Source organism: Prosopis cineraria, unplaced genomic scaffold (assembly GCF_029017545.1).
Source record: "Prosopis cineraria cultivar Desert tree isolate PC_DT_omini unplaced genomic scaffold, ASM2901754v1 PC13, whole genome shotgun sequence".
In the NCBI taxonomy this organism is placed as follows: domain Eukaryota; kingdom Viridiplantae; phylum Streptophyta; class Magnoliopsida; order Fabales; family Fabaceae; genus Prosopis; species Prosopis cineraria.
The window spans coordinates 8,079,696-8,151,784 of record NW_026555344.1 but is presented as its reverse complement, the minus strand read 5'-3'; the positions used below and the strand labels follow the sequence as shown (position 1 = coordinate 8,151,784).

Sequence of the window (72,089 nt, the reverse complement as noted above, 5' to 3'; positions counted from 1 at the left end):
TATCTGTAACAATAACAATTCTGTCCTAATGACATCAAGGTAGACATTCTTAAGTTTGAGGGAAGACTCCAGCCAGATGAGTTCGTAGATTGGCTTCAAACTATTGAACATGTACTTGAGTATAAGGAGGTTTTAGATGCACAGAAAGTTAAGATTTTAGCTTTAAACTCAAGAAACATGCCTTCATTTAGTGGAAAAACCTCAGACAAAAGTGAGAACATGAGGGGAAGCGTAAAATTGAGACCTAAAAAAAATGAAATGCCAACTTACCAGAAAATTTTTGCTAGACCATTACTACTAGGGTAACTTTCTCCAGTTGTAAAATCTTGGACAAAGGTCCTTGTCTGTAGAAGAATATACTAGAGAATTTGAACAATTTATGATGAAGTGTGACATTCAAGAGAAGGAGGAGCAAACAATAGCCCGATACCTTGCAGGCTTAAACATATATATCAGCCATCTAGTCTAGCTTTAATAGTATTGGACCTTAGATAATGTAATCTATCTAGCCATGCATGTTGAGAAGTAGACTCCTAAGAGATCATCTTTCCAACCTACTTCCTCCAGGGGTGTTTCAGATGCCCAAAAGGCAGAGTTTCAGCAGACCAACCCTTTAAGCAAGCCGTAAACTAGCACTATATGCAATCCACCAGTAAATGTCGCAAAGGAATCTGGCTTTAAAGCAATCAAATTCTTTAAATGTCAAGAATTTGGCCACATTATTGCGGATTGTCGTACCCGAAGGGTTGTCATCATTAAGGAAAGGCAAGTGTATAAAGCACCAGAAAAAGATAAGGAGGAGATTGAGTTATATGAAATTGATCTAGTATATGATGAGGAGATCATGCCTGCATATTAGGGAGGAGCATTAGTGCTTAGATGAAGTCTGCATATAACTATAGTTAAGGAAGAACCTTGGCTATAATGTAACATTTTTCACAGTCGTTGCACGGCTCAAGGAAAAGTTTGTAATATTATCATTGACAGTTGAAGCTGTGAAAAAATAGTGTCTGACTATATGGTGGAGAAATTAAAGTTTCTAATACAAGATCACTCACATCCTTACAAGCTTCACTGGCTCAATAAAGGGAATGAGTAAAAGTTTTTAAACAATGCCTTGTGACCTTTTTCTATTAGGAACAAATATTGTGATGAAGTTTTATGTGATGTTGTTCCCATAAATGCATGCCACCTTTTCTTGGGGAGGCCATAAAAATATGATTGACATACTATGCAAAACAGGCATGCAAACACCTATTCTTTCATAAAGGATGGTGTTAAGTTCACATTAGCGACTCTACCACCTAATAGGATTAGTTAATCTTTGAGAGAATCTAAGCTATTGATATCTTTGATGACTAAAGAGGAACTAAAGTTGATGAAGTCTGAAGCCTAAATAATAAGCTTCATTCTAGTGCTTGAGGTGAATGAAAAGTCTGCCAATCTACCAGAAGTTATTCCTTTATTGTTTGAATTTGCAGTTGTGATATCTGATGAGGTACTACTAGGCTGCCACCCATACAAGACATACAACACTCCATTAACTTCATTCTAGGAGCATTTATTCTTAACAAGCTTTCCTATAAGATGAGTCTCCAGAGACATGCCAAAGTCTAATGGCAAGCTGAAGAGCTGTTAAAAAAAGGGTTGGTTCAAGAATGTCAACCTTTGTGCAATACTTGTTCTTATAGTACCTAAGAAGGATGGGAGTTGAAGAATGTACAATGACTATCAAGCTATCAACAAGATCACTATTAAGTATCAATTTTTAATACCCCAGCTTGATGATATGCCAGACTAATTGCATGGTGCCACTATCTTTTCTAAAATTGACCTTTGTAATGGATACTACCAAATCAAAATTCAACCAGGAGATGAGTAGAAGACTGCTTTCAAGACTAAAGATGGCTTGTATGAGTGGAATGTGATGCCTTTTGGATTGACAGATGCCCTTAGCACGTTTATGCACTTGATGAATTAAGTATTGATACCTTTTATTGGTAAATTTATTGTTGTGTATTTTGACGACATACTTATTTACAGCAAGAGTCAGGAAGAATACTTAGAGCACTTATAAACAGAAGCTTTATTCTAATCTCAAGAAGCACACCTTCCTCACTAGTAAAGTTGTGTTCTTGGGTTACATCATTAGCGCAGAGGGCATTTGAGTTGATCTAAGCAAAGTTGTAGCCATTGATAGCTGGCCAATTCTAAAATCTATGTAGGAAGTTTGAAGTTTCCACAAATTAGCTTCTTTCTACAGGAGGTTCATCTATAATTTTAGCTCTATTGTTGCACCACTTATAGATTGTACCAAAGGAGAAAAATTATAGTGGACGAAGTAAGCTCATAAAAGCTTTAAGGAGATTAAGAAGAAGTTAATTGAAGCTCCCATTTTAGCTCTTCTTAATTTTAACTAAGTTTTTAAAGTTAGTTGTGATACTTCCAACACTAGTATCGACGTTATCTTAAGCTAGAAAGGACATCTCATCGCATTTTTTAGGGAGAATGTCAACAATGCTAAACTTAGGTATTTTACTTATGATAAAGAATTATATGCTATTATTCGAGTTTTCCAACATTGGAGTCACTATCTCCTGAATAAAGAGTTCATACTCTTTGCTGATCATGCGACCCTTAAGTATTTAAATTCTTAGCAGAAGATCAGTTGCAAGCATGTATGTTAGAGTGAAATCTTACAATCTTATCTATTCCTTATCAAGCATAAGGCTAGAACTTTAAACTCCATAGCTGATGCTTTTAGCCGTTGACATGTGCTGCTCACAACAATACAAACCAAAGTCATTGGATTTGACCTTGTCAAAGAGCTATATTAAGATGATCTTAATTTTTGAGGAGTGTAGGAAGCAACTAAAGAGCGAACTTTCTACCAATACTACAAGCATGAAGAGTTCTTATTTCATGAAAAGACCCTATGTATTCCCTAGTGTTCATTACGGGAAGCAATAATTTAGGAAGCACATGATGGTAGATTAGCCGGACATTTCAGACAGGATAAAATAGTTGACTTAGTGAAGGAGAACTTTTACTGGCCTAAACTTAAATAGGATGTCAATAGGCATGTACAGAGATGCAGAAATTGTCACTTGGCTAAGTCCAAGGGTCAGAATACCATGTTATACATGCCTTTATCAATTCTAAAAGCACCTTAGAAAGATGTGAGCATAAATTTTGTTTTGGGTTTACCACAGATTTAAAGGCAAAAAGATTTTGTTATGGTAGTTGTGGATCATTTTTTTTAAAAAAAGCCTATTTCATTCCATGCCAGAATACTAATGATGCTATTTAAGTAGTAGATTTATACTTTAAAGAGGTTGTTCATCTTCATGGAATTCTTAAGACTATCATTTCTGATTGTGATGCGAAATTTTTCAACTATTTTGGCGAACGTTATAAAAGAAGATGGGAACTGAGCTCCATTTTAGCAACGCTAGTCATCTCCAGACAGACAATCAAACTGAAGCTATAAATAAGATTCTTAGTAATCTTCTTCATAGTTTCATGGGAAGAAAGAATTTAAAATAGTAGGACCTCATTCTTACTCAAATTGAATTTTCCTACAATAAATCTGTCAACCAAGCAACTGAAAAGTGTTTGTTTTAAGTTGTTTATGGCACTCGCTCCCTTAGTCGACTTGACTTGACCCCTTCACTTGATAAGCAACAATATAGTTCTGATGCATACCAAAGGGTTAAGGAAATCAAGAAGTTGCATAAACAAGTTCGTGAATGAATACAGAAGCAGAACTTGAGATACAAAACTCAACATGACAAGCATAAAAAATATCAAACTTTTAATGTGAGAGACTTAGTTTGGATACATTTGAGAAAGGAATGTTTTCCTAAACAATCATATGCCAAGCTGTCCCCAAGAGCTGATAGTCCATTCAAGATTGTGCAAAAGATCAACAACAATACTTATAAGGTGGAATTGTCTGGTTCTTATGGAGTATCTGCCACCTTTAATATGGCTAATCTATCTCCTTCCATTGACCATAATGTCGAATTTAACTTGAGGGCAAGTTCTATTAAACTTGAGGAGGATGAAATGGAAGCATGAGTTACAGAAATGAAAGCAGAAGCGTTGTTTTTTGTTTATACATTTATTAAGCCAAAAAATGTTTAGCATTTACATTTATAACTTCCTCTTTACTCGTCTATTTCATTCAGAGTCCTAACAGTATAAATAGGACTATTAGCTTTACTATATGATCATTCAATCTTGAAATAAAATTAAAATTTCCCTTTTCATTTAGTTTCTGTACCATCAAACTTCTTAAATCATAGAGTCTATTAAGAACAGAATTGCTTTCTAAAAGCTCAAATTACTATCCCAAGCTTATAGACTTACTCTCATTAAGTTTGTACCTTTTGCTTCTAATATTTATACTCTCTCAGGTTAAACTCCTACAACATCTTTGTGACTCTATTGGTGCTAAACTCATAAATTTCTTTTGGGGCTATAATGATGGAAAGAAGAGCATTCACCTTGTGAGAAAGGATATCCTTTTTTTTACCTACTAAGAAAGGTCGTTTAAGTCGTAAGAACATAAAAAAACTTGAACTTGGCTCTACTGGCTGAGAAAATTTAAAGAGTTCTAAAAATTGACTGAAGACTATTCTCTTTTGGGCAACACAATCAGACTCAAATATTTTCAGAACACTAAGGGACTTCTCTTCAAAATTCCTTAAAATTCATCCTGGTTCTAGAAAGGCATTTTTAAGGCTTTTGAATTAATTAAAAATCATCTTTCTTGGAATGTTGGGAATGGATAATCTATCCCTTTTTCATGAAAATTATTAGAAACTAAGGAACAAAGATCTTGCTTGTGATCTAAATATATTTAAGGTCTCAGATTTAATTATTACTAATCTCACTTCATGGATAACTGCCAAATGGAATTCCTATCTCATTTATAATCTTTGTGATAGAGAAGATGCTAACTTGATCTTAATGATCCCTATTTCTTTTACAAAACAGGATGATGTCTTAAGCAAGTGATCTGGTTTCTTATACTGTGAGTGATGGTTTTAATAACTTCTCTTCTAAAGTTTTGAACAATCCTTTGTCTAAAGAGGATATTTGGACCTTTATATGGAAACTTAATCTTCCATACAAGACTCTCCTCTTCATTTGGAAATGAGTTGATCATGAGGCTTTACCTACTGAGGATATTCCATGGAACACTATCTCAACTCTACTCTCTATTAATTGAGTTTTTGGATATGACTCCCAAGACTCTCTACATCATATTTTTTGTGATTGTCCTTATTCTAGAGCCATTTGGTTTTGCTCCTTGTCCATTTACTCTTTAGATGTCTCTAACAATGGTCTTATTCCATGGATTCAGTGAGTATCTAAATTTCTATATCAGAATAAGGAAATACAAACTCTAAAATGCATTTATCTTCTAATTCACATGATTTAGTTCAATAGAAATCAGGATTTACACTCAGGGAAGATAAATCTTATTGAACAAGTCATTTAAAGCTTCTTCTGACAGTACCAATTCCTCTCAAGTGTGTGTAGTTGGGGAACCGGAGGGAAAATAATAGAAAACTCACATCCCACAAGTAGAAGTGAAGAATCTATACCTCGACTTCACGATCATAATAAATTAAATTTCCTTTTTTGGGAAATTAGTCTCAATCTTTTTCAGAAGAGAAAAAGAACTTGCTGTGGTGTTTTTTATCTATTAATAGAGAGAGATGGGTTGTCAAACTACTAATATGTTAATAAGGGTGTTCATAGGACGAGATGGGATTAGGACACCCTTGTCCCTTGTTTCGTCCTAAAGAAAAGATCAGGACTGAATTTTTGTCCCGTGTCCCGTCTTGTTCTGAAAGTCATTCCATCCCATTAGAAATTAGGATAGAACCAGGACAATATTGAGATGTCCTATCATCCTGCTAAATTGGATAATGTAAGAGAAAGATTTGGATAATAACATTTATTAAAATTTTAAATCATATATTTTATTAAGTTTAAAATCAAAATAATACAAGTACATAAATCATAACAATTTAAAATCAATTATTGAATTATATTAGTCACAATTACACATTATAATAGCAATTATAAATTATCACTAAGCTATAAGAGCAGTAATAACAAGCTAATCAAGTACAACATCAAATTATTATTCTTTTACTTTAGTTGAGATGTGTTAAACTAATTATTCTTTCAAAAATAAAACAAAAAATATGATAAAAATAAAATTTATTAAATAGATAGATATAAAAATAAATTATATTAATATAATTAATATATTATAAAAAAAGATATGGCCATATTTACTTTGTCATTAAAATTATCAATATAAAATAAGAATTGCACATATTAAAATTATAATTGATATAATTAATGTAAGTATAAATTATATTAATATAATTAGTATATTTAATGTATATTTTTTTAAAAAAATAATATATATATATATATATGTAATATTCAGGACGAGACGAGACATCCTGATAGTAATCCTATGTTCCATTTGGTCCCGAACCTCTTTCTTATCTCGTCCCACAAAATCTTGTCCCGATTGTTTTTGAGCTAGGATGAGAGCCGTCCTAATATGATTGGGATGATACCAGGCTAATCAAAATGGATATAAGCTGAACACCCTTATATGTTAATTTGACAGTACTCCTCCTTATATTTTATTGTCTTATTGCTTTAGTGGAGTTTTGCTCTGGATTTTAAACTTTGCTCTTGCTCATCTTGAAGATTTGCTGAGCTTAGGGGACTTAAAATGTCCTCCACAACAAAGAAGCCTTATTTAGTTCTACATGAAATCATCTCATTGATCAAGATATCTTTAGTTTTTACAAAACTTTCATAGCTAGAACATAAAGCTTGACAATCCTAATAAGCCTTTTTTATCTTTTTTTTTATCATTTTGTTAATTAGACTTTAACTCTCCCATTAACTTTTGTTAATATGATTGCTTTTTTTACAAAAAAAAAATTTGAAGTTCCATTTAGTTTTTTTTTATTGAAAAGAGCAAACATGTCTAAAAAGAGATTACATCAAAGAAGTAACACCTAAAAGGATTCTCTCATCAACCGCCTCCTTTTGCATAAAAGGTGGAGGATGATCAAAGATGCAAAAATTGACATATAAACTATGAGACAATTTCGCTAAAAGGTCAACATAGGTATTGGATTCTCTATCAATATGGTAGATAGCTACACTCCAATTCCTATGATATAACAGATAGGTATCATCAACAATATCCTTAACGAGTAAGACACCTCACATCTTTTAGTCACAAATAAAATAGCCTTAATACAGACATAAAAAATGTCCACAAAACGTATGCCTTCAACCCATTGATAATTACAAGGAGCTCCGCAACTACAATTGGTACATTGATAAGTTTCACACTAAACCCCTTAATCTAATTATCATGAGCATCACTAATATATCCTCCATAGCTGCTATTGCCATTCATAATAACAAAACCATCTAGTTTCAATTTATAGTCATTATTTCTATCTGAGAACATTACTCGTTTAGGCTCAAAGGACAAAGAAAGGGCTAGCTGATAAGATCTAAATTTGAGCAAGCTCTTAAAAAGTTAGAATTTGATAGGACTTGTTCCTGCTGCACATCCTTATCAAAGACAAGCTTACACTGATCTACCCAAATATCCTAGCAAGTATAACTAAATAGCATTACCCATTATACCTTTCTCGTAAATCCCTTGCTTGCTCCATGCTTTAAGTTCCATTTGATCCAATTTGTCCCAACTCAAGAAGTAAAGGTGTTCTAGGGATCCTCCTGAACAACATTCTTCCACATCTCTTGTGCATTTTGACAATCTCTAATTAGATGCATTGAGTCCTCCATAGTCTCGCATCCAAAACAGTAGTTGCTCTCCATTGATAAACCTCTTCTTTTTCTCAAATAATAGGTATGCATCCTCCCTTGCACAAATATTCACGTGAACGATTTGATTTTCTCTACCATTGGTAATCTCTAAATCATTTTCCAAATGCTATCTGCATTCCTTTGAGTACCTGCAATAAGAAAAGAATAGGCAAATTTAACATAAAAGCATCCATCAGCAGAAAGTTTTTAAAAGTGTTTATTTCTTTCTTTCTCCTCGCAAGGTGGATGTGCACGAGTCAAAAAAGCAATGATATTCGGCAGGAACCATTGGTTAAGTTTCCTTATATTCCAATGTCAGTTTTGATCCACATAATCAGAGACTTTCTCATTTTTATCTACCAAACCCTCTCTCCCATTTTGGTTTTAGAATTCCAAAGCAATGATAGCGGTGAGAATATAATTGTCTTTTTCTGTTGTCATAGTGAAAATAATTTTGGAGAAAGTAATTAGGCGTTTTATGATGAAACTATTGATGACTATTCCCTTGAAATAATGACCTTTTTGATTATGTTGGCGATGCTGACATACACTGTTAGTCTATTAATGGCTCTTTTTTCTACTTTTTTTTTTTTTGAAGTAGGGACCAAAATTTTTTTTCCTTGGAAGAGACCCAAATGCCGGTGGCTGTAACTTTATTTTTTTCTGTGTAATAAATATTAAATAAATTTATTATCTCTAAATACTCTTCCAATTTTTTATCCCCTAATTTATAATATATTTTTAAAAATAATTTAATATTTTTAAAATATAAAATATTTTAATAAAAATAAAATTTTATTAATTATAATTGTTCCACTATTAACCTTCCCACCTTATTATATTTTTCTTTCTATTCAATGTTTCACAAATAATATTATATTAAATTAAAAATATTTTTTAAATTTATAATTTTTTTAAAATAAGATTATAAAATATATTTAATGAACTTTACTCATATATATAATTTTGTTAAAAACTGTTCTATAAATGAGGGTGGAGGAACTATATGCCATTTTTATCATGCTTCATTAAAATTAATAAAAATTTTAAAACTCATAAATATATTATATATATATATATATATAATTTAATAACATATTTTTTTCATCGATATTTAATGAGAATGACGGAGGAAAAAATTTGTGATTCACACAAAAAATTGTGATAAAAATAAAAAAATTCATCAACCTAATTTATAAATTATGCCCGTCTTTTTGACGGAACCTATTACTTTTTATTTTTTTAATACATGGGCTCAGCTTATTGCACCAATTAGCTATCAATAAGTTTCTACAAGTCGTAGGAGTGACAGACCAAAATAGGCGTGACATGTAAAACCGTAAATTTTGGATCCATATAATGACTTGATGGGTTTACCAATCAGCATCTTATTACAAACTCCAATGCAATAATAAGTCCACCACCCCAACTTGTTTTTCTTGTCTGATTCATAAATCCACATGCGATAAAATGCATCCAACTTGCTTGCGGGAAGTTGTTTGAGTTTAATATTGTGTCATGGGTATCATTAAAGCTGTCAATTAAGTTTAATTCAATTCTTAAAACTTCAGGATTTAAATAGATTAATCTTAATAAATTTGATTATATTTCAACTCGACCTTATTTTTTATTTTTTTAATTAAAATTTTAAAAAATATATTTATAATCCTAAAAAAAATTATTATACATAAAATTAAATTTAATAAAATAATTTTAAATCAATTAATATCACAACAAATGTAAAAAACTTATACATCCATGTCTAATATCAAATAATAACATCATAATTAATAATAATAATAATTAGACTCAACTAACATTGACAATTAAATTTTAATGAATGAATGAGGGAGGGACAAATGAGTCTAGTATATTCATTTTTTTAATTATATATTTAATCTTTTATTTTTTATACTGTAATTTTTTAAAAAATAATAAAAAAGTTTAAAAGAGCTGGCTCTTTTAAGTTCAAATTATCATTTTTTGCTCTAAAGTAGTGGCTTAGCTCTAGTTATTTTTCACTCAAAAGGGCTAGCCTGATGAATCCGGCCTTAATTGACAGCTCTAAATATAACTTCAAAAATAGCCTACCTTAAAAAAATTATTTAAAAAATAAAAAACCCAAATAATGTTATAATGAATTTCAAATACGATAAGCATGATGAATTAATTTAAAAAAAATTTATTAATTAAATTAAAATGTAATTCATAAAGCACATATACTAGTTTTTTTAAAAAAAATTAATATGGGCATTGTGTCATTTAAACTTCTATTATGTAAAGTCAGTAATTCAAGCAAGCTGAGCCTAGTTGACCTAGCTTGAATTAGCTAAACGTTATAAAAAAATTATTTAATTAAGCCCAACCCTAATACTTTTAGGTTTTGGGCTTATTTTTATTTTAAAATTAATTATTTTTATTATTATAAAAAATATAAATATACTTTCTTGAATATTTAAAAAGTGCAGAAGACTCAAAAAATTGTAGATCTTAAATTTTAACAATGAAGATTAACATAAATTTTAAATATTATTTTAAAATATTTTATAACTTAAAAATAATAAAAATATAAAATATTAATTTTTTAATTTTTAAAAATATGTATAATAATTAATTCAAATACATTGGTCTCTTAATTTAAAATGAACTAAAATCTAAAGAATTAATTAATATTTTTATTTTTTAAAAAATAAATCATTATTTGAGTATTTGAGCCAAATTTAAACATTACAAAATATGCAAATTTATTAAATTTAATCCTAAATTTTTTAAACCTTATTTAAACTTTCCTCAAATTGTCAGCTGTATTACGTTTAAATATGTATATATTCGGAAAACAAAAGTGATATTACTGCAGGAAAAATAACAAAATTGATAATTGGATTTGGCATGATTAAATAAAACAGGGAGAGAGAGAGAGAGAGAGAGAGAAATTCAAGGGGGAAATCATAAGGTGTGGGTTCCGAGAAAGGTAGCCAATGCGGATGAGCACGTGGTTTTGCAGAGAGAGGGTGAGAAAGAGAGAAAGGGACAATTATTCAATTCATAACTCATAATTCACTTATTGACTACACACTCCCTCCTCGGGTGCTTAATTTCGTATGACAAATTCAATTATTTTCATGTTTATTAAAAAATATTAATTACATTTTTAAAATTATAAAAAAATGTAGTTATTTAAGTTTATATTTCTTCATAATTAATAATTATAATAAATTATTATTTAAGAATATACAAATTGTAATAAATAAATAAAAAATAAAATTAATCACTCCAACTTTTCTTTATATTAGGAGATAAATCGAAACTTTTAATTTGTCAAGTTTACTTTAATTAAATATTAACTTGGTTCTTAAAATTTATTTTTTATCAATTTAATCTCTTATATTTTATTAAATTATTATATTAGTTATTTAAATTTTAAAACACAAACTAATTTAATATGCAAAGTATAGTAATGATTGAATATATATGTATATATAGGGAGAAATTAGCTCTTAAAATAAATTTAATTTTTATCGAATTTTCTGGGATGCCAATAATCGAACTCCTGACAAGCAGTTTACAAGAACATATACAGCAATTTTTATCAATTTTCTCATTTACGCTATGTTTTGCTTTTTTATTTTTTAAAATTGTTGAGTCTGTTTTCTTCCAATCTAAATAATTATATTTTTTTTATTAGCCTATATGGTTTTTTTACCATCTGTTAATCTATATAGTCATCATTAATATTTTATTAATTATATCAACAGATTTTTAATAGTGTTATATCCTCTTCAAACAATAAGAATCAAATCCATAATTGATACAAACTTAAAAGGTCAGACTAATAAAAAATAAAAGGTCAATGAGCATATTAAACCTTAAACTATTGCATGAATAACATTTTCACAAAAAATTCCTTCAATTTTTAAATTCTAAGCGTCTAAAATCCTACCATTAAGTTGGAGAAAACAATGTTTTTAAAACCGGATGGATATTGAACTAGAAAGGTTAGTAGTTTATGGTTTACATAGTTCAATCAAGTTGGACTAATGGTCGAATCGGTGACGTAATAATTAAATTAAAAAATTTATGCATATATAATAATTTAATTATAAAAAATAAATATGAAATTGCTATTTAAGTTAAAAATAAAACTAAAATTTTAAGTTTATCATGACTTAGCAAACCACATGATATAACATAATATCAAATGATTAAAAAAATTGGTCATTTTTTTGAAAAATGATAAATTTTTTTAAAAAAGAAAAATGATATTTGAACAGTCCAATTTTTAAAAATCAAATCTGGTTCCCAATTTGATAGTCGGTCCAAAGCAGTTCAATATGGCTCAACTCCCCAAATAATTTTTTTGGGTCAACCGACCCATTAGCTTGACCAGTCTATGGTTCGACCGTTTGGTTTGATCCAGTTTTTTCATTATTGGGAGAAAATGACCATTATTTTTAAGGGTCAAGATAAGCATCACATTAACATATTATTGGGCCTCATAATTATAAAAGTAACGGCCATTTTCTTTAATTTAACGGTGAGATTTTAGGAGTTTAAAATTTAAGAATTGAGAGAAATTTTTATATATTTCATGAGTTCAAAGTACAGGATATTGTTTGTGCAATAGTTGAGAGTTGAGAATTCTTATTAATCCAAAAATAAATATAAGAGACTAAATCACTAATGAAGATAAACTTGAAGCAAGGAATAAAAGTTTTACTATTCTTATTAGTTAAGAGAAAAAAATCTAAATTTTTCCTTAAAATTAAGGATAGTGTTTTGCCTTTTCCTCCTCACTTCCTCATTATATTTCTTATTTTCATTTATTTCTCATTTTATAAAGAAATCATCACCTCGTTTAAAATTAATTGGAAGAAGATGGACGAAGCTCCGAGTATGCTGCGAATCCTTCAAGGAGTTTTTTTATATATATTAACATTAATTATATATGATCTTGATTTACTCTCTGTTTGATATATAAAATAAGATTATGAATAAAATATCTATTTAAAAAAATTAATATCAATATATTATTTATAAAAGTGTTTATTTGCATTTGAAACTTTGATTTTTTTTAAAAAAAGTCATAATATCAGTACAAGCATATGAAATTAAGTTTACTTTGTCGGAATAATGATATTATTAATATTAATATATCCCTGCATCTGCTATATGACAAAGAGGAGACTTTTATAGTTGTTTACTTTTTGACAACGTAACTATATCTTATTGAAAATTTTATTGATTAAACCTTAATAATTTAGATTTAATAGCAGAATGATGTATATTTCTCTAGTGATTTTGTTAGTAGTGTGAACAATGAAGACATAACTTTATCCAATAATTCTTCAAAAAAAAAGTCATAATAGCAATAATTAAAAACTAGTGCATTCCTCCAAAAAAAAAACCTAGTGCATTATTACATGTTAAGTTGTACTATGTCTTTACATATATTTTCATTTCATAAAATTTTTTAAGATCAAAATTTATCATCTTATTGTCGAAATTATTATGGCCTCCACTAATTAACAAGAAAGTTTTCAGTGTTTGGCAAAGTTAGGATAAATCAACCGAAAAGTTGGCATCTATTTGTGATTATTGATTACCTAACCATTGATTTTGAAGAATTAGACATTCGCATCGTTTTTCCACAAACCCGTCAAAAAGTAGGCATAGTCGAATCTACCCATATACTCTCCTTGTCCTCGAGAGTTTTATGATCCGAAATTTATTGATTTAATATATGTTTTTTGTCTGCCAATTCAAACTTGTAACCTGCAGGTTAAGTATGCAGCACACTAACCAACAAGTTACAAGTTTTCATAGTGATTTAATATTTTTTTTAATCTTATAATATTTATTATCGAAGGAAAAATAAAACCAATATAATTTATAGACAATTTTAATAGCATAACTAATTCTTCTAGGTTACAGCAGAATTAGAGTCTATTTGAAATTATTTTTATTTTATAATTTTGAGAATTGGTATTTTATAAAACATATTTTGAGAACAAAAAAATAAAAATTAATGTTTTTCTCATTGTCCCTTATTTATCAAAACAATAATTTTAGAATACCTAAATGATGTTTTTATTTTTCTATTCTCTATAACAACATTTTTTTTAAAATACTTTTTAAAAACGCATTACTAAACATATTTTCTTATTTTTTTTATTCTGGAGAATAGATAATTATTCTTAGAACAGATTAACAAACAGACTTTAGTGATTTAATTAATAGTGATTGGTAATAAAGATTAAAGAGAGTATGTTAATAGGATTAAAAGGCATTCATCATTATTTCATTTTCAATTGATTTTTTTAAAAAAAGTTTAAATGAGTTGAGTCCTAAGGGCTCACCAAAAACATAGTATATCTCTAGGCTCAAATAATAATTATAGATATACTTATAGATTGTTTATCAATAAAATTTTCATATTAATAATAAAATTTGATCTCATAATTTTACGAGTCATAAATTAAATCATTATTAACTCGATCAACTATTAAATCATTATTAACTCGATCAACTATTGTTGTCTTTATAGAACATTATTGTTGGGGGGGGGGGGAATGCTGTTTTGGTGCTTTGGGACATGCAAACGTGTTTAAATTTTAAAATAATCGGTTTACAGTTGAGCAGGCAATAATTTTTTTCTGCCATGTGATTAGCTGACTCTTACTCTCACTTGGTCAAACAAAAGGGCCCTGTTTTATTTCATAGCGGTAAATTTGGTCCAATGATTAGATTAAAACGTTCCATGTCAAGAGAGAAAATCAACGTCATACATGAAAATAAAATGCAGGAAAAAAAAATTGAGGAGCTTACAACATTAATGGTTTGTACTTTGCACATCTTGATGAAAAAAAATAAAAAAAAAAGCTAGTAGAATGCCATCTCCAATTGGGCATGACAAAAAATCTGGATTTATTGATAATTTTTTGTCAAGTAATTTAAATAGAAAAAAGAGTGAGGAGATATGTTAAATTATATATACTTTTTTAACCAATACCAATTAAAATTATAGTATGAAAACTCAACCACGGTTAGCAGTCAAATTAAACTGATAAACCAATCCCTTGATCAGCCCAGTCAAGAGTTTTATGGAAGGGTCGACTGAATGAGATTTTATATTCTCTCTCTTCATTGAGTTAAAATTTCATTGTTTTGATTTATATTATATTTTATTGATCCCCTTTTTGTAAAAATTTGTATGATTTATATATAAATATTCCATTTTATATATACATGTGTGCGCACGCACTTTTTTTATTACTTTTTTTAATCACAATATAAAGTATTGATAATTAATTTATAATTTTAAAAAAATATTAATTAAAATCTTAATTTCTTAAAAAATTATATTTTCAATTATACATTCATTAAATATCATATATAAGTATTTTGATAAGAACAATTGAAATTTCAATGCATCATTTTTTAAAAAAAAAATAATAAATGAAATGTGTATATACTTGTTAAAAAAAATTATAAAAGTTGCCCAATACTCTATATTTTAGATCAAGTAAGGTTTTTCAAAAATGCTTTATATTGGGTTTTGAATGGAGTAAAATATTATTCTTTTCCAAGTTATATATACATATTTTTTTGTATATTTTAATTAAATTAAATTATGTTAATCATGATTGGGTTGATCTTAGTTCAACAATAATAATTAGATGACGAAGCCTTCAACCACTATCTTAAATTTATCCAGTTTTGCGTATATCGATGAAATCAAAAGCCAATAAGCTTGGGGTACGGTACCTAGATAATGCAATGTGCTTGTGTCCATACAAGAATACTAGTGGTGGATGTGGGGACTAAATTTTGGTGTCAATGTGGAGGTGGCCCAGGAAGAGAGGCAATGACAGTTGAGTGTGTGATTTGAGGTAGAGGAAAATAAGGAGAGTTCGCGAGAGACCGAAAGGGACCAAACTAATGGAGGTCTCACTTCCCTTGGGAGTACTTCTTAGGGACACAGATAACATGTCGCCTTCTGTGTCCTTTAATGTTTGTCAATTATCCCTTTTCTTCACCACCATATAAATATTCTAGATATATATACATATATATATATATTTCCTCCCTTATCTTCTTCATCCTTTATTTTATCAGGACATGGACCCAAATTTAAGCGTGGAAGAACCTGCATCCTCGTAAAAGAATAATAATTTAACCACGTACATACAAAACAAGGTGGCCCAGAGGGAGCCCATTCAAAATTGTACTACCTACTTAGTATTCTCCTTTAATCTACCCCACTGGTACGCTGTTATTATTATTATTGTGACCGTGGCCGTGGGTGTCATTTCCATCAGCAAACATGGCGTTTTTAGGCCCGCACACCCGAACGCACGACAGTGCCTCGTTGAAATGCTTCGCTTTTGTGCCCAGGTACTCGTGCCATGTCACCGGCCGGTACAGCGGAGGCCTGCTCGGGCCCACCACCTTTGGATGTGGCGATATCTTCACTCCCGCCGGGGGTCCATACAGGTACGCCGCAGATAGTCTCTGCTGGGTCCGGTTCACCAGAACCCGGTGCAACACGCTCGGGTAAAGCCCGTTCGACAGAATGTGGAGCAGGTCGCCTATGTTGATCACGAGCCCGCCCGGGAGCGGCGGGACGGTGACCCACCCGGTCCCTTCCTTTAGAACCTGCAGACCACTGATGGCGTTTTGGTATAGGATGGTGAGGATGGTGGAGTCGGTGTGGGCAGCGAGACCCATGGCCCGATCTGGGTCCGGACAAGTCGGATAGGAGTTGAGTTGGAGAGCAGCACAGGCCCCTTGCAATCCTCCGTCTCTTGGGCCAGCCCATTGGATGTCTTGGTTTGATATGCCCAAGGAAGCCAGGACGAGCCATGTTAGCTTTTCCGCTAGCTTTTTCATTGCTTCTTCGTACTCCACGACAACATCGCTGTGGACAAAAGGACAAAAGACCACCCCAATGGCAGTGTTAGAAAAATCAAAACCGTACTGTTGCATGATAGGAACTTGGAAGGACATCCGAACAAAGCTACACAGCAAACGCAAGAAGCAAGTGGATTTTGGGGCATATGTGTAGAAGCGGGCCCCACCTGCCATCACCTTGCAAAATTTGTAATCTTTGCTAAATTCTGCATTTAAGATAAGTAAAGCCTTATATGTATATATTTGACCCCCACATAGTACCATATCCGCATATATATGAGGAGCCGTCTCCCTCGTACTTTCCCTCCCATGATATTTTCACTCTCTGGCCCAAAATTCTTGTGAGTTGTCAATTATGGTTCTTCTTAATTTGTTTTACGACAAGTTCCCAGAGATAATTAATTACCAGTATTTGGTATAATCAAGTGGCCAGAGTTGGCGGAAGTGGTCGAGAGGGGAACCGACAATAGTGAAACCTTCGGACCACATGAGCTTGGGGAAGAAGGAGGCGATGCGAGCGAGGCCGTAACCTGAGACGCCGTCGGGGGAGCGAGCCGCCTTGAGTTTCTGGTGAGTAGGGAGGGAGAAGAGGGACTTGCCGGCGGACTCAATGTCTTGAAGAAGACTGGCTGGGATGCCGTGGTTGACGACCTGGAACACACCCCAGGTCTTGCATGCATGGCCTACGAGCGAAGTAGCATTGGGGTCATGGAGATCAATCACTGGCGGGACGCCGTCGTCGGATGCGGCATCGGCGGCGAGGTTGTTATCGTCGAGATGAGTCCATGCGTAGGAGTCGGGAAGCTCTTGAAGGGAGTGGAAGTCAGGGTTCTTGTGGTGAAGGTGGACTGGGTGAGCTCTGAAAGCTTCAGAGAGAGAAGGCATAATGATGGATTGGATAATGAACAGAGAATCAGTTTAGTTAATTAGAGATACAGGAGATTTAGTAGGTTTCTGGTGGTGATAAATAGTAGTACTTGCAAAGAAAACTGAGAGAAAGAGAGAGAGATGAAAGATGATGAGGCGAGAAAATATGATTGTGCCTGGTGAGTATAAATAGAGATGATGGGGTAGATGGCGACGACCTTGCCCTTGCCCTGCCCTACCAATACAGAGGAGAGAGTGGCGGAGAGAGAGTGTGTTTTATTTTATTATTCACTTTTTGTTATTAATTTTTTATGCTGGTAAGGGGTGAGTGGAGGAGGAGTTCTGCCAGGAAGAAGACAAGAAATGAAAGAGAAAGCAAGAGATTAATTATGAAAAACCATAATAAAAATTATTTTAACTTTTTTTCCTCATGCACGTTATATTTTTTATTAGAGGTAACCATGATCAAATCACAGTTGACATTAAACGAGACGTCTTTCTCAGTAAGAATTGAAACCTCATCATGTTTGTGATATATTTATCCTTAGACTACTCAATTCCTGTTTTGATAATTAAGGTTAATTTTAAAAATACAAATATTTCCCTTTGAATGTGATCTCTCTTTCGAAAATGGAACTTTTAATAACATCATATGTAGTGGAGGAAAAAATATATTTCCTCAAATTATTATGCTACTTTACACAACGGGCCGTCTTTATTTCCTGTCAAGAGGATATAAAAAAAAAAAAAAAAATATATATATATATATATATATATATATATATCTGTGTGTGTAGTGAAACTCTATATTAGTATTACTACTTTTGATATTTGATAAGGTACGTACGGTCTGATTAAACGTGAATCGTTAACGACAGAAACTTGATGGGAGATTAAGAGGGAGGGGTAGCATGGATCATGGATGCATGGTAATTGCAGGAGCTAAAAGACGATTTTGTCCCCAACAATATTAATATGTACTTGGATTGAGAGGGAGGGTCCATCACGGATGAACATGTGCCTTTGTCTTGTCTCGGAGCCTGGAAAAACATTCGGCAAAACTAATTAGCAGTTCCAACATATATGGTCTTTAATAATCTCTCTCTCTCTCTCTCTCTCTCTCTCTCTTAAGACAAGAATATAATTTCGATTTTCTTCTCAAGGATTATCATGCGTTACAAGACAAAAGCACATTGATTGAGATGATCTCGATCAACCCATGTTGAAGAAGAATTGCTTGATTTTTATAGTTCATTCGGTACTTTCAGCACCTAAACTATAGACAAGGATGGGAAAATAACACTGGGGAATGCTTGCTTTTTTTTTTTTAATCAAAAAGTTTACATCAGTAGAAAGATTTGAACTTATCACAATCTTCTTACCAGTTGAGCCAACTATTATTGGTTGGAGAATGCTTGTTTTTGAACTTTGTGTATGTGTTCATTTACATGAAAATTGGTAAAGTTTCTTTTGGTTTCTAGTGAATTGGGTTTTTGGTTTTCAAATTAATGTCATGTATGCCTCATGTGGGGCTGTCTTATCTTTCTCTTTGATTTTTACCCTTGTGTTCTGTGTGAGTTAATTGTCAAACATTGTATATGCCTGGCCCCTCCCTTTTTGGTTTCACATGAATATCTAGCTAATATATATAGCTATCTCAATCATTTGATAATTAATTAATTAATATCTGGCTAAATTGGGTAGAATGCACTTGATTTGATGTATTTTACTTATGAATATAGTTATGATTACTTTACTTTTTTTTTTTCATTTCAGAATCGATGATGTGCCCCACTAAATGGTTTTAGTTAACACTTAAAACATTTTCTTTCCAAGCTTTTTTTTTTTTTTTTTGGTCTCCATCAAACAAGAGTTACACGCTAGCAACATGCTCCAATTTCTTTTCTCATTAGGACTGAAACGACCGGAAAGAATAAATGGAAGAGTAGCAGAAGGATACACATATTAGTTAATTTAAAATTTCAAAACTCAAATTTATAGGTTATCAGTTGTTATGCTTTCCATGCAATATGTGACTTAATTTTTATATCAACTCAAATTTATTTATACTTAAACAATAATCTAACTCCTTTTTCTAAGGCTAAACCATTTAAAATTTTCAAAATTTACATTAATGATGCAGTGTATATCTCAAACTCCGTGTAATGTACAAAAGAGAAAGCACGAGTCATCTAATTGTTTTATTATAGAGAGAACATTACAGTAAAGTGCTAAAGAAAGGGAATTAACATTTACGCACGTCCTGGAAAAATGTTTTGAAAAATAAATTACAAATATTATTGATTCATCAGTTGCAAACAAAAATCTCATTTGCAAATTGAGAATTATATTTAAAATTTAAATTAAATGTCTTATTTGCAACTTTTTTTAAGTAAATTTTACCATGCACCCAAATGTTATTAATTTTCTTTTTGAGACTTAATTGTGACTCTCCCTTTATTATACCTATCATTGAGTTTCCTCAATACAACAAAATTGAACATACTTTATGGTTATTTTTTCTTATACATGACGGTTAACAACTATTATATATACTTCCGTCATTTATTGGGTTCATATTTTTTCCTATATTTAATGGTTGTTGAAAACCATCAATATATATATATATATATATATATCACCAAAATTGCTTATGATACAAATATGCAAGAGCATATTTGATGGTTATGTGTAATAAAGCCATCAATTTTGGCTGCAAAATGATTTATAATTAAAAAGTTTTTTTTTTGGTATTTTGCCTACTTTTCATGTTGAATTTATCCCTCTATAATAATCTAACCTAATTCAATCCTACTTAATCACAATAATAGTCAAATTCACCATAACAAAGTTTAGAAAAGCATTTACATATTGCAAGAACTACAAGAAAATATGTTTAGATTTGGAGATGGACAACACAATGCCAAGTACGTATACTCCAATTGACTATAATGTGGACAATGAATAAATGAATGTTCTCTCTACTAGGAAGTTACAAGTTACCAGCAATCTTTTTTTGTTTAAAAAAAAAAAAGGTAAATGATACTTGTATATATTTACATATATATAATTATCAACTAAACATGGAAAAACACGGGGGATGACAAACTCAGCACAAAAAATGGTTTTCAAGTGACTATGGACCAGAACACGTTTATGGGTATCAATTAGAAATCAATCAAGCAAGAAAAAACTTATGAGTATCAATCAGAAATGCCAACAGTCATCAATTCCAAACCCAGACCCATTTGAACAAAAATGAGAATCTACAGAAAGCTTAAACACACCTGGGTCTACTAAACATATATGAAGCAAATTAAATCAATATTCTCGAAGATGAAATTGGGAATGCCGTTGAGAGAGTCTGAAAAGCACATTCTCAATATCTGTAAATCCCCCTAAGTTCTCGATGGCAAGGGTCAAATGAATGGGGATCTCTCGGGCACGACGAAATTGTAGAGAGAGTTGTGGGAAGAAGAAATTTCAAGGGTTCGAAGGTTCGAATGAAGACGAATTTCGGAGAGTTGGGGACCAATTTCATAGAGTAAGTGAGTTTTGTGCTCCAAGCAATGTCTCTAAAAAGGTAGCAGAGCAATTTAAAAAACTATAAGCTTGACAGTTTTTTGTCTAACCGTCAAACTTAGTGACTATGTTTCACAGTTAGACAAATAACCATCAAACTTATAGTTTTATTCATTTGAGGGTTAATGCAATCAACTGTCAAACTTATAATGACAATTTTCTGTAAAAATGAAAACTTAATTTATCTGACTGTAAGTTTAATGGTTTCAAAAATAACTGTTCAATATTTTGATAACTTTATTTAACAGTTAGGCTTTAAACGTCAAATATGCACTTCTAAATTTTTTGTTCCGCCTTATAAATTCTGCCAATTGCCTTATAGTCTAGTGGTATGAGTACTCTCCTATAAGTGAGAGGTTGCGAGTTTGATCCTGTTTGTAATCTCAGATCATTAATGCCTGCTCCTTTAATTCAAATATGTGTGTGTATTGCAAATTCTATAGTAGTGTCTTCACAATTAATATTATTATTGCAGATCCTGCCAAACCAAAAAAGAAATTATATTGCAGAAACCTCTCATCTACTATCTATTTTTTGTCAATAATGTTAGTTTTTAATCAAGCGTATAATATTTATTGAGCCTATTAATAAAGTAGACGTTTTTTAAATACGAAAATCACATTCACTATTACTCAATGATCAATATAACATTAATTGACTGTAAAATTATATTAAAAGAATTGTTTCACACCACTTTCAATTGTTTTTTGTCCAATCTTTAAATTGTAGTGTGTGTGTGTAGATGATCGAAATTAAATTCAAATCCTTTTTAATGTGGAAAAAATGGAAAACAATTGATTAATTAATTGTTTAAAAGTAAGTACAATCAATATTATGATAGGGGGAGTGGATTCTCTTTGAAGTTGAAAATTCGTGAATTTCATGAAGTTTGCTTTTTCAATGAAAGATAAAAAATTTGATGTTTTATAAAAATTAATATATTAACAAAAATACTAAGAAAAAGATAAATTTCACAAAAAAGTCATTGATCTCAACTTACTTTAAAAGATTTATTTTCTTATATTTTTTCTGTCTCAATTTATAAGACACTTTTAAAAAAATTATATTTTAAAATATAAAACATTTTAATAAAAATAAAATTTTATTAATAATATTATTTCAAGATTATCCTTCCCACTATATTCTCTCACTTTAATTGTATATGTTGCATTCAAATGTTGTAATAATAATAAAGCTGAGGATTCTATGGAACAGTAACAAACACTAAACAGTGATGGCCCTCTGGTTGTGGGTGAGTCTAAGATGTGAGGTAACAAGAACATGATCATGGGACATATGGGCTTTAATTTGTGTGTGTCCACACACAACACACAACACTACAAGTCTACAACACAACTCATGTTCATATCCTCATTGCTGTCACTCCCCCACGCACATGTCCTTCACGTGGCTCCAACATGGGCAGGTCGGCTCCATTTCCTCTTTTCCTTTTCTCTTCCTTTATTTTATTTTTCACTCCATATATATTTCTTTATTTCTATAATTAATTCAAACCTCTTTTATGTGGTAATCCCATCTATATATATATATATATAATATTTGTTCATATTTAAACCATTTAAATAGCGTAGGATTTGATGAGATCCAGGTAGAATTTAAACATCACCAAGTAAATCAACTTATTCCATAGCATATTTTTTATTATTTTAATAATAATATTATTATTATTGTAGTATGGCATGTTTGTGTTTCTAACTTAATTGATTCATTAACATTCATCCCATCGACAATAACATTTCATACCCTATGTCTATGATACATCTCGATCTTTAATTTTTGAATTTATATGTATTGTCAATTTCACTTACTTAAGAATAAAAAAAGTTTTCGATGTATTCCAAAAAAAAAAAAGGCAAAACGACGACATAAATTAAAGCACTAAAAAAATTATGAAAACCAAAATTCCTCTCCAATTAACTTCATATAACTAACAAGAACTTAAAATTATCTGCCACCGAACTTTTCAAAATTACAAGTATTCACTGTGTTTCAAATTATAATGTAAGATCTTCAATTGTGAGTTATTTTTTATACCTACAATGGTCGAATTCAAGAACAATCATTTCAAACTTTAGGGTCTTTAATTTGACCACACATCAATTTTGCAAGTTTTGAGTGTTTAGATGTCAATTTCCTTATTAAAAAGAGGCATGTGAGAAGGCACATGCATGAACGACAGCATGTATTTTTATATTTTGATTAATTTGGATAAATCATTTTTTCTAGAGTGTCTTCTAGTGTTCTTAATACTATGATACACACACGCACGCACACAGAGAGAGAATAAATAAAGATCATGCTTGTGTTTGCTATCTTCCAATTCATATTTCAAAGCGAAATTACGCAATTTGACGTATATATACATGCCAATACCGATGGAACTAGATTGGAATTTAATACTCTGTGCGTGTGTGTTTCTTTTTAGAAAATAAAGTTGTCAAGATTTTTATGAGAGATTTGGAATAGATTGTTTCCGTCAATCAATCTTCGAAAGCATTTTATTTATAAATTGTTTGTTAAATATATTGAAGGGGAGACTACTCATGAGGAATCTATATCCACGTGAAAATCAATATATTATGACAATGGATGTAACTTTTCTTGTTAAGTACTGGTTAAAAATAAATGGAGCCACGCTTGATTGAGGGATTATAATTAATTAATAATTAATCAAGTTCTAAGTAAATGTAGATATATCATTATCCCCTGTTTTGATCATCATTAAAAATTAGATTTGAGAATCCTATATCCATGTGTTCGAGTGGCAATTATAATATATATAAAGAAAAGCTCAATATTGGTCCTAAAAGTCACAGAGCCATCGACTATCCAAATTTGGACTGATGCCAAGATTTGCTTTGGCCTCCACTTTGCGCCTATACTATACTATACTATACTATACTATATTATATTATATTATATTATATATATAATATTGTGTGTGTATGTGTGATTTATAATAATTTCCATTCCTACAACTATACAAACTGCAATATAATTGAGTTAAATTATAGGAATTGAATATTAGATAATTAAAATTCAAGGACCAAGTTATACAATGGAGTTAAAAAATATAATAGACGGAAAAAATCATTAATTTTCTTAACTTTTTTTTTTTCACAAATGCTCTTGTTATTTGCGTTGCAAAGAAATAGTATATAATAAAATTAAAGGTTAAAATACGTTGATTTATATTGAAGCTAAGGGTAATATTAAAAGTTGGTTATAATTTTTGACAGTTTTCAGATCCAAATTATAACCATTCTCCTTGTTAAATACTTATTTTTAAAATAACAAAAGAGTATAATAATTTTTTTTTCAAATATCTTTAAGCTTCCTCTAATGAGCTATATATATATATATATCGGGGAGAATTTCAATAAAGACTTTTTGACTTATTTAAATTCAAAACTCTTAAATTTTTAAAATTTCACTACAATCTAAAGAATAATAATTTGATATTAAATTTTTAAAAAAAATAAAATTTTTGTTATTTAAGTTAATATCAAAATTGTCCTATTTCACTTGTTCATTTACTTACAAAATATTGTTAATTGTCATAGCTATTTCACTTGTTCATTTTTCTGGAATAAGATTAAGTGAAAGTCTAATAATAAATAAATGAAGTAGGATAATGACTAATAAACAACAGTCTATAAGTAAATGACAATATATAGTATAGGAATTAATAAATTGTCTTAAGATGATTGAAATGCCTAAAATGAAAATAAATTAAGTAGGGTAACTAACAACATTTCATAAGCAAATTAATGAATGAAGCAAGACAATGAACAAGTGAAGTAAAAAAGCTTTGATATTAATTTAAATGATAAGCAATTTTATCATTTTTTTTATAAATTTTATATCAAATCAACACCTCTGAGCTACAGTAAAATTTTAAAAAATATAGGAGCTTTGAATGTAAATAAGTCTAGTCAAGGGGTTTTTATTGAAATTCTTCCTGTATATTATACACAAATATAATAATAATATTTTGAAAGAGAAAACTTTGATTAATGAATAAACTCTAAGATATTTACATATGTGATAAAGTCAACTTATTAAATTTATTATGCTTTGCAAACCTTACAAAGTGGAATTGGATTGAGCAAAGTTGTCCATTCTTTTATTATTGGGAGAAACAAATTGATTTTCAAAGTCCACTAAAGCATCATCGTCAAAAGCAAACAGCTTTCATTTTTTTCCCACAAAAAGTGCAAACACATGTGTGTGCGTGTTTCCATCATAAACTCGAAGCTGAATCCTAATTGTTAATTAATTAAGCAAATATTAAGAGGGAAAAAAGAGTGAGCATTGTCAGACAGAGATATACTAAATCCTCCCTCTGATCTTAAATGCAGGAGCTAACTAGAGAATTTGTTTTGATTTTTAAGTGCTTATTTTTTTTCCCAAATTACTCTCGTTAGATTTTTAAATAAGATATACTTCATCAAATCTTATATATGAGTCACTTCTAATAATCTCATAAATTTTTTTTTAAATGTAGTTAAATTGTGGTGTTGTCTAAAAAAAACAAAATTTTTCAATTTTCTTTAAAAACATTTTTTCTCTCATGTACTTTAGAAAACTATGAAAGGATGAAATTGAAAGAAATAATTAATTATTCAACTTTTTTGTTTTTTGCAAAATGACTTATAGGAATAACTATAAAATTATTTTAGAATGTGACTTATATATAAAATCAAGAATTATAAATTTTGTTGATAATATTCTAATGCTGATGACTAAAAGGAGTATTTTTTATAAAACCAGCACAACCTTTTTTCATTTACAAATAACTCACTTAACCTTTTTCTTAATTTGCATGAATTAGTTAACTAACTCTCATATATATATATATATATATATATATATAAGATTAGTAATAAGTAAGATTAATTTGAGTAGGATTGATATTAAAATCCTTGCATCGAAATCAAACAAGAAAAAGAACGTTTGGTTAACTTGAAAGGCCCTTTATAGAAAGGTTGGATTGGGCACGCCTCAGTTAGGCCAATAATGGCCAAATTGTCTTGCCAGAAGCTATCAAGACATAGACAAGTGCATTATATGTTTTCCATAGATATCCCCTTGAGAAAAAATTTAAAGAAAATCCTTTTAAATTAAAAATAATTATATTAATCGCTATAGATATATCATCCCTTGCTTTCCTCGCCAATTATAAAGTTTGTTTTGGATGAAGGGAAAAGTGTAAAGAAAATAATTAAGAAGAAAAGAAAATTAAAAAGAAAAATTTCTAAAAATAAAAAATTAATTGATATGGTGGTTTTTAAATTATAAATCCCATATTATGAGAACAAGAGAGAACCCATGCTCAGTGAAAAACAGCAATTGCCGCTATTCCAGAAAACGGCAACAATTTTTTTTAATGTACATTGTTGTCATTGTAGTGTCAAGGTTTAGAGAAAACAGGTACTCTCTGTATATATAAAAAAAATAATATAGCTCATAGTTCTTGAATTTTTATCGTGCTTAAATATTAATTTTTATATTTTTTTAAAAATTATTTCAAGTTTCTTCAATTTGCAATGTTAAATTTTATCATAACTGATAGAATTAAATCTATTGATGCAATGGTAGAGCCAGAATCTTTAGTTAGAAAGGGCATATATATATATATATATATAAATTATATATCTTATATAAAAATTTAAGATCATTACTAAACAAACATAATATAAAAATGTTTTTTTCTCAATATTTTACAAATATCAGGATTAAAATGTCAAAGAAAACCTACGTACCCATCCACTCCCAAAACTCTCTCATCAATCATGCCACATAGTCACCACTTGCGTCTCCCTCCCTCTCTCTCTTTTATATGGCATGTTTCTTCATTATCTGTATTAAAAATGGAGTCTCACCTCATGTCTTTTTGTTTCTGTCAATGTTTTCCCAAATAATTAAGATTTCCTCTTCTTCAAATATTGATGATTTCTTTCAATCAAATCTTAAAACTAGTAAATCTCTCTCTCTCTCTCTCTCTCTCTCTCTCTCTCTCTCTCTCAGAGCAAATAGGTGCAAAGTTAGGAAATCAGAGAGGGTAAAATTTCAAGGGTGCATCTGCCCACCATCAAACAAACGTAGCTCTTCCAGTGTATTGATGTATATACATAATTTTGTTAATTCTATTGTTGAATTGGACATTGTATGAATAAAATGAAATGGCTACTAATCTTTTTGCTTGTTTGCCCTAACTGTTATGTCTTCATCCTTTCAAAGCTTCATTTGTTAAACATTTAAGAATTCTAATTTAATATTCTTTTCTTTTTCTTCGGCTTGTTGCTTATTTTCATACAACTCATTATAATTTTGACAATGCAGCATAAAAAGTGATATTAATATTTAAGTACACATTAGTTACTGGTAAGTTTTTATGTTCATAGTTAAAAATATATAAACTAACATTACAAACACATGAAATTTAAGGAACTTAGAGCAAAAAAAAAAACATAGAAACTAATACCAAAATATGCTAAAAGTATAAGGATCAACAATTGTATTTTTCTTAAAATCATAAATTTGATTTGTTATATAAATTTTTCTCTCAAATTAAAGGTGGCAAGCAATGTGAGATGAGTCATGGTATCAAAATCCGATCCAAATTAGTTGGTCGAACCAATAAATTGATGAGCTAGTATTTTGGCCAATGTAATCAGGAGTTTTGAATGGATGGACTAAATTGAATTTTATATTTTTTTCTCTCTTTACTGAATGACTTTGTTTTGAGTTAAGAAAACAAATTAAAAAAAAAAAACAACAACAGTTGGCCATATTTGTACTATATAAAGAATTCTATTTTATTAGTTGGAATATGTGTAGTTTGTACATGATCATATTCCATTTACTTGTGAACTAATATATTTGTATTTAACTATTACTCATCTCAGAGTTATATATGAATATTTTTGTATTTTATTTTAATTATAATTAGGTAGATCCCAATTTAACCATAGTTGAAGACTTGAAGTACTAATAATCCTAACATTGTTGTTTGATCGTTTCCACCAGTTCAACAAGGGATCCAGTTTTCAAAAGCAACCGGTGAAATAGAGGACATTGCCTGCAATATTTGTCGTTTAGCGTTCTCCCACACACACACACACACACACACGCACGCACGCACACACAGAGTCTGACACATTTAACATTTTTGTCTTCAAACTTAAAATGATGAAGCACCTCCAATGTGGGCGTCAGCGTGTTTGTGCGTATTCAAACGGTAAAGACAAAAACCTTGGTTAAAAAAAAACGGTAAAGATGAACATAGCTAAAAACATTTAGAGGCTTACAATAGAAGCACAATATTCATTATGATTTGATGATGTTGCTTTTAAATGCCTTCATTTATAGAAGTTGTAAATATTCTCTAAATCATGTCACTAATTACTAATTAGACAAATGTAGGATGCTAATTATTGTTATTTGTTTGTTTTGATTTTTAATTAATGACATTTTTAGTTTCGTATAAAGCAAATGAGATTGTTAGCCATATTAATCTTATCTGTATCACTCCAAATTTAATCAAATGCGGGACTAATTATTAATCATTTTAATGATAGAAAAGAGCATTAGGCTGATTAGTTGTTGTAAAAAAAATTTCTCATCTACCCATTATATTTATTAAGTTATTGGATTCTTGTGTAAATTTATAACATTTTTCACTTCTCATTGATAATTGAGATTAAGAGCAAAAAGGAAAGAAATATATTTTTCATGAAAATAAAATTTTTATTGATATGTAAATTATTATTTTATAATATTAATTTTTATCCCATGTATTTCAATTAATTTTTATTTTTACATATTATTCACTTTCCTTGGTATTTTTTATTAAAGGTTCAAATCTTCACTAGAAGGTATATGCATTTAGCACCACCTGTATTTTGAATATGATTACTTTTAATAAGAAAATACTTGTACGTGATAAAAAAAATTCTCATCAAAAAATAAATTTTAAATTATTATAATAATTTCAAAATAAAAAAAATTAATGCACGAGCTAGTGTTTGCTTCTCAAACTCTTCAGAATGATTTTCAAATGTCAAACTTCTTAATACAAATATCTTTGCCTCTCAATGCGTACTAATAATTGCCAATTTCTCAGACAAATGGTATCGAGAACGTTTTTTCTACTGGCTCAAACGGATGGAGAGACTAAACTTGAGTAATTCATTTTTTTTTTCAATTAAAAAGTGAAAGATTTTTTTAAATTTGAAATAAGTTACTGCCTCCATTAAAAAATAAAATATTTTAATTAAATTTTATCTTTTAATAAAATAGTTACCTATTTTCAAATTAACCTTATTTTTATATTTATTTTTATTAATATTTTATAATAAATATAAAATCAACTACCAATAGGGACACTTTTAAAAAAATTAATAATTATATCTCGACAGATAAAAATTATTTTATATTTTTAAATATTTAATTTTTTTAAAAAATGTTTTATATTTTTAAATGAAGGAAATATATTATATATAATTTTATATAAATAATTATTAAATAAATTTCATTATACATATCTATATTTATTTTTATATAATAATTCTGACTTTTGGTTGCAAGAGGCCAGAGAAGACGACAATATATAGACTGTGCTCGTACACATTATAGTCCACCCTACGTGTCTTTACAATATTGGACCGTCCTAAACCTAGTCACTCTAACTTAGCAAACTCCGCAGCCACCTAACTTTCTAGTATCAAACGTAAACAACGTTCAAACAAATTGGAAGCTATATGATGCCGGCCATTATTGTTTTCCCAAAAAACTAAATCATTTAGGTGTGCACTACTTATATATTAAGATTCTCCTTGATCCTTTTAATGCCAGATGTAACAGCTTCTTCAATCAATTCATAACGCTTCCATCACTGGTGACTTGTTAGAGGAACAATTGAACAAATTTAAATCTAATTTTAATATTATTTTATGATTGAACTATTGTTTCTTTTCAAAAAACTAGCTCTATTCTATCATAAAAAAAAAACTAGCTTATTAAAATATACAATACACTCACTTATATAATCAGTAATTTTTGACGTGAGACGTCATATATAGCTACCAATAGTTGGGAATTAACACATCACTTTTGTGTTTTTTCACCTTATATGAAATATGAAAAATCAACTGTATTATTTATACTTTATTAAATTTTTTATTATATATAACTTAATATTTTTATAAATAATTGACCAGGGTTCTTTATATAGAACTTTCAAGCAGTATGGGTTGTTATGATTTTTATTTTCGATATTAATTAATGCTTATTAAATTCATTCTACAAGTATACTTTAAATTGAAGTTTTAAATTAAATGTTTCGGTTAATATAAACTAAATATATATATATATATATGTGTGTGTGTGTGTGTGTGTGTGTATGATTTTTAGATTGTCTAAAAAAATTAATGATTTGATCTATATAGTTGGCTTGGTTAAGATTCAATCCTTTAACTTAATTTTATTTAACTTAATCCCCATATTTTAACTTGACTAAAACATAATCTCTAAATTTTGGTGTGATACAATTTAATTTTTTTTAGTTTTAACTATTTATGATATTGATTCCTAATGCTCGAGATATATATAACTGTAATTCAATCCTTATAATTTTATTTACAAAATATAGGGATTTAAACAATTAAAACAATATAAATTAGGTTGCATCAAGTTAAAATTTAAAGATATAGTTTTAATTGGATAAAATTATAGAAAATAAGTTTTACCAAACACAAGTTCAAAGACTGAAATTTAAGTTAATATATAATAATCACAACTATATAGGCCAAATAATTCATTTTCGCTCTCAGAAATAATAACAAATATGAATCTACAAATAATAAGCCTATAAAATCTTTACAAAGACATAAGTAAACAAACTTCTCTTACAAGATATATAATCTAGAGAAAAATTTTCAAAAAAAAAAATCATGCATGGAAAATATAAATAAATTTTTATTATTTATTAAATTTCAATCTAAAAAATCTTGAGTCTAATACATTTCGAACGTACGTAAGTCTATTTTTAAAAAAAAAAATTATTGTCTTCTTAGGAACCGAACGGTCCTACTTTTGTTGCATACTCTGGTTTCATGTTGGTCACTGGTAAGATAGGCTCATTAATTTTATAAATTAAAATGTAAATGTTTAGGTCATTTTCCCGATTATTGAAAAAGATTCAGGGATTTAGGCAAGTGCCTGCGTTTGATTTTGAATTTCTTCAGGCCATCAGCAACGACGTACTATTTCAGTTATGGTTTATGATCGTGACGTCTCTCCCTTTGTTTTCTGCAATAAAGTTAAATCACATATATTGATTCTGGATTTTGCTGGAATAAACATGTTAGTCAAACATTAGCTAATACTCCGGTTTACTTTATTGATCATATTTTAAAAAAATAAAGTAATTTATTTTATAAGTTATTGAATGAATAGTAATATTTTATTTTAAATAAAATATTTAAATTAACTTTAAAAATTAATATTATATAATTTTTTTTAGACTTATGTTTGTAATTTTAATAAATTTTATTTTTTATATTTTTATTATATTAATATTGATAAAATTGATAAAAATAATTTATAAATAATATCAGAGGAGTATTATCCATTGATCAACGACAGGCCATATTCATATTTACTTGGCTTAATCATTACTTGTATCTTCTACTATGCATGCACATGTTCATCCTTTGTCTTTACTCTTCTTCCTTTAAACCACTCGCTAAATTAGCTCCTTTACTTTTGATTCTTTTATATATAATAGCCCAAAGCATGTAACCCTAGCTACCTTATCAAAATAGAGGGACCTCATAGTCACCTTATCAAAATCAAGGGAAAATGGCTTTATTAACTTTATCTGGAAAAAAGAATAACTTTTTTATTTTACTTATATTTAAATGAAAATTTTTAAATTTACTTTATTAGATTCTTTTTCATAATTAATGGGTTTAAATAAAAAAAATATCAAAAATTGTAATTAATATCACACCAGATACCTTATATTAATTCCTTATAATAAAAACTGAAAGAAGTATATACACATGTTTTGGTTTCACAAGTCTTCGTTGTTATTAACATTAAAGTTTTCACCAAGTCACCCATAATAAACAATAGCATGTTCGGTTTTACGATAAAAACTACGAAAATCATAGTCTGGATATAGCTCCGATGTGAAGCCATACACTTGCTTCCACCTGACCAGAATTTATATCTTAGTAGTTTTCAATGTGAAACCAAATACACATTAAATTTGAATAAGATGTTGATGCATGTTTAATTTTATTAATTATCAAATTTCTCATATATATCTAAAAATTTGTAACCAATGAAAATGTCGAGCTTCGGTGTGATTGAGCATTTTGTCGTTTTGCTGAACCACTGTGTGTGTATGATTGTTGTAGTGTTATTGGCGTTCACACACACACACACACACAGGGAGAGAGAGGGAGATTTCAAGAAGGCTAGGTCTTCAAAGTAATACTTATCAATTCATGAAGACACCCTCACATATGTGTCCAATTAAAATTCTCTCTTCTCCTTCTATATATATATATATATATATATATATATATATATATTGTCATCATTGTGGATAAAAATGGCGTGTTGGGAATTGAGAGAGTCTCATACGTATCTCTTTTGTTTTTTGAAAATGGGATCAAGAAAGCTGAGGTGTCATCTCAGTCACCTCAAGTTTAGTTTCCTTACTTTAAATTTTCAAGCAAAAACTTACGTTGTGTGGTCGTTTCTATTGCATAGTATGTATATATAGCTTCAATGCTTCGAATTATTTGAACCCAAATCGAAAGATATGGAAAGAGTCCCAGCCTATCATCACTACGCCTGATTTTACAGCAATGGACAATGGAAACACTTGTTCCATTACACATGTCTATATACGGAGAGACGAACTGATTATTTAATTATTTAAAAAATAATATAACTTTTAATCCTTAAACTTTTTTTCGACTACTAAATTAATCCTTAAATCTTATTTCATTCAATGCAGTCCTTGTAATTTATTCAGTTATAAAATTATAGAAATTGAGTTATATTTAATAGTAAAAATGCTTTAAGAATTGAGTTGTTTCATGTCAATAAATTATAGTGATTGAGTTATTTTGCTTCAAAGTTAAGGAGCCACATTAATAATTGAAAAAAAAAATCATGAACTAAAAGTCATATTTTTCAATTAATTAATTATAAGTAAATCCATAAATCACGTTCCAAATCTTAAGTCCTAGACATATTCTTTATGATGAATTTAATTTTTATATTTTCTGAATTGATTATACTTTAAGACTTCTCAAAGGGGGTGTGTGTGTAAGACACAAAGATAAGATGGGCCATTTTCTTATCCTTATAATATTTTATTAATTGCATGCAATCCCCCCCCCCGGGGGGGGTTTTCAATCTCCACCGCTCTGTTGCAAAATGTTCTCCGTCTCCCTCCCTTTTAATTAATTTCTTATTAGATATATCTTTCAAAATATACAAATAACCTATAATAGGGACAACGAAAATGATTTTGAGAATTTCAGTGCAATCTGTTTTATGTCATTGAACAAAATCGATCTACTCACTTAGAAATTAGTGTAGCTATATATAAATATATGTATGTATGGGTAGCATTGTTTGGCATTGTAATTTTTTCATTCCCTAGAACCTGAGCATATTATCACCTTTTGTTTAGACTAATTTGAATTCTCATTATATGAGACTGTAAGTATCAACAATAATTTCATGGGTGTCTCCTGGGTGTCTTTAAAATATCATATATTGTTAGAATATTTTAAAGGGCATTCTCAAGATACCTATAATATCACTGTTAGCAATAACAGTCCCGCATAATGCCGATCTGAATTAGTTTAGGCAGGAGGTAATAATGTCTCCAAATTTCCTTGAATATATATTGAGTTGTGGATTAAAAAAAAGAAGAAATTTTATATAAGATGTTGAATATTAATATTGGTGATGATTTGGAACAAATATGAGGTAATTACCTAGAATTGAATGTACAAAGGTAGGTCATGTCTAAATTTGAGATTATAGAATTGAAGATAAGGATCCACTATACATGGCCCGGAAAGTCTAAAAGTTGTCTTTCCATTGTTGGAATTTATGGTCCTTCAAGCATGGAGAACCGCATATATAACAATAACCATTGGGTCAAGAATAACTGGTAGAATCCTTTTGAGTTTTTTTCTTGCCAGAAAATCCTTTTGAGTTTTAGATCGTACAAAAATGTAATTTTTTTTATTTTTAACATAGATAATCTTTTCTTAATTCAACAATTTTGTTGTTTCGCTAATATAGAACTAGGATATGTTAAAGGGATTATTTTGTGATTTAAAATCTAAGGAGTTAATGTGGGCTAAAAAAATCTAAAGAGATAATATTCACATGATTTTTGAAAATTTAAGAATTAACCGTATTTACTATTATCAGCTCAAGTTGATATGAGTAATAATGAATCTCAACCCTTCATTAAGTGATCTATCATTTATCCTGTCAATAATTTTAAAAAGATTTGTATAAAAAAGTTTAGGTAAGGTGGGTTTCAGTAACTCTCTAAGGTCGAGAGATGTCTCTAGGTTTAGAAACACTTACAAAGATTAGTTTTTCTTGTAAATGGAAAATTCTTGTTATCCGTAGTAAGAAAATGACCAGAAACTTGAACAAGAATAATAGGAATTTTAAAGGTAGAATATTAATGAAGAACCTTTGAAGAGATTTAACACTCTCTTCGTAAAAAATGCAAGCCATTTTTTAAAGGATTGGGTATTAAAAAATATATGATATTTTTAATATTTTAAATTATAATCAATACATTTTTTTAAGAGTACTCATATTAAACAAATTACTTTATAATTATTTTAGAATAAAAAACTTATTAATAATGGGTAAATATAGAAAGATTGTGTTAATTTAAAGATAAGTAATTATTTTACTGAGGAGTAAAATTTAATTAAAAATATTTTATATATTTGAACAGTAAGAGTATCTAACAAGGATTTCGGACAAATATGGTACTTGTTAAAACAATAACTTAACTAATTAATTTGTTAACATATTCTCCTAATTTTAAAAGGAGTGAAATTGAAGTGGATTAACAAGTTCACTTGCACACGCATATTTTGGTGTAGGATTGTATGATTGGTGGTTGCTATTATGCTTCTTGACAAATGCCTGAAAGCAACTAATTACTAAACAGTTTCTCTTTTACTGTGAATCTTAATTGTTCAAATTGAATGTTAACAGTATAGGTTATCTTATAATACCTCTGAATCTAACAATTTAAGGTCTTGTTTGGTTGTGTATTCCATTATATTTAAAAAAAAATTGTTTTGTAAATATAGTAGTTTTGATTGTTGTAGTTTTCAATAATCAAGTGTAATGTATTTTGAAAAAAGAAAAACCAAAGATTACAGCTTTAAAATATTTCTGTTTTCCGTTTCTTTAAGAAAAAATATATAAATTGTTTTTATGATTCTTTGTTTTTAGATTTTTTTTTTAAAATAGAGATCATTCATCCATTTGATACAGTACGTTCATTTTTCCATCATTATATTCTCTTTGTGTAACTATTTCCTTCATATAATTTTCAATATATAAATATATAATATAACATTCAAAAGAAGAATCACCAGACTTTTAAACGAAATGATTCGTATTTAAAATTTTTCGCATAATATTAAAAAAAAAACAAGTATAATTGACAAGAAATAAAGAGACAAGAGAAAGAACAAAAGAGCATAAATAGATACGTGTGCAGATGACTTTCCCAAGGTATTCAGTTCAGCTCACTGAGGGTCTTGAGTAATTAATACTTGTTGAGTACAGATCAGAGATCATGGCGGTGAACGAACATGCATGCATGGACATTTTCAAAAATAAGACAACAAGAAAAACACGGCAAATTAATAAGTGGTGGTCGAGAGACAAGACAATACACGAATCAAGTGCATGCAACATTGTTGGATGAGACAACTTAGCTTCATTGGACACATGGTTAATTCTACAGTACAAAGTGAAACGGAAACAAGAGAGAAATAAATAAGGTGCATGAATATGCATGGCCTCTATCTGGTGAGACAAAAACAAGAGCAAAGCGAAAGCATCTATACATTTATTTATTATATTCATTTCACGAATCATATGTAAGACATCGTACCCAACAAAGACCGTCCAAAGTTGCTATAGTTACAGCATTATTCACTTTCCAAATTGCCTTAAGTAAAAGACAAGCACATTCACATTTCTCACCAATTATATAATCTATAGTCTTATAGGAGAGAAAAAGTAAGTTTGTACGTGAACTTTATTACATATTTATAAGCCATATATTCTAGAATTTTTTTATGCTCTGATTTAAATGATTCATTTTGTAAAATCTATAAAGCAATTAATATTGTTTTCTAATGATAGTTCCCTTGACATGAATATTGTTAAGTAAGTGGCGGGGAGAGGGATAATTGAGAGATCTGATTAAGAATTTACATTTGATAACGGTTATTTGTGAAAAGGTAGAGTAATTTTAAAACAATCAATTAATTTTAACTAACTTTCTTGATTTATGTGAATTGGTGAAATATGACTTATTATAAATTAAATAGGAATATTTTTGTTCTATAAACATATTCAATTTTTGTGGTTATCTACTCTTGACCATAGCCTCCATTCTTTCCTCACAAGTCATGAAATAAGGGAAACTAAGAAAATCATATGTCAAGTTATCAACATATATACCTTAACACACGTTATTAGATTAATTTGGGAGACATTTTGTGTTTTTTAAATTTAAATAACTAGCATAGTAACTTAATTAAGAAAATGTAAGGAATTAGATCAATAAAAACTAAAGTTGAACAACCAAATTGATAATTGAAGTAAAATTGAATGATTAAAATTTTATTATCTCATAAGTAAATGATGATATATGCTGATTGGTATTTGATCATCATATGCTAATTAATTAGTACTAGGGCTGCTAATACTATCACAGATGGCATATAGAGTTTGCCTAATTCATTCACCATGTCTCCTGTAACACAAAACAAATTCAATCAGTACTTACATTTACTGCAGATTCATCATAAAAACTAAAATCACATGAATTTTTCTTTTTTTTTTATGGTAGAAAGTTTTTTGTTGCAACCACAGGATATGACGAAGTTTAGCTTTCAAATTGGGCCACTATTATCTGATAGCTTGCAGGCCCAAACCTATCTCCTTGGGCTGTCCACAAATTTTTATTATTAATTAATAAAAACAGAGTAATATATATGAGGTGATGTCAGTGGCTGGGAAAAAATTGAATTGAAGTGCGAATTTGAGATAAAGTTGTCTTCATCCTTGAGTCCTGGTCATTTATTTGATGAAGATAGAGCAACTTAAAAAGTATCTAGGGAGAATAACACCTAGATCCCAAAAAACATTAATAACAATTAGGTCTCTGATAAAATCCTTTAAGAAATGAATAATAAATATTAGTTCAAAACAATTATAAGTATAAATTGTTATCGTAATTCAAGAGTTATATTTGATATTTAAATATTTATTTGCAATTGAGACTCCTATATTTATAATTATCTGAATTGATATTTTTAACTTTTTTTTAAAAAAAATTGTCATGAACTTAACTGTAATTAATTCAATATTCTGGGCCCTAACTGTTATTTTCTCAAGTATTTATGGATCATTCACTATATCAAAATCCTAATCATATTTGATGTTGAGTCAGGTATTAAATGTGAACATCTTTTTCAATAAAGATTCGGACATTAATTCATCATATTATAAAAAAATAGTCACTTCTATTAAACTCAACCCTGTTGGTGACATTATACTATTGTGATATATAATTTGCATCCTTAACAACAAGATTAATTTTGATTTTGTGTGGTTGTAAGATTAATTACCATTTGTTGGAGAGTCAGATTTTGTAGGAGGTGGTGGTGAAGGCGGAGGTTGATTAAACCCAAGACCAAGACCGTTACAATCTGCTCCTAAACTGCCTGTTAAAATAAAAGAATCAAAACATATAAACACATATATGTACAGGGATACACACACTGACACACATATATAATATGGAAGATTAACGACAATTACAAACTTCTAATTTTTTTTAAAAAAAAATCTTACAGAGGGACCGAGGTCTTTTGTTAAAATTAAAAGTGACTTTATCATTAATTGGACTAAATTTAAAAATGACTATTTATCAATTTCTAACTGATTTTCTAAAGATTCACAAGTGACTAGCCAAAGGGGCATTCTTGTCCAATAATGAAGCCATTTCTAATTGCAACAAAAGAATTTAGTAAAAGAGGTTTGCAATTGTCATCAATTCTAGAGTCAAGAATAAAGATCGGGCTTGTAGGCCCTGTTTAAATAAGGGTTTGGGCTTTAAAAATTATTTTTTTAAAGAAATCGGGCTTGAGGGCTTGGCCCTGATAAGCCCTATGACAAAAACTCGAGCTCGGGCGGCCCTTCAAGCCCTGATAAGCTTGATTATTTTTATATATATATATATATATATATGTATGTATGTATGTATGTATGTATGTATATACACATACATATATATATATATATATATATTTGATTGATAATGACACAATTTGATTAATATTTATTGTAGGTAATGAAAAAGAAGTTGGAAAGGTAATTGATATTGAATTTTTACCTCCATCTTCAATAAGTACATTTACATCTGAGGGATCTAATGTTTTATTCATAGATGATGAGAATAATGAAGATTTAAATTTTGATTGATGAATGTGTGTTGTTTAGATTTTTAAATATGTTGTTTAATTTTTAAAATATTGTGTGAATTTTAATTTTTTAAATTTTAAAATATCTTACTTAATTTATAATATTTAATTTTATTTTAATTTTTTTTATTTTTTTTTAACAAAGTTTGTAGGCCCAGTCCTAAGCCTTTTATATAAAGGTCGGGCCTTAAAAAAAATAAAAATATATAATCGGGCTCAAGGGTTAGGCTTACATGTATTTCCCGTTATAATCAATTCTCTGATAACAGGGTCTGCAACTGTCATTTTTTCCATTGTAGCTTAGGGAAAGATGCAGGTCAAGAGAATTATGAAGAAGAAGAAGCGTACATTTCTTGAAACAAGGAAGCTTAGGATTGCCGAGAAGATTATCGGAGCCATCAGAGCATTGGCACTTGTGATCAGAACCTTCTCTCTCGCAGCTTCCCTCCGGCCAGCAAATATTGATCCTGCAAGCTGCATTCATTCATTCTTTAATTATATCATCATTTTCTTCTTTTTCAGAATCATAATCATCAACAATAATATTAATGCCCTCGGCTCACACATACGGTCAGAAATATTTAGCCCCACAAGTGGCCGTGGAGGCGGCGGCGCACTTCCATTTCCACACTGAAAACCAACCGCGCCTGCAACAATTCATGCCTTCAGCATATTATTGTAATGAAAGACACAGAGATAAAGAGTAGAGGAAAAACCACATATTCCCTGAAAATCTTGAGTTTATAGATCTTTCCTCTTCATCTTGTATCACTTATTAAGCTCAACTTTATTTAAAATGAAAAGTCTCACATTGGTTCAATTTTACCCACACATGAATAACTTTAAGAAGAAGAAGAAGACAGACAATTGGGAAGAACACAAGGGTAGTGAGTATCCTGATTAAGGTTGGTCCAGCCTTCATTGCAAATGCATTCCACAAATGGGACTTCCTTTGAACCTTGGCATCTTCCTTCCCCACAGAAGGCCACTCCACATAATAATCCCCCTTCTTCTGATTCTTCTTCTTCTTCCTTATCATCATCTTCATTCATTACACGTACAACGTCAGATTATTCAATCACATGAAATGTTGTGTGTGTGTGTGTGTGTGTGTAGTGCGAATTTGAGATCATTTGTTTTGGACATTGCTGTAGTATAATTACCATCAGTTGGGGAGATGGAATTTGCGAGAGGGGCTAGTGCAGGTTGATTAAACCCAACATCAACAAGACCTTTACAATCTGCGCCTAAATTGCCTTCAAAAAATCAAGAAAAAAAAAATATGTTTTGTATATTCATATCAAATATAGAAAATTTATTCTTGAACAAAATAGGAAAATTTATTACAATAAATTATGACATGAACATATATAGAAATTATGCAGTAATAAAATATCACAAAATGCTGCTGGCTGCTTAAATTTTAAAAGGGAGAATGACATAGGAGGACCAATGAAATTGGGTGTTGACTTAGAAGTCCAGCGAAAGCTAATTACATTGACCCTTCCAGCATCAAAATTTTCTTGCCAAATTGCCATATTGACCCTCTGAATAACAGTTGGCTTCAAATCAAAGCTGTTACATATCATGTTGAACTTTGTCATTAAGTTCCAAGTGACTGATGAATTTATGGTTATCATTAGTCAATCAAAATTATAAATCGTCATACTTAGCTTGTCATTGAGCTCTTTGTAATTTCAAAATATGGACAATATAGTAATTTGATGAGGAAAATTAATTAATATCAAAGAAGGACCTAGAGATTCCAATGTAATTAACTCAATTTCTGGGACTTTTATGTCAATATCCTATTTCAACGATGCTCATCGTATGTTGTTATCCCATGAAATATAATAATAGTATGCATACGGAGACATACTAGTACTGTATGTATGGAACAAGTAACCACCCATATTTGTGATGAATAGAACAAGTATGTAAACAGAGACATACATTTCTTGAAGCAAGGTAGCTTAGGATTGTGGAGGAAATTAGCGGAGCCTTGAGAGCATTGGCACTTGAAATCAGAGCCATCCCTCACACAGCTTCCATCCGCCCCACAAAAGTTGATCCAGCAAGCTGTTCATTCATTCATTAATCACACATTCGTACCGATAAAAACCATATCATCAGTTTCCATTTAGTATCTCATTATTTTTCCTGCATGCTTATATATATATATATATATATGAACACACACAAACATATATAATATCAAGAATCAACATAAAATTGAGGAGCTCACGGTCAGAAACATTGGGCAGTTGAAATGGAGGAGTCGGCGACAGTGGTGGTGGTGGTGGTGGAATTCCATTTCCACAGCGATGATTAACAGTGCCTGCGATTCATTTCTCATGTATATAATTATAAGTCCTTGTCTTTGCAAACACAGAGTTTATATAAATGAGGATGAGATGAAGAAGAAGACTGACAGTTGGGAAGAACACAAGGGAGGGAAGAGATGTTGTTAAAATTGGTCCACCCAGGATTGCAGATGCATTCCACGAATGGGAATTCCTCTACACTTCTGCATCTTCCTTCTCCACAGAACAAACCTTTGCATGATTCATCTGCATATATTATTATTATCATTATTTTCCCTTCATATATCCTTAGACAGAGCAGAGGTGGTTACCTTGTAATGGGTTGGACAGTACGAGGCTGCTGGTGAAGACGACGCTGAACAAAACCGTAACAGTAAAAGTACCCATGTTGTACCATTGACCGCTTCCCTGAATATATATAATTTCAACCATTACATGCTGTTTGATATACAGTATATATATAGATATATATAAGCATGAAGAAAGTACTAGAGATATATATATATATATATATATAGAGAGAGAGAGAGAGAGACGCTTTCTTTCTTTCTTGTCATAGCTATTTGATTATTACAGAAAAAGAAAGACTTGCGAGGAGGACTAATTCAATTGACCTTATGTACTTCTTGTCTCTTATTTAATTTCTTCTAATTGGGCTGATCGATATGCATAGTTTTTCAAGAAAGCAGTAGCTGCAATTTCTATGCGATTTACAGTAACGTGGCTCTGTATGGTATATATTTTCATAACCATCGCCGGTTGAATCAGGTGGAAAAAAAATAAATCATATTCATTAAATGAAGTCTAAAATTCGAGTGGTATAAGGATAGGAATAATAAAACTATTGGTTCTTTAAATTTATCTTAATTATCTATTAGTCTATAAAGTTTAATTTTTATCAGTTAAAGTTCCTAAAATTTCATATTCTTGTTTGATGTCATCGGACTAGCAAATTTTTTCTACAACCATGAACAAGTTGTTGCCCTTTAAGTAGTTAAAGACACCATCATCAGTTTGATTATGCAAAATCAATTGGGTAATATCGTTTCTTCATCCAATTAAATTAGTTTTAGTATAATGGATTCATGAGTTAGCTAAATAGACATGGGAAAAAAACAAATCATTTTGTTAGAAAAAGGCCAACTGAGAATATAACTTGTTGCAACAAAATAAACAAAAAATGGTGACAAATTTTTGTAATCAATTTGTCGCCTTAATTTCTCCACGCTTGTGTGACCGTGGCTCAAGGGAAGAAAACGAGAAAGTAATAAATAATAATGAGAGGCGATTATAGCAATGGCTGAGAGTAAAAGCAGACACTCACATATATCCAATATAGTTCGATTTTAGCCATACAAATCTTTGTTGAGATTGCCGCCACCAGCCGTCTTCAAATTACTTAATATTTTAAAATTATATTTCTTCTATTTAAAAATATAAAATATTTTTAATTAAATCCCACTCCTCAATAAAATAATTACTTATTTTTAAATTAATCTAATCTTTTCATACTTATCCCTATTAACACCCTACTATAAATATAAAGTCATTTTCATAAAGGTATTTTTTAAAAAAAATTAATAATTATACCTTAAAAAATTAAAAACATTTTATATTTTTAAACATTCAACTATGCAAAAAATATTTTATATTTTTAAACGAAAAGAATATGTTAGAAGCATACTATCTTTATACAACGATTCATAGAATTGATGTCTCCAGTTTTTCCGCCGAAATTGTGATTCATTATGTTATTTTAACTTTTTTGACCTGGATTATGTTGTTTTAACTGGCATCAATGTATTTACAAATATTCTTACCGTTCGTCGCACACAAGAAAGTAAACGCTAGTTATATTAATGGTTGTTACAGATACAACAGAAGGCCATTCTCTCGAACTCGAAAATTACAAATGCAACCTTCGAGACCACAAATGAACATCAATATAAAGACAAACCATCACACAGCCGAAGAACTAATAAAATTGGTGTCATTCAGTTTTAACCTCATTATGCAGATCCAAATTCAGCAAACCACTTCTCATGACGTTCAATGTCAGCCTGTGAAACACTTCGTTGCACCTTAACCAGAGCTTCTTCAAAATCACACATGGCCACTGGATCCTTTGAAATCTCATCTTTTGACATGTTCTTGATCTCGTCCCGAGTCTTCCCGGCTATCTTACGCCTCATACCATTCAACGAAGCATCGCGACAGACATTTGTCAGATCATCTCCACTATAGCCTTCCGTCCGGCGAGCCACTTCATCTATATTTACATCAGCGGCCACCTGATCCAGCACAGGTTTCATTAGCCTTCCCAAAGTTTTTAAGTGTTTGTTAGCATCAATGAATCTGCTATCATTTCTACAGGCTATTTTCATTAACCACGAGTTGATGATAATCACAAACCAAAACCTTTTTGTCCCAATAAAGACTCAGGAAAACTCAAATTTTAACATAAAACATGATGGCTGAGATATCAAGAAAGAAACTCTACTCGTATAAGTTAAAGCTCTTAAACCACTAAGAAATGTATACATGTGAGTGTGGAATAGAGATATCTTAAAAGAAAATATATAAGGAACTCCATCAATATAAGCAAAGATAGTAATGCTAGATCTCCACTAACCTCTACAGTCTTCAAATTGATCCGGATAAGCTCTTTACGGCTCTCAAAATTTGGAAGAGGAATATATATACGCTTTTCCAATCTTCTCCTGCATTTTATTGAGATCACATGGGATCAGCAAGAGTAGACCAGTACACTCAAAAGAGAATTTCTTAATGAAATTTATTACTAATACTAGATACCAGTTATTATTTTTTTTATCAGTGACAACTAATCATGTTAAGTATAAAAAGGAAACAGGGCGTGCAAACCTTAGTGCCTCATCTATGTCCCATGGGAAGTTAGTGGCAGCCAAAACCATAACTATTTTCCGGGTCCCATCCTCATTTGTGGAACTATTATTTACACCATCAACCTGAACTAGAAGTTCAGACTTCACTCTTCTAGAAGATTCATGCTCACCAGATGCCCTGTTGAAGTAAAAATGAAAAACTAATTCAATCAGGGGTCAAGTCCAAGAATAACAAGAGGGCTCAATTAGTTCTATATTACTCTAAGGTCAACGGGTAATGTGACAGAAGCAACATTAATCCTTTATTCCTTGAACCAGATGCAAAGCAGAGAACAACAATAAGGTGTATGTGCCACAAACAAGGACAAAAAATCAATTATGTTGGGAAAGTGCTCAGAAAAAGCTATTACATGTGGCGGCCTATCCCAGGGTGTGCTTTTGCTTTATTACCTACTTTTCCAAAGCAGCGACTTTGTTTAATTATAATTGTTAAATGAGACGAACACTTGAAAAATAATAAGACTTACCCACGAGCATTGCATAGGGAATCAATCTCATCAATGAAAATTGTACTTGGTGCATAGGCTCTTGCAAGATCAAACAAACATCGCACCATCCGCTCACTTTCTCCACGCCATTTTGAAGCCAAAGTAGCAGAGGAAACATTGAAGAAGGTGGTCCCGCATTCAGTAGCAACGGCTTTAGCTAGCAGGGTCTTCCCAGTTCCTGGTGGACCAAACATCAGAACACCCTTCCATGGTCTCCTAATTCCCTGCAAGCATATAAATCATAAGCTTCACAGTATAGATCAAATGTTTTATTTTTATAGATAGAATAATCAAGAGAAGATTAGCAACTGAAATTCATATGTGAGATACAATAAAGCTTAAAAAATTAGGCCAGTTAAATCTCAGTTAACGTGGTCAAAAAAAAAAAATCTCAGTTAACTTTAGTACAACTTTTAGCATGTCTCGTGAGTTTTTGATTCAGCAAAAGAAATTTATCTGCATATACTTATTTCCTGAGACTGCACAAACAAAGATATTTGAATCAAATAGCATATTTTATGCAATCATATTTCACCAGATTGCCACAATTATTACAAGTTAAAGAATCATTTTGCAACGGGATACCAACTTATCACTCATACATGGACAAAATCTCATACCAAAATTGACATGTATGATTCCAATTCCAACATGCCAAAATTTGGAGAATTCAGGATTAAAAATGTACCTGGAAATATTCAGGCATCCACAGCGGAAGCACAACAGCTTCTTCTAAAAGTCTTTTAGCTTCAGTTAGCCCAGCAACATCATCCCATCTTACCCCAGGAGATGTTTCTAACACATCCCTTTCAAGCATCTCAGCCAAGTCAGGATCAGGACCTTCGTATTGTCCTTTCTTTGATTTACCATCTTCAGCATCACCATTCTATCCATTAAGTAAACAAATTGTGAGAACCGAGCAGTAAATATCTGAGATTAAATGTTTTTAAAACTGGCTGAACCGAGGACATTATCTGTCCAATAATACCCTATTCCTTGATGTTTCATATATAGACAAAAAATAGAATAAAGTCTAGCAAGAAGCAATGCTTATAACTTTTGATGCTGATGCAGGCCCCAAACTTCCTATATACTACAAAAATCTACATATTAGAAGAGAAGAGAAAGAAAAAGAAGCTCATATAAACCAGCTTAAGAGAGAATTAACCATTGAACCAATTATTCGATTCGATTCAACACTGGAAAACTTGAGAGGAAAATTTGTGACCATATATAAACTAGCTTTAAACATCACTTGCTCACACGTGAGGAATATTTTAAGAGAAAAAATATCCTACAAACAGGCTATTCATGGAAAGTGGAAATCAAATTATTAATATTATATCGAATCCATTGACAATTAAATTAGAAATCATATCCATGAACAATGAATTTCCATACTTAATTCTGTAGAAGAATCCATATTCGAGTAACAGAAATGATAAAAAAAGAAAAAACAAAACAAAATAATCGTGCCAATCAGATTGCCTTATAGAGCTTACAACTGAATCAGCCTTGCTAGACTTTCCGGAAACTGTGCCTTTCTTTCCAGTCGTTGATGCCCGGGCTCCTGAGTTAACCCTGCTTGTAGCGCCACTCTTTGCCCCTCGTGCAGTAGTACCTGTTCTTGTAGAGCCTCGAGCCCAAGTCCCATCTTGTGGTGACTTCCGAGTGCCCACTTGACCAGACCTTGTGGGTCTTCTACTTGTATTATCTCGACTGGGTGGCCTCCAGACATCAGGATCATCCATGGGACCACTTGATGAAGTTGGATACTCATCTAATGGTTGAAAAACGAATGACGATTTAGTAGATATCGGAGGTGAAGGAGGTCGTCTACCAGTAGGGGTTTCTTTAAAAGCCCTCCTCTCTGCATCTAGTTGCTTTACAACTTCTGTTTCTTCAGAAATGGCTTTCTTAGCATTCATCCATTTTGTCCGAACTAAAGGGTCATCAACGGTGCTTAGGTGCCTGAAATCATAGTTCAATCTTCAACAGGTGGAAAGAAATTCAAACCACCAAACTAACTTAATTACGTGATAACCAACATTATGTTTCAAACCCAATTAACATCAAGACACGTGTCCTAATAAATCTATGAATGTCCTTCAAATACTCGTTATCAGTGCTTCAAAATGATGCAATAATAAGCACTTGGAAACTTTAATTTATGGTGATGGCCCTGTAATCAGTCACAAAGCCAAAGACTTCGAGGATTACAACGTCAAATGATGCTGCAATTGCTCGTAGCAATTACGATATGCTTAAATCCAGAAGTTTTTCTTAATGCATTCGCCAGTTCTTCTCTTTCACAAGATGATTATCCGCCAAAAAAAAAATCCCCTGATAAACATAATTTGAACAATCCAACCAAATTGCCATTTTCGCGAAGTGGTAAAAAGATTCAACAAATCCGAACGTTTCAAGGTCACTGACCGTTGAACCATACGAAAATAAAACCAATAAAATATAAAATAATAACCTAGAAATAAGTTACGGGGGGAAGAAAGAATACTTGTTGATCTGTGCGACTGCCCCATCGAAGAAGATGATAGAGGTGTCATAGAGTCCTTCAAGAGCGTAGTCTCTCGCCAATTTGATGTGCTCTTGCAAGCCCGCCAATGAGGTCCCTCCCATTTTTCCTTCTCTCAGATTTATTCAAAGGAACCCTAAAGGTAACAACTTTTTAGTTCAAAAAAACTGTGAGATCATATGAAAACTATAACCTCAACGGATCCCAGATGCTCCCTCTCCCTCTTCCCCCCTTCGCTGTGAAAAAGCAGTGAGGAGAGAAGGAGTTCGACGGCGGCGTTTAAACGTCGAGGAACGGACAGGGAAAGTGAATGAAATGACGAAATTGTCCCTAACACCTTCGGATATTCACAGAAACACGTATGGCGCACTCGTGCTTGAATGATCAGAGTCGTTGGGTTGGACCCACATGCCAGCAACAACTTTGCTTATCATAACTGAAATCACGTTGCAACGTTACGTGGCCCAGTGTACCCAACCCCATTATGCATATCTCTACCCTTTTTCATTTCTTTTTCAAGTTTCTTTTTTTTTCTCTCTCTCTCTCTCTTTCTTCGGCCTCGTTCTTCTTTCGATTTGAAATATTAAATCCAAAAGTTGTTGAGTTTATAGATCAAACAGCATAGAGATTCTTCAGCATAACTGAAAGCACTTTGGCCAAAAAAAAAAAAGCAAAACTGAAATTACTACCAACGGTTGGCTGCTATAATCTTTCTTGATGTTGCTAGCACTCTCCAACGTTATAATTTGATGACCACGTACCAACCTTTTTTGGCCAATGTATTGTTGTAACCAAACACGTAACATGCAATCAAATTATAAGCATTCATAACAAGAAATAAGCAGCACACTCCTGATACAAAAATTGTCACATATTTGGACTTATATCCTTAAGCACGTCATAAACATGACAGACCGCAATAATGCAGTGACATGGCAAAACACTCATTTTTCCAGTGTTGAAATATGGATCCACTTGATCAGCTAAACCAATTAACCATTAGCACAGCACCTTGATTAATTTAATAAAATACTTTGTTCATTATCAGTTTAACCTCAATTTTAACCATTAACCTTTAACATAATATCTTAACCAATTCAATAATCAACTTAAATTTCAATCCTTATTTTTGGGGAGAACAAGTTAATAAATAACAACACAAGGTAAAGATATTGTGTGAACCATTCATTGGCTTATTGGCAAGGACAAATAAGCTTTTCATCTTCATATGAAACTGGGGATGTCAACAAATTGCAAACTTAGTGCAGAACTCTATCAGCCACGCTAGAAGTTAACCCTCTGAGGAAGCATAGAACAAATTTTGCATGTTTCAGTATCCATTGAAAAATGATAATGACATGACAAATCCTGGCTACTCTTAAAGCTTTGCCAGGTAGAGAGTAAATTCCTCAATTATTTAAAATCCACTATGAAATGGATTTTGCTCTTGAATTTTTTTCTATCATTGTTCACTTCGATATAATATTAGTCTTGGCTTGGAAAGCTATCAAGGATTGGAAAGCTATCAAGGACACTACTACACTAAACCATCTTTAACAAGTTCTTCCAAGCCTCTCTTGAGCTTTTCTGCAGCAGCTCTGCAATCATTCTCTGTCAAGCCTCCAAATGAAATGCGAAGATTCCCCGGACACCCACAAGCGCTTCCCGGAATAACAGCAATCCCGTGCTTGTGAGCAAGCCAGCGAACGACTTTGAAATCGTCAGCATGGCCATCTGGCAGCTTTGCCCATAAGTATATAGCTCCTTCCCCTCCTTTTACAGAACCTTCGCCAAGAGGGGCCAGCGCCTCCAAAACGATTTCCCGGTTCTTCACAAGACCCTGTACTCTCTCTGTAACCCACTCAGGACCCATTTCTAATGAGTGAAGAGCGAGGTGCTGTGAGATAATCGAAGCACAGATCGGAATGTTGTCTTGGACTTTGAGAAGCTGGGCAGCAAAACCTTCTACTTCAGATGGATATGCTATCTGCAACAACCAAATAATATTAGTCTAGAGTTCCTTTAGCTAGCATTAACAAACCTATGAAAGCTTATGTTCTCTGCAGCAGAAAAAAGTAACTAAAAGAATATATCACAAGCAGCTTCTGAAAATTACCAACCCAGAACATAATTTTTGAGGTTGCAGACTTGGGAGACGTAAATTACTTCTTAAAACTTGAAAGTTCTAGGAAAAATATAACTTTTAGCCCCTGAACTTTCTCTCAATTATCAATATTCTAGGAAAAATATGACTTTTAGCCCCTGAACTTTCTCTCAATTATCAATTCAATCCCTGAACTTTGACTTAGAACAACTTTATCCTTTTAGTTCATTGAGTTAAAGGATTATAAGGACCAAGTTGTTCCAAATCAAGAAACTAAGGAGACTGGGTTGTTTTAGGTCCAGAAACCGTAGAAAATGAGTTGTTCTAAGTTACAAAGTTCAGAGACTAAATAATCGAGAAAAAGTTTAGGAATCAAAAGTTATATTTTTCCAAAATTCCAAGCAGAATCACTTTGAAGACAATAAAGAATATCGGTATGGTCAACCCATCAGGAAATCCAATGTTCACCAGAAATAGTCATACAAACTTCAATGATTTTGTCACCTGCTAATGAAAATAATTATACGTATAAGAAGTAATTCTTACATATCCCACACGCCACCCCATCATTCCATACGCTTTTGAGAAAGAGAAAATGTTAACGATGTGATTTCCCTCAACACAAGTGTGCTTCAGACCATCATACATAAAATACCTGTATCATATTTTTATTCATAGAAGAAACAATTAGAATATAAACCTGCAATGCAAGTGAAAGGTTTAGAGACATTAGTAAGAGAATCTTCAAGACAACCCTTGATGAATATCACCATAACTGAATCAATGATTTAGCATTTCATGAACAGTATGACTCTGTATAATGTCTCGGTGATATTCAGAAACATGGCAAATATGTACAAGACTGTGATATCCTTGACATTCTTTCTATTCACTTTTGCCAACCATCAAAGAAATAAAATAAAATTACTGCCGTTATGATTGTAGCATTACAAACTTACTCATATGTATTATCAACAACAAGCCAAGAGCCAGCGTTCTTGCAAAGATCCGAAATCCTCTGGCGAAGTAAGAGAAAGCAAATTGCTCAGAAATTTAAAAAAAAAAAATTCAGGGGTCAGTTTTAAATTCCTTGCACAATTTAGCCAACAAAGACAAATACTAGAAACCATATATCAAACACATGGTTGCATTAGAAACTTCCAAAGAAAGTGAAAAAGACAAAACTGGAATGGAAAATCCCAAATTTTTTGACAAAATCAGAACAGTAACAAATATTGCAGTCAAAGAGGTGAAGAGGGAAACCCTAAGGAGAGGATCTGGAATATAGGTTCCTGTTGGGTTGCCCGGATTAACAACAGTGACAAGCTTTGGGGTAGGTTTAGTTTCTGATAATATCCTTTCCAACCAATCTGAAAAACAAAACAAAGAACAAAATTGCAGAAGGAACTGTACGTTAAGACTAATGTCAAAGATCTTAATAATAAGTTGGTCATCCACAATTTTTGCAGCAAGAATAAGAGACTGCTTTGTGCGGATAGTTTCTCATTAGCATGTACTACTTGGACTTAAATATAAATAGAATCACAGGAAAGAGTATGCTCTATCAGAATTCTTACCTGCATCTGGATGAAGTGTTTTGGGGTCACCAGGACCCACAAGTATATTGGTGACGCCAGTCATCTGGAAGGACATGTAGGAGTTGAAATAGTAAGGTGCAAACATAACCACTGAATCCCCCGCATCACACAGTGTAAGGACTAAATTCACAAAGGCCTGCATTTGCACTAGGTGTTAATACTGCAGATATCATTGAATGAGTACCACTTTGGTTGAAAGATAGAAACTACACCGGTCAAGTAAAGCTATGGGTGCTCAGTAAATAATCATTGGTCATAAATTACAAGATCAAATATTCAATTATAGCTAACACTAATGATGAATTGAACAGCTCAAGGTACAGTACAGTTCATCGTGATGGTTACAGAAAGCCCTCCCTCTCCTGTTAGGTCCAAGGCCCATTCAAGACGCCATAATAATACAGCAAGCAAAAGCAGCTAAAATGTGATGGTTAAATATCAAATTTTAGGTGACAACAAGCAAGGCACCAGTACACTTATAATGAGTAAGCATACGAAGTCTATGGAAGTCAAATACTTGTCATGTCCTTTTCTTCAAAAACCATATGTGCTCTCTTTTTCTGTTCTGATAACAATACTGAGCATACAGGTAAAATTATATAATAAGGCGCCATTAGTCACCTGATTTGCACCAGCTGTAACCATCACTGAAGACTTCTGCAAATTATTTTCACGATGCAACTGCATTGAAAAAAAAAACAAAACAAAACAAAACAGAAGAACCAATTGAAATGATAACCAAGATCCATTCTCAGATTTACTAAATTTCAGAAACTGAGTGCAATAAGAATGCAAAAAGCCATATAACAAAAGCCATTCACGTTGAATAAATAATAAAGAAGAGGGGGAAAGGCTTATTCAAAACATAGATGATGGGAGAAAACTGACTGGAACAAGGCCGGTTATAACACAATGAAATGATCTTTGTAGGTAAAAGTTTGTCTGTATTGGAAGCTATGAGAAAGAGTTACGATCTAACTGTGAACAAAGAAAGAAACAAGCAAATCAAAAGTCCAAAACACAAAGCAATTTGCGACAATTATATAAAGCAAACAAAAACCAAACATTGAGAGAGCTAAGCATCCCATCTAAACTAAACCCCAACAAATTCAGAGGCAAAGGCCTGATCCTGAACTGCAGAATTGATCAACTCAATCCCAATGTAATCAATTATGCCAAAGCTGAATAAAATTAACACTGGGTGAATTTTTCTTCCTAAATTCAAATTAATAATTGATTCATATCCATGTCCCATTAGTATATTCAAAAATTACCAGTAAGTATCTATCAAATATCTTTCCAGTCTCACATGTCGCCAGAATATAATGTTATGGATTCTAAATAATGAAACATTTTAATATATCCCTCAAGATATCACAAATCACCTCAGCTTGATCATATCTACTCTTTGATCCATAAATTATCAATTCAAGTTAAGGTAGAAGAAAATATCGCATATGACTCAAAAAGGTTATATGTTGAATAGAACAAAACAAAATAATGCCCCCATTCTCAAACGACGATATCCAATCAAATAGGCATAGTCTTCTAGGCGCAATTTGGAGGATAAAACTTGACCAGTTTAGCAGTTTACCTTTCTGATTAATGCCTCTCTAAGTTCAGGAATACCATCATCAGCACCATAGCGACTAATTGAAGGCTCCCATACAAGTTCTTTCACCCTGTCCAATGCTTGCTTTGGAGGTTGCCAATGAACCACCCCCTGCAGCAGAGAAATTTCATTTAGCCTGTTAAAGATTGTAGACACAACAAAGGCAAATAATAAATTAAAAAACTAGCCAAATACTTTCAGCAGTCAGAGCAATAAAAGCTGTTGAGAAAGCTCCTTTTGATAACTTAAAACATGCAGACCCACATACAGAGGTTAGTTAAAAACAGACCCAGAATCAGGGTTGCATTACTTCGACTTTCAGCTTACAATATTAAATTTAAAGTCTGCAAACTTTTAGTACTTTAGCAAAGCATTACAATATTATATTAAACAATTCTGGTCCTCAATAAATTTTCAGCGTCTAATTTAGGCAGAAATTGCCTTTGACAACTTATCCAGAGTGGCCTCAACAATAATAGTTCCGGCTAAGTAGCCCAAAATGATTGACATGATAACGCTTTCTTGTATGCTTTTCTAATTTGCCTCTTTTCATTTAGCATGCTTTTTTTTTTTTTTTTACCTCCTAGGAAATAAGGTGGCAAAATTTTCATGATCATGCCATTCTAACTCAAATTATATCATCCAAGAAATGTGGCCTATAAGTGCAGAAAGCATCTTTTAAACTGCCTCAAAGTCGCAACAGATTTATAATATAAGACTGCACAAGTTTCGAACACCGCCATCAAAACCCTCCACCAAACCCGCCCTGTTCTTGAGTAGTAGTATGAAAGTCGTAAGAACTATCATTTCTCGGTATCACCATATTACACCAGACTCCCAAGCTAGCTAGGTTAGTTTATAATCAGACATTGGAAACCAAAACCATTAAAAAACGTTTCCCTTTTCTATTTAACTCCGTGGTCATCACTGAGAGATTACATTAACAATACAATCATTGGGAACGGAGAGAGAAAAACCTGGGCCAAGGACACAGCATTCTTGGCTCCTCGAAGCAATTCCTGCATCTGCAAGCACATGACAAACAATTCATATCCACATTCATTGTTAATAATAACAATAACTTCACAAGTTCAACTTACAAATAAGAGAAGGTTAAAAAATGAAATGAAATTAAGTGACTTTCTTGAGTACCTTAACCATGATCGGCATCTCGGTTTCCAAAGCCCTCCTTGCAAGATTTCCGTACGAACCCATATCAACTTCCCCGTTTCTCAGGCCCCAAGAGCACCCAATTCTCTTGCAAGGTCTTACCTAACCAAAAGGAACAAACTTTCAAATCCTTGGCGTCGGAATTGAATAAATTATCTCAATAAAGGTGGCTTTTTCAGCTACAAGAAATCCACTTTAGCACGCTTCAGCAAACCCCATTATGGGAAATATGCAAAAGGAAAGGTACAGCCCTTTTCTTTTACGGGCTTTTTGTATGACTTACCCTGTCAACAACTCGCAGCCGGAATTTTGACGAAACTGGTCAGCTTCCACTAAAAGATTGAACGGATTAAAAATCTCAATTTACCCACTAACAATCTAGTTGGTTTTTCTATTTCGAGAGTAATTGTACGTCAAGCTTTGAAAATAATCCCTCCAGAATGTTTTTATCTTCGGATTAAAAGAGACGATATATTTAGGTAATTACGCGCGGGATCTCCGGGAATCACGCAACAAATGTGTATTATACGCTTTCCTTCTTCAATTGCAATTAAGAATAAGAAAAACAGAGCAAGCTGGCCCAAAAGGAAACTGACAGAACGAGCTCAGAAAATAATTTGCAGAATTTCTGGGGGAAAACTTTACAATCCCTTTTGGAAGCTATGAAATTATGGAAATTTTCATCCCGGGTTCGCAGAAAGCGGGGGGAACTGAAAGTGGAAAAGACAAGCTGGAGATGAATTCCCGAGACGACAGAGAATCTTCGAAAAAATGCCGTGCGAATAATAGCATTGGGCTTCTTTTCAACAAAATTACAGCCCCAAAAAATAAAAAAAAAGTTGGCAAAAGAGTTTTTTGGATTTTGTCGCGTACGATTAGCCTTCGCTTTATCTCTCCATCGGTACCACCTGATCGGGGCCCTGAGTCATGCAGATGAAGACAAAGTAGCAGAGGGCCACCAAAACGAGGGTCGTACGTTGTGCACATGATGAGTATGACTAATGTTTTGCGTTTTAGGGGCATTTAAGTTAAACGACATTATATCTCCTGTACGAAGACTTTGGCCATCTTTCTCCCCAACGACCGAGCACTGGAACCATTTCTTCGAAGAGATTTTTTGCGCATTTATACCGAAACATCTGGAAAAAGAGAGACGTAAAGCCATTTATTTTGTCAGGTCAAAAAAAAAAAAAGCCATTTATTTTGACTCATGAGCTCTTGCCAAAGACATCACATCACCTCCACTTGCGCTGTGCACCCAACATATGATCCATGACCTTAATCTTCAACTAAGGCTCAACTGTACGCCATCAATCAAGACATAGCTCTTGATAGATGGTTCTCGCCTGATCTTAATTAGATTATACTTGATATTTGATTGATCAGTAAATAGCAATAGAAATGCCACTTGTAGTGGCCTCATATAAGATAATTAAGAAAATCAGTTAAAGGATCTATCTAACAATAAATACTCTCGTTATCAAGGTTTTAAAAACCGGACCAATCATTGAACCGGACGAGGCACTAGTTCACAGTTCATTAGTCGAATCGTGGTCAAATCGAGATCGAACCGGTTGATATTAAAATAATATATTTTTAATTTATGTATCATAATTAAATAAAAATACATTTAAATATGCATTTTTTTAAAAATATATTATAGATGCTTGATAATATAATTTTTTATTGATAAATACATAATTAATATTAATTATAACTGAAGCTTTTCATTTAAATATCAAGAAAGATGTAATTTAATTTTAATTTTAATTTATTTTTTATTTTTTTATTTTTTCTGATTATTTCATGAGAACCGGTCCGATTTTTGTCCGGTTTTACCTGTTTTTCACCGGTTAAACCAGTTGTTGACCGGTTCTGTACTGACCGGTTTTTAAGAGTCGACCGAACTGGATCAGGAACCGGTTTCCAGTTCAACCAGTTGAACCGACCGGTTCGGTCCGGTTTTTAAAACCCTGCTCGTTATCATCCAAAGTGACTTCAGGATATTCTCAAAGAACTTTATTAAAAAAAAAGTTATTCGAAGTCAATTTTTATTTTGACTTTTTTAAAATTCTTACACTCATTCAGATCTAATACAATTTCACCTTTAATCATCTCCCCTTTGAAACTTTGAAGAAAGCTAGGGACTTTATTATAAGAGATATTAAATGATCATCTTCAACCATATGTTTAAAAAAGTTAATAAATGTATAAATTAGTTTGTTTATGAAGCTTTTTTTTATTTGTTAAACTTTTTGTGGCTTTTTATTAGAAAATAACAATAACAATATTTATTTATTTATTTTATATATTTTTGAGTCATTACAATTTAGTTATCAATTTAACTCCTCCAACTCAATTGCTCGAATTTCATCCATTTAATCCGTCACTCCCTATATTTCATCGCTCAATTACAATTCAACCTTGAAAAATTAGACATTTTCTATGCTTTTGTTTGGGGTGGGAAAAACCAGAGATGAGAGAAAATTAAAGGATAAAACTAAAAGATAGCATTTTCGCACTTACTTTCTCCTAATGTCTTTCTTTTTTGTCCTACTCTATCTCCCTGGAAAATTGGGATTTCACCACCTGCCACCAAAATTAATGCGGATTCAAATGTGGGATCATTATTACTAATAGTAGCCCCATGATTATGTCGAGAACACCTTTGAGGCTTTGACATGTTTATTTAATTTAATTGCATATCTCAAACTTAAAATCTCTCAAACCACAAGTATTTCTCGATTTCCTTAATTTCTTTCTTGGAGAAAAAAAAAAACTAAAAAAAAAATTTAATGATAGGGCAAGAAAATATGATTTTCTTTTACTTTTCTTTCTTAATATTCACCCCTTATTTTTCCTCACATTTCAAGCTGAGGGTAAAAAGTATATATTTTAAATTCTTGAGTTAATTTGATGAATTTAACATTTTTATATTTTTAATTTATAAAATTGTATCAATTCATTCATAAATTCAGACTAGATACAAACTCAGTTAAGCTGGCGAGTTTACTTTCGAGTTTATCATTTTTACGTTTTTAACTTACAAAATTATGTCAACTAATTTATAAACTCAGATTGAATATAAATTTAGTTAAACTTATTAAGTTCGTTAATTTTTTTTTTAGTTGAGCGAGTTAAATATATACTATGAAGAATTCAATTTATAAAAGTTATACAACCTGGTTCAAAGGAAAAAAAAACTTAAAATGCAAAAACTAATATTAATAAAAAAGAAAATAAAAATATCAAAAATAAGTTCCCCTATTTTAAAATTTTTATGTCTTGTATATGATAATTTATCAATGTAGATGAATTTAATTTTAATTATTTATATTTTTAATATATTTAAGCTAAATTACAATCATATTTTAGTGACTATTTGTTAATAAAAATAAATTCTTACGAGGTTATAATTCAATTTTGTAATACGAATTTACATTTATGTCATGAGTTTACTTAAATTCACAAGTTTAACAACCTTAGTAAAAAGAGTAGGAACTAGTAGATTAAATGAATGAAATTTGAGAAATTTTGTTTGAATGAGTTAAATTTTAAAGACAGTCACCAAAATGATTGAGTCAAGATTAAAAGTATTAAATGATTAATTTTCTTGTAATAATAAATATATTATATATCAGTCATGAATAATGCAATTAATTTTGTGTCTCAAAATGACATGCATAAGTACATATCTTCCTTGCGTTACCATCAGATTTTGTAAAGCCAAAACTTAAACTGTATTTATGGAACTGGTAAGAAAATTCTATTTATAGAGAAGTTGAATTTAGACATCAAAAAATTAACAAAATATATCACATTTGAATCTCATCTGTCACTAACTCTAATCATAATTCATGCCCCAAAAAAATCAATTATAATCACCTCGACCGACCATTTTGGTTGGTGTTTTTTATGGTTTTTATGTAAATGCCGGTAGCTAATGAAAGAATTATACCAATAAAATAATAGTTTCCCTTTTATTAAAAAATTTGATGATGATATGACAAGTACATGGAAATTATATGACGTTCTAATTTTATAGTTAAAATGTTTTATACTATAAAGTGTGAAGGATTTTTTTAGTCATAAATATAAAACAAAGTTAGAGCAATTAATGCTTGTTTGTCGATTTTATCCCTTGTGTATTTATTGTTATTTAAATTCTTAAATAATAATTTATTATTATCATTATTAATAACAAAAAAATGTAAGATTAGAAAGTTACATATTTTTTTAACAAGTTTTCTCTGATTCTATTTATAAGGCAGGAGTGTGTATTTGTTTTGATTCTATTTATAAGACACCTCAATAATTATTATATTTGTTTTTATCATTTTATCCCTATTAAATGTTATGAAGCTTATTAAATGTTAAAGTATTTCATTTTAACGTGAACATATTTTATAAGAATAAAGTTAAAAACTTGTTAAATTTTAAGATAAAATCAATGAGATTTAAGGCTTTCTTAATTTTGATAAAAATATTAAAAGTAACTTATTAATAGAATTAGAAAGATTCAAAGTTATGGCTGACATTTCTTGACAAGTATAAAGGTTGCTAACTTTATCTTATATCAAAAACCTATAAGAGTATTTCATAATAAATAAAAAGTACAACATAATTGTGCAATGAAGTCGAGCGGGATGAATGGATAGATAGATAAATGGCCAACTTGATGAAAGGAAGATTTGAGTTTTATTTTTTCTTGTAATGAAATATTTAATTTCTCAAATCTATTTCAATTATTAATTTAATCCTCAAATTTTAATTTTTATCACATAAGTTTTTAAAATTGTATGAACTTACACAATTGGTCGATAGAGTTTAAAAGGAAAATAACATCACAATAATTAATTGTATGTGATTATAAAATCTTAAGAAATTTAGTGATAAAAATTATATTTCATAGACCAGAATGATTCTTGAATTTGAGGAATTAAAAATTTCTTTTGGGCAAACTTTGAGTTTGATTATGCCTCGTTTGGTGTCGTATTAGAGACGGAAATAATGGAACAAAAGGTTCCAACTTCCAAAGGACAAACTAATTAAATACTACTTAAATATTACTTTAAGTCTTAAACCCAAATAATTTCGTGAGATTTTGATATAATAAATACTAATTAAATAGACGCACCCAATATTGGGTGGGCCACCTAGTTGGGCCGTCTTAAATAACATAGGATATTTCGCAACATGTAGCGCCTTGAAATTATAAGGCCACTTCTGAGATTTTGCATGACATTGGACCTTGAGGGAAAGAAGTATCAAGGATAATTAAAAAAAATAATATGTAATTTTACCTCTAAATTATTTTTTAAAAAATAATATTATCTCTAAATTATTCATCATAATAATGGCCCTTCTAAACTAATTAAATCGGAACAATATTGCTCCCACCATTTAAAAATAAAAAACATTCATTGACTAAAGAGAGATAATGAAAAGTGAATCTCACTAGCTACAATTAATAAATATTTATGATTTTTAAATAGCGAGGGCAATATTATTTCAGTTTAATTATTTCAAAAAGATATTGTTAGGATAAATAATTTAGGAATAATATTATTTCTCTATGAATAGTTTAGAGGTAGAATCACACTTTAAACCTAATTAAAATATGATTCTTTTTATGTGAAATTGGCTTATGAGCTCATTATGAGAGATAAGTGGAATGTTGAAGACCTTCAATGGAGTATTATATGGAAACATGAAGCAGCCCAGCAAGTTCATATGTTGTTGTGGTTTCTTGTGGTTTGCTATTCATGAAGCCTTACTAACGAATGTCGAGTGAGCACGACAACATATGAGAAATAGTATTGTGTGTGCATGTTGCATATCGACAAAGTGAAAATATGGATCATATCCTCTGACATTGTAAACTTGCGCGTGAGGCATGGAAAACTCTTATTCCTATCAATAAGCTTAATCTTTCCTTTGCAAGGTTCACTGGAAGATTAGATGTTGAAGAATCTTACAAGGATAACAGTTGATAAAAGTGTCAGTGCCCCTTAGGCTTCTAGATTTGACCTTATTTGTTGGAAATTATGGAAAGTGTGGAACATCTTCATATTCCAACAAGTGACTACACAGAAGAGGTTCGAATCCTTCCTAACTTCTCCCAAACGGCAATAGCTTCTCTTCAAAGAGCCTATTAGTTGAGGAAGATATGCTCTACTTAGAGTATTTGGTGGCGTAAACCACCTAAGGGATTTTGATGACAACATCACTAATCATGACACATTTATGCAATAGAAAACATTAAATCTAATCATGTAAAAACAAACCAAGAACGAACATATTACACAAGAATTAGAATCTTGCAAGCAACCTTACAATAAAAAATAAACATAGAATTATAACATATTTACCACTATATGTAAACTCCATGTGTATCTAACGCACAAAGCCAATCACTAGTTTTATATAAAGTTAAAGAATCAAAGGTTCATTTTTAGCCTCCTTGGCAACATGATGAAACTTCAAATTTGCCCATTGATTCATTGAATGACCCTTAACTTTCACATAACAATGGCACTATCATATGTAATAATTTAGTTGGAATATATATGTATATATATATGTATATATATATTACTTTCAATTTTTTTGGAGAGATATTCCCTGCTATCAATTGAGCTAACTCTTTATACTTAACCAAAAAAAAAAAATGATGGCAGCATCATTAGAAGAGCAGGAGATCTAAATAGGAATAATAAATTGATTTGATCTTATCGATTAATTTAGTGGGGGGAGGAGAATAAATTTGCCATATTCATATATACCATTTTTAAATTATGAATGATAAAAAATTACACTATCATAAAATAAAATTTTTCTGCTGAGATCACACTGGGCATTTCACTTAAAATTCCATTAAAAAAATTATCTTCTCCATTAGATCTGCCAAGGAAGCTTCAGAATGAAAAGCTGTTATCCTTTCAAAATATAATGACAACAATAATAATCAACCACGTTAAACAAGTTAAATTAATATTTTCGTCTTCCACATTCTGTCTCTCTCTCATCTCATTCTATAACATGACGTGAGACGAAAGAGAATACTTTTAAATTTAAAATAAAATGGATCAAACTATTGGTCTGATATCTCTGAATAATTCCACATTCACAAATCACAAATAGATCTTGATATTTAATTATTAATAACAATAATATAGGCAAGCCTGTCAGCCTGAGAGTTCGGTAACCTTAATAATAGATCTTGATACTTGTCTGGAATCTCATAAATCATACTGGGCCTAATCAAAGAATCCATAAAAATTGCATCATTTCGAATCTGTTATCCAATGACTCACTGGATCCAAGTCGTGCCTATAATAGGTTAAAAAAAAGTCTCATATTTAAAATTAAAAAATAAATTATGAATATATTAGTTTAGAATGTACATAATCAAATAACTTAAATTATTTTGATAAAACAAATTATTCATAAGCATATATTTACTGTAAAAAATCTAACAATATCATGTTGATTTTATATATATATATATATATATATATCACATAAAAATAAATTGTTTTTATTAAAAAATAAATAAATTATTCCAAAATATGAAAATATTTTTCTGATAAAACTTACCAATTTGAAGAGGCAAAACACACATGCAAGCTTCTATTAATTATATTCTTGACTTTTTTTAGTTACTTCCAAAGTATTTTTTGATTGAAAGCAATTATATTTAAATCACTAGCGAATACTAAATGTGAACACATTTTTTAATAAAGATTTGAATATTGATACTCCACATCATGAGAAATTAACCCTTTTCACTAGATCTAACCACAATGATATTACTAACTTTTTTCCTCAACTTTATAAGAGAAATTATAATAAAATATCTTTGAAATTTTTAACAAATATCATTATCATAAATTTGCATGTTCAAATGAAATTGTGGTGAAGGATTTTTCTTTTTTTTTTAATAAAAAATGTCCAAGTGGTGAGGGCTTTTTATAGGAATATTTAAATTCCTGTCTCTTGAAGTAACTTTCCAAGAAGGCTAGTTCTTATGAACCAACATTAATCAATTGTTATTAATATGAGGGTTCAATAGCAGTTTGGATTTTAAATTTTAGATATAGAGAGAATTTAAACCTTAAACTCATATTTAATAGTATATTTTAAATTCCAATGGTGCCTTAGCCAATGGTGCAAACAACATTTTTCGTTCAATCAAAAAGCAATCAGAGAATCGTTGCCAAAGAATTCTGGAAGCATAAAGAGAGGCCAATGCTGGCTTTACTGATAACAAGGATGATCTCCCTAACCTTCTCAACAAAGATCAGGAACATGATCTTGGCAAAAACTTCGGGTGGCTTGTGTAACAGCACGGAGCCACCCCTTGGGCCTCGACTCGGTACTGGACTCTGGCCCATCACTGGACCAAAGCCGACTTTCCCACAGGTGGTACTGTGGTTATTCCTCACCACTGCCTCTCCAGGGTCTTTTGGAACCTCCTCAGACTCGAACCTCCAACCTCTACCACCTTAACAAAGTTGAGGCTAAGTCTGGTACCATTGAGTCAATGGTACCAGACTTCGCCTCAACTTCGTTAAGGTGGTAGAGGTTGGAGGTTCGAGTCTGGGGAGGTTCCAAAAGACCCCCGTGAGGGTGGGGTGAGGAATAACCACTGTACCACCAGTGGGAAAGCCGGCAATCATGTGGTGACATGTGTGTTGTCCAGCGCCTGGGAAAAGACCCTGGAGAGGCAGTGGTGACCCAGGAGGGCTGTTACATAAAAGGCGCCTTTTATGTAACAGTACGGAGCCACCCCTTGGGCCTCGACTCGGTACTGGACTCTGGCCCATCACTGGACCAAAGCCGACTTTCCCACAGGTGGTACTGTGGTTATTCCTCACCACTGCCTCTCCAGGGTCTTTTGGAACCTCCCCAGACTCGAACCTCCAACCTCTACCACCTTAATGAAGTTGAGGCGAAGTCTGGTACCATTGAGTCACTTGACCCAATGGTACCAGACTTCGCCTCAACTTCATTAAGGTGGTAGAGGTTGGAGGTTCGAGTCTGGGGAGGTTCCAAAAGACCCTGGAGAGGCAGTGGTGAGGAATAACCACAGTACCACCTGTGGGAAAGTCGGCTTTGGTCCAGTGATGGGCCAGAGTCCAGTACCGAGTCGAGGCCCAAGGGGTGGCTCCGTACTGTTACAGCTTGACTACCTCCTTAGTGATCTCCCTCCAACTCTAATACTTTATGCAAGCCACCACACTCTTGCGCGCAATGACGAAGAGCTCTTAAAGTCCTCAATTCAAAGCAAAACCTCCCTGAGAAGATCCTGAGGCATGTGGGCCTAAGAACTTTGCTTCAAGCCATCAATAATAGGTGTTAGATTTATTATATTAAGTATAGTTAAGGATAATATACTCTACCAAAATAGCTTAATTCATTTGGTTAAATACTTCCTAAACTTTGTATATCATAATTCATTTTCTAATCTTTAGATGTGAAACTTTGTTTTTACACTCTAATAATAGGCTCCTCTATCAAGGGAACGTCCTGAGCCACGCAGCGCGACTTAGATCTCATATCGTATATGATTTTGTGGATGATATCTTGGCAAGCTTCTTAATTGGTTACTTGGATTTAAATTTCACATGGTCATGGTTTTGGTTGGGTTTGATCTGTTGGTTTAGAGAGGAAATGCATGCTATCCAATTTTGTTTTTGTTTTTTAAATAGGATTCTACTTTAAATTCCACCAAATCTAGTTGGTAATTTTTTGTCTTTGATTTTTTTTAACAAGATTCTACTTTAAACATGTGTGGTTGGATAGTAACTCATATCCTACTTCTTATCATAAACACCTCTTTGCAACAAGAAAACTCTTTAATTCACTCCATTTGTAAGAACTTTGCACAATAATTTTAAACTTAGCTTTGCTTGTAGTTATGGGCCATCTTAGTTTATCGATAATCTTTTGTGTTTAATTTAGCAAACAATTCACAAATATTAGTGAGCTCTTAAAGTAACAGTAGTAGATACCAAATGGCAAGGCAGCTCGAATGACTGCAAGACACCATAGAATATAAGAAAGAATGATACTTTCTCATTGTTGATGAACCCAACTTGGAGTTTGTTATTACCCATCTTTGACAATGGCACAGTCATTATCCACAACCGATATCATCATCATGGCCTGTATCTAAGCAAAAGAATGGAGAAGGAGAGATGGGAAATGAAGGACATAGAGCTCAAATAGTATGAGTGGGACAATGGAGAAGGAGAGGGCAGAAAGATGATCAAGTGATGTGGGCTACGCCCTACCACTTAAAAGTAATGGCAATTTGCTTCAATCAATTTAACAGTTGGGGCAAGATTGTCTCATGTTTAATTGTTTGGAGTTTAAAATGTATTACAAGTAAGTTTATGATTCAAATTATCCTTAAACTTATAATTTAGTGTCTGGATTATCATTTAACTCTTAATATTAATATTTTCATTAAGAGTTACACCCTTTTAATCACGTAAGCCTTTCATGAGGTAGATATATCATATATGATTTTTCTCTTTCATAAGATTCAAACACTTGATATTTAGGAAAGTTACAAATAAGGACCTGTGAGGATTCATAATAACCATTAAGGACCATAAAATCTTGAAGTTGAGTTTAAGTACTATTATTCTTTTTTTGCAGTTTGCAAATTATTGTTATAACTAATATACCATTGCAAATTATAAGATAAATGACTAAATTAACATTTTAGACAATGGTGTTTTAGTCAAAATATTATTTTTTTAACTGGAAAAAAGGATCATAGTCCTAAAATTTAATTTCAATATTTTCTAGTTATAATTGGTTATTAGTAATTTTCATAGGTCCTTAGTTGCAATTTTCCTATTTCTTATTGCAATAATTTTTATGAAAAAAATTCTTTTATCAAAAGTATTTCTATCATCGTAACTTTTCTCATCAATGAGACCTTAGTTAAGGGCGTGTTTTGTTGGAAGGGAGAGGGCTCCAACCAAATATAATATTAAAGAAATGAAGTTCTTTATTGTATTGTGTTGGAATAATCTAGTAAAAAAACTAGTTTGAGTTGTATCTGATGACATTATCTTTAAAAATTATTTTGTTACGCCAGATAATTAAGAAATGTAGCAACTTCCTAAAACTAAACAAACCAATCCTACAAAAAGAAAGACACGGAGCAATAAAAACATAAAAAGAACTTGAGAGAAAGAGGTTAAGAGCTCATAGGTCTCAAACATGTAATATGGGACAAGCTTTTATGAGCAAGAACCATTGGGTAGCTATAAATTAAACCAATTAAAGTCGGTCGTTTCAAAATATTAATGGTGGTTTAATGCAAATAAGTGTGGTTAATGAAGATGTAAAAACCAACTGATCATTCACAAAAAAAAAAAAAGCCGGCGGATCAAAACTAATGATAAATAGACAAACATGGAGTCTAATAAATGTCTTTAACAGAGGTGCCCAACACTATATGCAAGTCCACTCATCTTTTCAGCCCATTCACCCATTCAAATTCTCATCTTAGTATATATGGATTAAGGCTTAGTCAAGTTTGAGTAACATGAGAATTCATTTGACATACATAAACACAAAACTCCAACATATTGTTCATATATTTAGTGAAATAATTTTTATAATTTTATCATAAGAGTGTTGTGTGCGCTCAAAAAGTTCAGTGCCAACACACATCATGACTTCACAAGTCAGACAAGAAATAGCAAACCAAAGGTACTTTGGTGAGAGAGTACCGTGCTCACATGATTCCGACTTTTTTCTTTTATGTTAGTTTTTCTTTTATATATAAAAAGAATAAAAATCCTAGAAAAGATACTTCACAAAAAATTCAAATCTCAAGTCCTCTGATGCAAGGCGGTCGAAACAGCTGTCGTCCACTAATTTCATGAGCACCCCACTTTTCCAGCAAATTAAAATTTCAGATCCCCAACTTTGTACCATCATTTAATTTACGCCACTAGAGATTGAGATTTGTCGTCAATAAAGTTAAATCTAGTGAAAATGACTAGTTACTCTTAATATAATAAATTAATATTTAAATTTTATTATTAAAAAATTTATTTAATATCGACTATAACTTAATTATGATTAACGCCAATAAAAGGACACATGTTTGTAACAAAAACAGAGATAGAGATTTTTTTTTGAAAAAATAACAATGAAATTAATCTTTGGGAGAATACCAATGAAGGGCTGCTAAAATAATTTCATACTCCCTTTGTTTTTTTACAAGAAAAAAAATTATATCATATAGTTTAAAAAAATCAAATAACTATATTAATTACATTTAAAAATAAAAAATTGAACAATAATACCTTTTATTAATTGTTTTAATTAACCATTCATTAATTATTTTTATGACTATGAATAATAAAATTATAAGAGATAATTTAAGATGTTTGCAATATATGCCTATTAAAAAATGTGATGCTATTTATATAAAAAAACAAGCTAAAAGTAATAGTTTTTCCTATAAATAAAAATGGAATGAGTATTTGACAAAGATTCGGACAAATTGAATATTTATCAAAACTTGAATTTTCATTTACCAATTACTAATATTTACTTATTATAAGATTGTTTTAACCAGTTTAATAATTGATCCGATCAATACTTTGTTAAAGGTTTTTGATTGATATTAAATCATTTTTGAGGTACCCTTGATATTCTCCCATAATTAATCTTTTGAATTTTGCTTAAAGTTAGGTTCTATCTAGAGTATAGTGATTCTCCCAAATATGCACAAACGTTTAGAATCATATCATATCACATTATTATTATGAGCAAAATAACATCAACGGGGGCATGATTTGATTTGAAATGATAGCAGTTAATTATTGTGCGTGGAGCGCTGTAATTTCTCTGGGAATTATATTCAAAAGTTGTCATGCACTGTCCATTCTTTTATATTACCACCAAATTGCAATTAATCACATTGCCATGATGCTAAGTTAAGAATCTTTTTAAAAATTTTCATAGCTCATTCGTCACCTTAATTATTTACGAACTAATAAAATGACTTGTAACTTCTGTTGACCTACACTTCTATATCTAGCTTTGGAGAGAGGAAGAAATTATATATATATATATATATATATATATTAGATTCAAGCAAGTTTTTTTTTTTTAAATGTATACGCTGGGGAAAACAAACAGAGTGGTATTGATGAAAATTGAAACGTGCATGTGATGTCAGTCATTATTTATCATTGACTTTCTCATATTAATCTTGTTCTTTTTTAATTTCATAATCGCAATAACATTAAAAAATAAATTAATAATTTCAAATTTATTGATCAAGGCTATTTATTGGTGACATGTTTATTTATTTATGTTCATGAGTGGAGCAACAAAAAGAAAAATAATTAGCAAAAAATTTGGGTGTGTTGAGCAAGGGTATAGCAGTGATGTTTTTTGTCCAAGGTGGAAATAGGCTGACCAACTCGTGAAGGAAATTTAACTAGTGTTCCTTTTATTTATTTATTTATTTATTGGGCTGTTAAAAAAGCATGTTAGTGATAGAAATTAACAAGAGAGAAGAGAAACCAACAGTCTCACAGAAAAACTTGAATATAACGATATATGTTATGATTTAAAGTTTGTTTGGATTTTTTACTTTTCACTTTTTAAGAGTACTTTTTCACTTTCAAAAAATGAAACATAATTTGCATATATATTATTATTTTAAAATAACTTTTACAAAGTACTTTATGAAATTGTATTGCATCATTGCTTCTAACCCTCACAACGATGCAATACAATTTCATTTTTAAGGTTTTCTACAGTCTTAAACCTTTGCAACAAAGTGTGAATGAGAGACAACAAGTGTTTGAATTTCTCAAATATTAGGTTTGAACAATGAAGTTCAATGAGTAAGGATAGTTGGAGCTCTTTAACTCAGGGAATTAATCAACTGTCGTAGAAAGTAGTTGTGAGATAATGAATACTCTGTGCTCTCTCTAACTATATTTTACTCAAATGAGGTCCACTTCATAATTTTTGTGAGATTATAGTCTTCAGATATGGATTGGAAACATTACTGATAAGAACCAATTGTCGGGGTTCATTTAACGGGCTTACCAAAAAAATCAACTACAGAAGCTCATATTTGAATAATCAACCAAAGAAAACAAGTTCTCAATGTTAAATATCGAGTATTTAAAAACATTTTCTCTAAGTTTTGAACCTATCATATTCTAATTATCATAAAACAATACTCGATCAAATACATTTTACACAAACCCTAACCCAAATACATAAAAACCACATGTTTTTTAATACTAACTGATTGACTAGTCGACTTCGTATTTTTAAAAAAGCACAAAGTTTTAAAAGACAAAAAACCAAAATAGTCCAATAGTCAAATACTGCATATGATAGTTAGCTATGTTTTTGACAGAATCGAATGCTGATGTTCGGAAGCAAAAGAAAGTTTGAACTAATAACTATTTATGCATTATTCGAATATAACATGGTCCAAGTTCAAAAACAAGTCTCTAGTGTGTTTGTAATAAGGATTTATTAGTTTTTAACCAAACCTCTTATTAAGATATATAAAAATTTATAAATTAAGAATTAATTTAAATCCAAATCTATTTTAAATTATATTTTTTATAATTTCAATTTTTTTCTATACCTTAATCATTTGAATTTATAATTACTTTAATCAAAAAATATTCTTTTTGCATTTTACTATTGATATCTTCATAACTCTTGTATCTTTTATCATATCTTATCAATTAAAAAATAAAAATAAACTTATTATTCTTAATTTTAATTTTATTTTCATTTTGACTATTAGTCCATCTCTCTTCTTCATTTAAATTTTTTTAAACTGCTCAAATAAAATATTTTAATTATATGAATTTTAAATGTAGGATTTTAAATGCATTTAAATCTAAAATCTAAAATCATAAACATTACCTAAAATATTTCAAAAAATTCTTTAAAATAAATTGTATAATTCAATTTCAATTTAAGTAATTATTGTTTGGATTGACAATTCCAGAACCACATGCATTTTGTATAAATTACAATTTGCAATCTAAAGTTGGGTTAAAATCAATTATTAATTTATTGTAATGTGATTTATGTTTGAATACCATTATATAAAAAATTAATTTGACAAAATAAAATTTTTTTGGATAATATAATTAAAAAGTAAGTTTAAATATATAATAACTAAAAAGATATGGGCTAGTGAAAAAACGACTAAGAAAGACACGAGCTGTATGTTACTCTCTCTCTCTCTCTCTCTCACACGTATGTTAGTATGGAATTTGAAAATTTTGATAAAATATTAAAATTAAAATTAAAATTATAAAAAATGAATTAACGTGTTAATGTAAAATATATTTTTAAATGCTAAAAAAACTCAATTAGATATATTTAAAGAATAAAAATATATATAAATTACAAAAATAATAAAATATTAAATTTATTAATAATAAAAATATCAAATTTCAAAAGTAAATGTGAAAGGATAAATATGTTATTTAATAAATTTAAAAAGTATTGAATGCTGCTAGCAATTATATTTCAACATAACTGATGTACAAGTTTCAAATCTAGCTTTTAATCGAATTATAATTAAAAAAAAAGCTCATTTATCAACTATTCTAATCCATATATATATATATATATATATATATATATTACGTTTAAATAGCTTTAAAATCTACAGACTATAGTTTGAGCCAATTAAATGGAGTTCCAAACAAGTACTTAGTTTGATAGTTTTATCGATCGATTAAATTATAAACCCAATAATACAATTGCCTCCACTTGGTAGCTTGATTTCTTTTATCTTCCAAATACATTAATGGCGTTATTCAATCAGCAAAACAATTTTTAAAGTTTGAAATTATCAAAACTAAAGATACTAAGAGCCTATTTGTTTTCATTTTTAAAAATAAAAGAATTTAAAATGTATTTGGATGAATGTTTTTCATTTAGTTATTTCCAAACTTTTTATTTTTTATTTTTATAAACAAAAAATTGAAAAAAATTAAGTTGTTTTCATTTTATTTCACTTATTTTTAAAATACACTATATTTACTTATTAAAAATTATAGTTACCTTAACCACTTTTATTATTAATTATCAATATTAACTGCCAATAACCATTATTATCATCGGTCCATTTTTTAATTTTAAAATGATTTTTAATTGGTATAACCAAATAAATTTTTATTTTATTTTGTTTTAAAAAAACTTGAAAACAGTATCTAAAAACAGTTTTTAAAAAAAAAAATAATAACAGAAACCAGTTTGTTTTCTATTTTTATTTTTATTTTTCAAAACAGAAAAATTTAAAAAATTATTTGAATAATTTTTTATTTAATTTTTTTTCATTTTTTGTTTTAAAAACAAAAAATAGAAATAATTTTAATTTTTTTCATTTTATTTTTAAATTACATTATATTTGATTATTAAAAATTATAGTTATCTTGACTCATTTTTATTATTAATTACTACTGCTATTGACTGTCTATAATCATTATTATCAATATATTTTTTAATTCTAAAATTATTTTTTAATTGACATAACTAAATAGATTTTTATTTCATTTTATTTTAAAAAATAATTTTAAAAATTGTATTGTAAAACAGTTTTTTAAAAAAAATAAACGAGAATAAAAACTGGTCAGGCCCTAATACTTGTGATGTTATTAGCCTAAATTTTATGTCATCGAAAAAATGAAACTTATATGGACAAATGAATGTTAATTTTAACGTCGTTGCACAATTTTACTTTCATTCATTTTTTAACATCAAAAATTAAAATGAATCATTCTCGATGATAATTTTATTGGCAGTTCATCCTCTTTGTAGCTCGTAACTCAAACATTATACTTATAGCTATACTTATAGCTTTTTTTCTTTTTTCTTTTGCTAAATAGTAGAAATCAAGATTATTTGTAAAGTCACATCGATCGTCCATGTGACTACTAAAAAAATATTGAGTTAAAGAGAATTCATGTCCTCCAAATATTCACCCAAAACGTACCTCTAGCATTTTAAATTTTTTGCGGCCTAATATTTCTTTTCAACAGTTAAAATAGTGCAATGTTGTTTCTTACTAATAATAAATATTAACAGTCATTGTTAGTTGACTTAAAAAATTATAAAAAGTATATAAAATTTATAAAAAATACTTAAAAATTATAAATAAGTATCCTATGAAAAGATCAATAATGATTAAATCCCCCAAGTTACAAATAAAATGTCAAGGGACAAATGTTACTTCTTACCATGTGTGAAAGAGCATAATATCATTTTGACCAACCACTATGGTAGGCTACCAAATAATTATCAGTTATCATTGTTGAAAACAACACCAATGATTAATTAAAAAAATATATTTTTAATAATATTTTATTAAAAAATTATTAATTTAATATTAAATAATTTTTACTAATGTTATTGCTAACAATGATAATTTGATATCACTTGATAGTTAGTTAAAGTGGTTGATCAAAATGATATTTAGTTTTTTTATATGGGTAAAAAATAACATTAGTGTTTCAAAATTTATTTATAATTTAAGAAATTTAATTGATATTAATTTTATTATAAGGTTTTTTAATGTCATTTTCTATAATTTTTAAAATTAACTAACAATCAAACTTAATTTTTTTAAGCATATGGCAACATTATATCGTTTTCAAACACACAAAAAGAGACAAAAATGCCTTCTAATCCAAAAATTTTTGGTATGGGAAAAGGTTATTCCTCGCCTGAGCACAAAAGTCTAATTACCAACATTTTATTATGAAGAGTTGAACTTGATTTTGTTAGTCTAAGAATGTTATTCAAATTAGTAGCTTCTAAGATACAAATTAATTGAAATAAAGGTTAAGCTATCAAGCAGAAGATTAGTTGGACTTGAAATATGAACGCATTCATGTAGGGTTGAATATATATATATATATGTAATTTAATTCTCAAATCTTCAACCAAATGATCAAGATCTTAGTATTTGAAATGCCTGAATCAATGGATGCAGCAACTTCTATAGATCTATTGACCACAACACTTGCCCAATTTTTACGGGTCATTTGGAAGACAATTAAATACTGTGAGTTAGTCTTAGTTTAAATTAATTAAGTTAAAACAAATCTAGATACCAAAAGTGGAAAAGTACTGTACTATTTTGAGTGGCCGGGACATTAAAGAGAGGGGCTAGTGTTAATGTGTTATTGGCCCTCATGTGGGGGGTCCACATAAGCTGCTG

The 72,089-nt window shown here is 30.5% G+C and overlaps 4 protein-coding genes across 5 annotated transcripts; all 4 read right to left on the bottom strand.

Annotated features, from left to right (window-relative positions):
• Positions 1-16,022: 16,022 nt before the first annotated feature.
• Positions 16,023-17,815, bottom strand: LOC129290572 (gibberellin 3-beta-dioxygenase 1-like). Its single transcript, XM_054927371.1, has 2 exons — positions 17,210-17,815; positions 16,023-16,810 (listed from the first exon to the last, which is right to left on the bottom strand). Exons 1-2 carry the CDS (start codon positions 17,686-17,688, stop codon positions 16,147-16,149), a joined length of 1,143 nt encoding a protein of 380 aa, XP_054783346.1. The 5' UTR covers positions 17,689-17,815; the 3' UTR covers positions 16,023-16,146.
• Positions 17,816-37,178: 19,363 nt separating this feature from the next.
• On the bottom strand, positions 37,179-40,317 carry LOC129290571 (uncharacterized). The gene is made up of 6 exons (XM_054927370.1): positions 40,241-40,317; positions 39,908-40,119; positions 39,647-39,724; positions 39,426-39,551; positions 38,223-38,318; positions 37,179-37,345 (listed from the first exon to the last, which is right to left on the bottom strand). The coding sequence occupies exons 2-6, from the start codon at positions 39,909-39,911 to the stop codon at positions 37,269-37,271; spliced, it is 381 nt and encodes a 126-aa protein (XP_054783345.1). The 5' UTR covers positions 39,912-40,119; positions 40,241-40,317; the 3' UTR covers positions 37,179-37,268.
• Positions 40,318-43,238: 2,921 nt separating this feature from the next.
• Positions 43,239-47,661, bottom strand: LOC129290327 (katanin p60 ATPase-containing subunit A1). Its single transcript, XM_054927074.1, has 7 exons — positions 47,329-47,661; positions 46,316-46,784; positions 45,502-45,699; positions 44,793-45,037; positions 44,285-44,443; positions 44,034-44,121; positions 43,239-43,692 (listed from the first exon to the last, which is right to left on the bottom strand). Exons 1-7 carry the CDS (start codon positions 47,448-47,450, stop codon positions 43,411-43,413), a joined length of 1,563 nt encoding a protein of 520 aa, XP_054783049.1. The 5' UTR covers positions 47,451-47,661; the 3' UTR covers positions 43,239-43,410.
• Positions 47,662-48,510: 849 nt separating this feature from the next.
• LOC129291262 (aromatic aminotransferase ISS1) lies at positions 48,511-54,596 on the bottom strand. Of its 2 annotated transcripts, none has more exons than XM_054928531.1 (10): positions 54,114-54,596; positions 53,813-53,932; positions 53,638-53,685; positions 52,643-52,771; positions 51,670-51,729; positions 51,028-51,184; positions 50,714-50,820; positions 50,410-50,468; positions 49,997-50,105; positions 48,511-49,333 (listed from the first exon to the last, which is right to left on the bottom strand). In XM_054928531.1, the coding sequence occupies exons 2-10, from the start codon at positions 53,873-53,875 to the stop codon at positions 48,884-48,886; spliced, it is 1,182 nt and encodes a 393-aa protein (XP_054784506.1). In that variant the 5' UTR covers positions 53,876-53,932; positions 54,114-54,596; the 3' UTR covers positions 48,511-48,883. The 2 variants fall into 2 exon arrangements, with proteins under 2 accessions (XP_054784506.1, XP_054784507.1); XM_054928532.1 differs by having other exon boundaries at positions 53,813-53,927.
• Between the last annotated feature and the right edge of the window lie 17,493 nt (positions 54,597-72,089).

What these genes read in the sequence shown, in the direction of transcription:
- LOC129290571 (XM_054927370.1), bottom strand. An exon ending in GGGGCTAAATATTTCTGACC is followed by an intron (nt 39,552 to 39,646) that starts GTATGTGTGAGC and finishes GAATGAATGCAG; the next exon opens with CTTGCAGGATCAATATTTGC. An exon ending in GCTTCCTTGTTTCAAGAAAT is followed by an intron (nt 38,319 to 39,425) that starts GTACGCTTCTTC and finishes TTATTTTAACAG; the next exon opens with GCAGTTTAGGAGCAGATTGT.
- LOC129290572 (XM_054927371.1), bottom strand. Translation starts at nt 17,688, where the DNA reads ATGCCTTCTCTCTCTGAAGCTTTCAGAGCTCACCCAGTCCACCTTCAC. An exon ending in CTTGATTATACCAAATACTG is followed by an intron (nt 16,811 to 17,209) that starts GTAATTAATTAT and finishes TTTTGTCCACAG; the next exon opens with CGATGTTGTCGTGGAGTACG.
- LOC129291262 (XM_054928531.1), bottom strand. Translation starts at nt 53,875, where the DNA reads ATGGGTTCGTACGGAAATCTTGCAAGGAGGGCTTTGGAAACCGAGATG. An exon ending in ATGCTGTGTCCTTGGCCCAG is followed by an intron (nt 52,772 to 53,637) that starts GTTTTTCTCTCT and finishes TCTCTGCTGCAG; the next exon opens with GGGGTGGTTCATTGGCAACC. An exon ending in TTCCAGATCCTCTCCTTAGG is followed by an intron (nt 50,469 to 50,713) that starts GTTTCCCTCTTC and finishes TTACTTCGCCAG; the next exon opens with AGGATTTCGGATCTTTGCAA.
- LOC129290327 (XM_054927074.1), bottom strand. Translation starts at nt 47,450, where the DNA reads ATGGGAGGGACCTCATTGGCGGGCTTGCAAGAGCACATCAAATTGGCG. An exon ending in TCCCTATGCAATGCTCGTGG is followed by an intron (nt 44,444 to 44,792) that starts GTAAGTCTTATT and finishes TTACTTCAACAG; the next exon opens with GGCATCTGGTGAGCATGAAT. An exon ending in GACATAGATGAGGCACTAAG is followed by an intron (nt 44,122 to 44,284) that starts GTTTGCACGCCC and finishes AATAAAATGCAG; the next exon opens with GAGAAGATTGGAAAAGCGTA.